The sequence below is a fragment of the Carassius auratus genome, chromosome 13 (assembly GCF_003368295.1).
Source record: "Carassius auratus strain Wakin chromosome 13, ASM336829v1, whole genome shotgun sequence".
In the NCBI taxonomy this organism is placed as follows: Eukaryota; Metazoa; Chordata; class Actinopteri; order Cypriniformes; family Cyprinidae; genus Carassius; species Carassius auratus.
The window spans coordinates 9,607,495-9,678,100 of NC_039255.1; the positions used below are offsets into that span (position 1 = coordinate 9,607,495).

Here is a 70,606-nt window from a genome sequence, read left to right on the forward strand (position 1 = left end):
TAGAGTTTGATCCTGTTCTCTCTCTCCCTCTCTCTGGGGAGTGAAATTTTGGCTTTATGCTTCCAAGCCTGAAAGAGCTGCCAAAATGAATTCTGTTTTTCGACAGGCATTGTTTTTAAACATGCATCTTTTTAATGCAAGATGCTATGAAGAACTGATAGTAATTTAAACAAAATTTAAATACATTGAAATTCTCAAAACTACCTGTTCAATTCTCAGATCATTGTGTCACTTGTGCACATCAAAAAAGCAGTTTCTCATTTCTTTGAACAAGTTGCAAATGCTTTGGTACATCCATGCAAATGATTATGTACAATTCTCTGTTGTTTACTACATTATCAGTTGCTAATGTCATGTTGCTCAAAGTGTATTATATAGTTTTCTGTGCAATAGTCTTTAGTTCATCATATAAGTCATTAAATGCAAAATGTTTAATCTAGTTGTCATAAACTGCCAAGCACATTCTTTTTTTTTACACATTATTATTAGACTTTTTGTCAATTTGGCATGAATTGTGCAAGTGAATATTTACTAATGAAGATAATGTAGATGATAAACCAATGATAAACCATTTCTCTGAAATAGCTCAAAGGTTCATCTCATGAATATTCAGTTGGAAAGCTTACGTATAGTGTATAGACAGAGGACAACACAAGAGTTACACATTCTGACAATTGACTTATTTTCATCTTTGTGCCCATATTTCTTTTTCCTTTTTTATATCACAATGACATTGTGCCAGACCACTAGTAAAAGTGTAACTGGGAATTCAATCCAGTCTCTTTCAGTCAATATCCCACATACAGTTATGTGTAAATGTGTACTTTTGAAATGATTATATGGCATACATAAGCATATGGCATACTGTTCAATACAGTAACTGTCATCCAAAATGTTGCCATATTTTACATCAGAACATCTCTTCAGAGTACACTGTTATATTGACAACATGACTAAACAATTTGACTGTCTTATCCGTACACAATGACACAAGGACTTGTCATTCCGATGGCACTGACATGTTCATTGACACAGATATTTACTTTTGAGAGATGAACTAAGGATTTTGAGTAAGAGACTGGCTTTTGCAGGTTATCCATGATGTTTTGCAAATTGTGAGTTTGATTCGAGAAATGTACCAAAGCGACTGAGAAAAACTGTAAATGTATCATTATTATTACTGTTGTTGTTATAAAATATTGTATGTTTATGCAATGTATTTATTTAACAAAAGAAAAAGGCAAAGTAAAAATGAAAAGGGATATAAAATAAACCATGACAATAGACATATGTACAAATATGAAAATACATGTTTCAAACCTAAAACTTATTAATTATTATTTCAAATATTTGCAGTTCCTCTTGTTAGATATTTATTTTAAGCATGATGTTATCTCTGAGATATGTGTGTCTGTGTGTGTGTGTGTGTGTGTGTGTGTGCCCTGCTGAAGCACTGTAAGTGAGAAATGCCTGATTCAGTTTCAGTGACCTTCAAAAAAGTGGATTTCAAAACTGATGTATCGCCCATATCCCTTTCCCACAAACACATGTTAGTCTTTGTCGGGGGTCTGGCTGGTTGAAGTGTTGTCAGGTCCATGCATCATTGGTAACAAAATACCCTTCTTCTGGCTCTCTTGAGACTCACTTTAAAAGCTCCTTCCGTGCGGCCCCCCTCCCCCCAAAACCCATTTAAGGGTCAGTTTCCATGAGAGTTCTGGGTGAGTGACTACCTGGGCAGGAGAAGCTATCTGACAAACAGATCCTAATGTGTGAAATTGACTGTCACAGTACAGGTTTGCCAACAGAAGTATTTCACAGCATTTTGTCTGTGCCAGAGACAACACTTATGATATCAGAATCTAACCAATACTCAATGTAAATAATAATAATAATAATAAAACATTGCACTCATGGCCTTTCATGAAATAGATTTCTCAATTACTTGGTTTGTATAAACTACCAAAATGAGGAAAGCAGATGTAAGGAATGTTTATATGTGCAAAATATAATTAGACTGTTGATTAAATCCACAGCTGGGATTCATGCCCAGCATTTGTCTTTTTGGGGGAAGAATTCTAAGTTCCTGAGTTTAAGTCAACCATGATATGATATTTATTGCCAATCCTGAATATATTTAAAAAAAATTGTTTATGTATTGTTAAAAGTGACAGTGAATATTGAATATGCTTTTCAAATCTGGATAGATAGATAGATAGATAGATAGATAGATAGATAGATAGATAGATAGATAGATAGTTTTATTTTAGACTTTACTTAATCCTGAAGATACATGGAAGGCTGGAAGGGTGTCCCCCTTGTTCCTACAATCAAGCCCCTCTAAACCAGGAGAATGGTTCTAATTAGGGCCCGGAAACCCTCTGTGCTCTCTGTTCAAATCCATTTACACTGACACGAGACTATCGACGTAAAAGAGACAGGAAAAGGCGAATTCGTGTTGATAACACTGCCGAATATTCCATGAATGTTGCTGGAGCTGGAAATGTAGAACATTTCATTTGCTTGTCAGTGTCTGGAGTTTTCGCTAAAAAAGAAACAAAAGTTCACAATTGTTTTAAATTGGGTTGAAAATGGTTTGTAGTGTGGTGTGGACTAGGCGTTTTGGGTGGAGGGTCTTTAGAGCGGCTCTTGTGGATCGTGTCAATTTTCAGGCCCAGAACTGACATAACAAACGGATTTTTAGTTTTAGTTTTTCAGTACTTCCCCTTTCTCTCTCTGTCTCCATTTCTCTATTTTTTGTTAAGTAGGTCAACGTAATGAACTAATAAATGTTTATCAAACGTAGTTAAAAGACTTAAGTGATTTAATGTGTCCGGTTTTGCCTTTTTATATTTCGTTTAACTGAACAATGGTCAAAAAGTCAAAGTAAAAGAGCTTTTAAACTCGGCCCTGGGCGCAGCCTGGCGTCTTTCTGCCCTCTGCATAAGGGACGATTTTTCTTGTTGATGTTTTAAGACGTTCTCATTTTTCACGCGCTCTAGCACTCTTCCGGCTCGGACGTGTCACGTGGATTGGCATATATATATATATATATATATATATATATATATATATATATATATATATATATATATATATTTTTTTTTTTTTTTGATTTCCTGATTTTCTATATTTTGGTTAACAGGCATTTCCAAGTAAAAGATAAATGCTCAAAGCGCTGACTTGACGTGAAAATGTGGACAATATAATATGGACAATATGTAGCCATTGTTTTCAAAACTACACATTCAATGTAGTGCTATACATTTATACTCAATACAAAAAGAACGAAACAGAGTTTCCACATCCATATAGTTTAGTTAAAGTTGTTTGAAGCCAATTATTTTCTCATGAAAAATCCATGCTCTTTGTAGTCCAATACAGAACAATTTATATAAATTAATCTTTGAGTTAAACATCATAAATTATTAAAGTTTTATGCATACAACAATGTGAATATTCTTAAATACTGCATGGCCTGACATGTTTTACAAAATGTACGCACTTGTCCACCTACTCAAAATTCCAAAAACTCTGAAAAGCTCTTTTGATTTTCTCTCTTCTTCTAATAATTAGCAAAATAATAGTTTATTTCAGCAAACGTCCTCTGTGTCATAAGAATATCCGGTAACACCGTAAATATTTGTTATTTTTGTTTTAAAGTTTTTTAAGTGGCTTAAAATGTGAACGAGACGTCTTAAGATCCTAAATCCACAAGGCTGGATGTTAGAGATCCCAACAGTGAATCCTGGATCTGGTGCGGATGTCCTTGCATGCTATGCACCGAATGTTGCGCACCGAGGCCGGGCATTGGGTATGCTGGAGCCGCGTGATTGTTCATGTTCCCCTGCAGAAGCAGCACGGGGTTGTGCTCGGGGCTCTGCGGCGGAGTGAACTCATCTTCCGAGCTGGACATGAGCGACTTCACTCCGTCGAGCGAAGACCGCTGGCTCTGCTTACCGCCAACGCAGCTGTTCTCGCTGTTTTCTCTGTTGGGTGAACATTACATTTTTAACATATTATATATAACTGACATCTTACAGGCCTAGAATTAGGCTACATGGTACATAGTAGCAAGAAAGTGATAAACTTTAACATTAAAGCCTAGTGTTAAGGTTTCAAAATAGTTTCCTCTTAAAATAATTATTACATCAGCTAAAGAAAAACTGATGCTTTATATTTATGTTTTTAACACAAAAGAGAAAAAAAAACGTATTACTTTTCACACAGCAATTTACGTCGCCTGTATTTCAAGACGGCTGAAAAGGTAAGTGTCATCACAGATTTCCAATATAAAAACTTCAAATCTTTAGAAAATCTTTAGAGCATATAATTTAAAGTAAATCCAACATTTAAAACCTGCGATTAAATGATATAAATACAGGCCTAGATAAATTCTCACTGCAGTAAGAAAAATCTACCTCTTCTGCTTTTATTGTTTCTTACGTTAGAGAAAAAAGAGGACTTTCAAAAAATTCTTAACCGAATTATAAAATTCAAAATAGGCAATATATAAAGTTTTAAATGATAAATGATAAACATACTAATTATAAAATTAGTGTAACTTGATGTTGCTTAGATTCGTATTTCCATTTACATTTGAGTGACAATATATAAAAACGTATCCTATTTTTGTTATCTCTGCTAGTGACTGCAATAATCAAAGCCAGTTTTGCGCGTTTTTTTTTTTTTTAAAAAAAACGTTATTTCCCTATTATATATGTGTGTGTGTATTATTATTATTAATATATCTCACCTCTCTTTTGTCTCAGCTGCCCGGTCCCTCTGCCTCCTGTTTTTAAACCAGTTGCTGACCTGTGTGGTGGTCAGTCCCGTTGCCTCCGCCAGCTCCCGCTTCTCCCGTGGAGATGGATAAGGATTGTGCGTGTACCATTCACGCAGCACGCCCCGCGACTTCTCCTTAAAGCAGTAACTGGTCTCCTCACCGTCCCAGATCGTACGGGGCAGAGGAAATTTTCTACGCACTCGGTATTTGCCCACAGCGCCTAGCGGGCGGCCCCGCAACTTTTCTGCCTCCACGTAATGCGCCTTCAGCCACAGCTGCTGCAGCTTGGGGTGGCTGTGCGTGGAGTACTGGTGGCTCTCCAGGATCTTGTAGAGCTCACGGAAGTTTCCCCGGTGGAAGGCCACCACGGCCTTCGCTTTCAGCACGGATTCGTTCTTGTGGAGGTGATCACAGGCTGGTAGGGACCAAAGGAAACGTCCGAGCCTCTCCAGATTTCCACCCTGCTGCAGCACCTCGCAGACGCACGCGACCTGCTCCTGCGTAAAACCGAAAGAGGGCAAGATTGACATTGCGGCCCGATGCAATCCACCACGTAATATCCTCCTAATCCAAGGCTTTGTAGGTATTCCTCCCTAATGAGTCCTCGGACAAAAATCCCCGTGCCACGTTAATCTGTTGATCCAGCTCCAATTTTAATAAACGCCCGTCAGCCTGTTGTGTGGCACCACTGTCACCTTCTGGGGTTGGATACGTGAGATTCGGATGCGGTTTGTCCGTATGGTTATGTGACAGAGAAATCCAGCACAGCGTCATTCCGTGATTAGCTCGCCCCGTTCTGTTCTGAAACCGGCCAGCAGAGAAGAACTGCATCCACAGATCCATTCCGTTTCCTCCCCAGAGGACGGACGTCAAGGCCTGAAACTGGAGAACTTGAACACACACACACACACACACACTCTCTCTCTCTCTCTCTCTCTCTCTCTCTCTCTAACACTTCATTTGATAGGCTAAACAATTATTTAATTATCACAAGCATCTCCACGTCCTTGAATGCAGCAGCATTTACGTCGCCTTCTGTTTTTCTCAATACTGTTTCTATATTTCACTTATAATTATTTGTATAGTGTTATGAGTTAAAACCATTCTAACTATTTAATTTATCATATCACCACCCCCTCCCCTCCAAAAAAACCCAAAACAAACAAACACCTAATTGGGTGGCATTTTCACAGCTTATTAATTGCATGAACGTGTGAGGACAGATATAAGAGTGTGTCAAATATTTTTTATGTAATTCAGTGGCACATCGCAGAAATTAATTATTAAGTAGGCTTTGGTATTCTAATAAATTATTTTTGACTTCGTTTTGCGAATTAATAGATTATACAATACCTATAATGATTCATAAATATGCAAATATTTCCCTACATGAGCTGATAAGAAATAGCACATCAAAATGAACGAATGAAATGACTGAACTTACTTGACCTTGAGAGAGAATAATCTTATTTTATTGATGAATCTAATTATATCGACAATAATTGAGTGTAATTAAATCTACATCGACTTTATTTCTTTCAGTTATCTTGTATATGATTACGCTCACGTCCCCCAAAATATAAAATGTTTCCAATAAGAACTGTATTGAAATGTCAAGAATTTCTTTAATCTCTAAATAATAAAAAATATCTCAAGAACACCATACATTTTATTGTTTGTTTTTTGTTGTTAAGATTTTTTTTTTTTTTTTTTAGCTGAATAAGATCCATTGAATAATCTTTATTTTAGCAGTGTAGCCTATATTAATAAATTCATCCTGTTGAAAACGCCCCGCGATGGAGCATTTGGTCCGTGCATGTGGTTTTGTAAGCTGGGTCTGAAACACTAAACCGATCCATTAGCGAATAACTTGTGAGCTTGAGGAGCTCTTAGTCTCCCGGTCACAGCTCTTTATCTCTGAAGATATCCGTAACATGACTCCTGGAAATCCAGCTGGCCCGCCTGAGGTTATTTTATTTTTTGGAAAAATATTCAACTATTTTTTTTTTCTCGGTGTGAGGATTTTTTTTACCTTAAATGTTCCCTAATGCTAATTAGTATCAGTGTAATCTTTAAATTGGCCTCTCAACACCTGTAAAAACAACCAATCGTGTTCCTCTCTTTTTCTCTTAATGGTTTATTAATGCCATTGAACAAGCATGGTTTACTCAACAATCAGAAGTTACATTTAAGAATAATCTACTTAATCTATATATTCTACCTGAATCATAATTGCAAATAATGATTAAATATGAGCTTATGCTGCTGAAGTTAACAGAGAAATATTGCATCTTGCTTTAATATATTATTTTTGTCACTTCACACCTTGTTTTTGCAAACAGCTATATTTGTCACAAATTAATGTATAAGGATAATTAGTATGAATTGCTTTTATAAATGCACAGTATAATGTTAAGTGTGACCCAGTTAGGTATTAGTTCTAATTCTTTGTGGTGCACGAATATAGCCTATTCTAAAATTTCTAACCAATTTGTGCCTAAAACTTTCTGTCTCCTCTGCACTGAACAGTGCATGAGCCGATGGCAGCTCAGGTTACGGTAGTACGATCAGCACTATGCACCCCCTCCGTCCCACACCAGATCCTCCCGATCCTCTACCAGCCCCCAGCACGGCGGCGTGCCCGCGCTCAGATCATGATCATTTCAAGATGTTTCACAGACCAACAGAAGCGCGCGCGCTCATAGACACGCCGCAGTCCAGTGGGCTCTGTGATGATACAGGAGGACACACACACACACACACACACACACACACACACACACACACACACACACACACACAAACACACACAACATCCTAATAAGTGCAACATAAACGTCACCGTATTTCATGTTTAGTGCTCTGCACTCCACCACTGTGAAGGTGTAAACTGTTTTCTTTTCACTGTGTGTGTTTATGAGTTTTCTGTGAGGTGTAAATGAAAGACTGAGCGGAGGAGAATCCACCACTAATTAGACGTTGTTGCAGCCGCTCGAGAGATAAAAAGCTATCCATTACTACACTGTAAAATGTAATTAGTTGACCTTACTTAAAAAAAGTATGCAAACTCATTGCCTCAAAAAAATTAAGCAAAGTAAGCTTAAGATAAGTGAGTTAGAAAAGCTTGTTTATTTTAAGTGTGCAGTACTAAATCAAGTAGTACCACTAATACGTTTTTTTATGTTCATGTAACTTAATAGACATGATTTGTGTTAACTTAATTTTTTCATTTTGTGTGGATTGCTTGATATAAATTTAACCCCACTTAGAATTACTAAACCTACAACTTAACATTTTTAGTTCTGCGCACTCTTTTTTTCAAGTTCACTTAAATTAAAGAAACCAATTTCCTTGAATGGGTCCTTGTTGCAGCTGCCCAGGTTTGGGTCCAACCTGTGGCCTTTTTTCTCTCTTTATCTATTTTTGCTGTTACTATCTGATAAAGGCAAACACACCACAAACATATACTTTAAAAGAACACTCAATGGGTTGATTCAGCTCCATTACAACATTTATTCAATGCACATTCAAGTACAAACAGTAGTTAAACAACAAAGTTGTTGTTTGATTTAACTGTAGAAAATAAAGGAAAAATATAAAAAATAAAACCACATTTCTGTGAGCTAATAAGAGTCTCCCAATATTAAACAGGTAAAAACCTGATAACTACAGGACTTCAGTGCATGGAAAAATCAGTGCATTTCTGATCAAAGCTGTAAGTACAACAAAAGCTTTTGTTTCTCAAATTGAACAGTCCAAAGATTAAACCACCACAAAGAAAAAAAATCAGTCCTTGGGGTTTGTATTTGTACTACATTAAAACTATTAAAAGTTTTCCAAAAACACAAATGTAAACAGGACAACCTTGCTAGGTTATTTTCTGACATTATCATCTAATAATAACTAACCACACTTTGCAAACAGCTCAATTTCCACCATTAGCATACCTGCATAACATGGTACAGACTTCAATGGAATTTTTCTTTTCTTTTTTAAAATGAGATCGTAAATTAGCGTGAACAGTTGCATGAAAGCATCAAACTTTCTCTGATAACAGGAGAACATTAATGGCTGCAAAGCTTACAAAGTGCTATCTGACAGCTCTTTACTGTTCTAACCCAGAAGACTGTTCTTCAGAGTTAACAGTTTTGATGGGAGTTTTTTCTTTCCCAGTCCAAGCATCACAGTCTGAATGAAGTTGAGTGTATTTGCCATGCATTTTGGGTAATCCAAATGCAATACATATGTAAGTCCAAACAACAGACAAACTGCCTGAGGCAAGTTTTTAATATGATCCATGACAATACCTCCCTCCAGAATGATGGCAGTGGAGATGGGCTGGAGGTCCACTGAGCTTTGACCCTCATGAGGACTATCTTCACTGACAACTGTCAGCACACCAACAGTGATGCATTCTAGGGCCTCGTCTCTCGTTGTATCCTACAAAGAAACACATTCTTCAGCATTGCAATTTATGCTATTCTAAAACATTTATTTTTAGTGTTGTAATGTTATCAGAGAATATGGCTTCAAATATGTTTTCACACTGGATTGTTACAATAAAGCAAACAAAAACTTTTCAACCTAGACTCCAACTCCTTAGATTTTAAATTTATGAATGTGTATAACGTTTATGTGGAAAATTTTATTTTTATTTACTGGCTGTTTACATATCTCTCAGATTAGTTGTAGAGGTATTGCTATACAAAATACATCAGTCACTGTACAAAATGTATATTGTATATCGAGCGGATAGAATTACATATTCTATGTCAACACAGGTATAGTTTTATATTCATGCAGACAAACTTTTTCTTATGTGCAAGTACTTACAGAGCAGGTCTTGTAGAATTCACTGGATTCATCACAGAGTAAAATGGGAATGCCTTTGAGGACAACAGAGTGAAGTACTGTCACGTCTGGTGTCTAATGATACACAGAGAGAGAATAGACCAGTTAACAGAGTAATTTGCAAGACAAGCAGACAGGAAATAAAATAGGTTGGTCTGAATCGGCTCATTTGATGAACTATCATACAGATCAAAAGCAAAATGAACCTACTTACCTTACAGCTTATGTGCTGAATCAGCTCCCTGAGTTTCTGACCAACAGTTCCCTTCTTTGTTTTGAAGAGTTTGATGAAACGTGGCGTGTACTGGTCCAGAGCCTCAAAAAAGTCTCCCTCAAGATTCTTACTGGCGATTCTATTAAACTCAGCAAACACCTGAAGTAGAGAGAGGGGTGGGTAGGGATGGAGAGGTGGCAGAGGTATTAACATTCCAACAAGTGTTTGGATTTCTAGCCACACACCTTGAATTTATTTTTGATTTGCATTATTTTATTGGTTGAGAATCAAAATAGCTTACCTGTCTCTCTGTGAAGAGTGCTGGCCATCGTTCAACCATTTTCAACCAGGATTGCTACATCCTCACATCCAGCTTTTCGAAGCTTTGTGCGATAATTGGCCATCTTAAATTTAAGGCTGTTTATCCAGCCATACCATTTGTGTGGTCCAGGCTCAGCGAGGCAGGGGTATTTTCTGATCAGTGCTTGTGCAACACTGCTGAAGTCATCATCTTGATGGGCTATAAGTCGACCCCACAGTATCTATAGAGACAGTCCAGAAATACTAATTACATCAAATATTTGAAATTCAAAATATGCACAAAATATTCTGTATGATGAAATATACTATAATGATGAATTAATTTTAGCACACAAGTAATTTTATTTTCTTTTGTTATAATCCAACTGCTCTGATGTAAGCATAACTTTTACTTTATCATGCAATAATAATACAGTTATTATTTTAAAATACCTTTTACTGCTGGGACTACCTATGTGTGGATTGATCACCATCTGCTTGAGCCTGGAAGGGGACAATAAAAAAAAAAAAATACAACATTTTAACACAACCATAGCTCACCACAACTCAAATACAAGTACATGTGAAAACTATAACATAAGCCTATAACCCACAATGACAGTTCCCAGTATTAAAATGTACATATGTACAAGATGACCTTAAAGAATAATGTAAGCCACTGAGTATGCCAGCAAATACATTCATAACAGGCTATGATAAACGGAGTGTAAAAATATTTTCAGACAGGGAGACACTCTACTCCTCTGTACCGAGTCTGATCTAGGTATTACACATGGTAACCATGGAAACGGCACAGCTACGAATATCGACTAGTGTTAAGTGCTGAGTGTTAAATAAAATAACATTAAGTTAACGTAGTTGACTGTCGTGATATCCCCAATCATATGTCAAAACACAGTGGTAATCCTGTCTTTGATAAAGACAAGACTGTTATTAACTTTACAGCCTATCTTAAAATAAAATGATACATCCAGACTTGTTCTGATATTCTGCCTGAGTTTATAAACAACAGTTATAAAGCTCAGTAAACTCACAAACCGCCGGGATCAGTTTGTCATCATGCTAGTCAGATGGGCGCGGGCACGTTCGCATGACGAGCACGCCCGCGACCGTTACACTAAAGCTTTTCCTCAATTTGAAAGTGACTAGTCTTTAAAGTTACCTATTTTCAACACAGAGGAAGTTTTGGATTGAAAAAATAATGAAGTATTGACCAAGTTTCATCAAAATATAGCCACGTTATGTCCATGTTAGTTAGCTAGCTTTAACCGACATTACTACACACATCAGTACTAGCAAGCACACACTGACGCTAATTTAACGTACAGAAACAAAACGGTCTGCAAAAGGTTAAAATATTTACTCACCAAATGAGTGTGCCAAGCACAAGAATCGCTGTTATGATGAAGATAAACAAAAGCGCCGTTGAAGCGATGTTTAGGTCCAGCTCCACTTGGTCAGTTGCAGGCACGATGTGACATGTCTGCAAAATTACGAATCCCGCCACGCCAAGACCCGCCCTACGAAGCAGCTTGATTGGTTGGGGTTAGGCAATTCACCTGGATTGGTTAAGGTTGGTCAGGGGATATGACCTGTACAAATCAGGTACGTAAGTGCCTGGCCAATAGTAGCTATTGAAGGGCGGGGCCATAGTGGTGAACAAATATCGCCTATCTAGCGTAGAGAGGACTGATCTGCGCATGCCCACAGATCATAAACTTACTTTTTCTAAATTAATCTAACTCAAGTAAACTGAGCTGGTAAGATTTTTCAACCTCAAAGTACAAGTAACTTACTAAAAGCAAGTGTAAATAGCAGGTTGATAAAAACTGATTAAAGTCAAATTAATATTTTTAATTAAATAGCATGTTTGCATTTACAGTGTACTATTACCAGTTCAAGTTTCAAAATAATATTGACCACTGGAATTATTATTCTCATTTTAATTCGTTTAAAAAAAATCCAGTTAGAGTAGCAATGTATACTTGTACTTATACAATCTCATACTTATAGCTTATAGCTTGCTTCTGATCTGAAAATAAGAATACAACAATATTGCCAAATCGAATAAAACTGATTTAACTGTTTTAAATCGCTAGAATGGAAAGGCTACATGTTAATTTTTTTAAAGAAAAATCAGTCACAACCTGCAACGATAATCTCATTGCCCTTTTTTCACTTGAATTTAATTACTTATTAACTTAAGCAACATTTCAAATACAGCAGAAAGTAGGCTACATAAACTACGGTGAATAAGATAAATGGATGGAAACAAAAATATTGTTGCTGTAACGATAACATTTTACAGTAAAGTACAATCAGTCTCCATTGTCCTTCTGGTTTAGAATTAAGTTTTTTTTCTCTCAATGTCAGTAATTCTAAAATATGTGTATTACTTGCACAATGATCTAAAATGCAGCTTTTCAGTCTGTCATATATTTGTCCTACAGGAAGAGGGCGCCAGGCAGTGACATCTATCTGCTTTTCCCACAAATGGACAAATGAAGTTGATAAAAAGCTCCTGTGTAAAATATATATTATCTTTTTCCTACTCTTTATTAGTAAACTATCTTTTATTTGTAAGGTACTGTAATTCTGTCTTGTTCTTCTATGCAGTGCAGATGTGGTTTCAGCTCAGAATCTGGAACAATGAGATAAAATGCCATTAAATGAATTGAAGAATAATGTCTGTCCTGCACTCTTACAGAGTGGTGTGTGTGGGCTGGCAGAATATAAAGCAGTTGCTCTGTCCCTCTGTGGTCCAGTTTCACCAGGGGGCATAGATTAACCCCTATGTATGTGTGTGTTTCACTGAAATCCTTGCATCCTCTTAATTTTAACAACCTGCCATTCAATTACAAAAACACATTTATGTAAAGATGTACCTTATACTTTAAAAATAATTATTTTAAAATAATTATAATTACTCCAGACTATAACCCTACCCCATATTACCCTAGAAATGCTTTTGCATCCTTTTGAATGGTTGTCCTGTTCATTCTGTAGCTTTTTATAGAAACACAATTTTATCTGAAAACTACTAGTGGCCTGCACAAAACTTGTGCTGTACGTATCATCCCTGCACCCCCCCCCCCTCTCTCTCAGCAGGCATACCAAAGAAATTGTGTAAGTCTAAAGAGGTCAAAGTTAAGTAAAAATGAATGACAGCCTGAATCCCAGAAGGCAAAGAATGAGAGTTCGATGAAACAATTTGATGTTATTTAGGTTTATGGGAAGAAAGTTTTAATTCAAGTGCAACTTCTTATTTTGTATAACTGCATTTATGCACATCTTCTATAACTGATCTGTCCAGTGCAAGCTTTAGAGTTTAAACTGAGGGAAAATGCTTCAAAATAAATGCTGGTATTCACATTCCCTTGTCTCCAAGTATATCTGGTACTCTTAATTTACATTTACATTTGCATGTTTACACTGACAAACTCACAATATATGGCTGGTTCATAAACATAAACCTCACCAGTAAATGAAACACACACACACACACACACACACACAGGTATGAAACACAGCAGAGGAGCAGCGTGTGCCCTTTGACCTCTCATTAGTGGGGGCGTGGGGGGAGGTTCTGGTTACAAATCCAGCTCTGTTTGCTATTAAGGGTTAAGCACCCCTCCTTTCAAACCCCCAAAGGTGAGAGGTCATAGTTTTTAATAAGGCTCAGTTTGAGAGGTTCATATTTTTTTATTACCGCTTCTTATTGTTGCTCAGTGTGAGGTATGTTTGAGTGGTTTCAATCACCATCACATTTTTATTTGCATGTTGTTAATGACAAAATATGACATAAAACCATTGCACAGGAACAGAATCAGCACACATTATAAACTCTTAACAACACTCTTCTCTCTCACAGTGTTCATTTTTAGAGCTGGTGTTATCTGATACCTGGCCATCTCTCATGGCAACAGCATCACTTAGACTGTTAGAGAACAGGTGACAATGCTCCTATTTCCTTTCTCCATACAGTCTGTTAAAATCTCTCTTGTTCATGAACCATAATATGCAAATACTTCCAGCAGTATTGCTAAGATTATTGTATATTCAGATTTGTTTGGTATCCAAAATAGTGCTTTCAGCTAAATTTCAGAGAAAAACTTTGGGACCTGAAATTGCTTGGCTGGTTAGCTTGAGTTTTTGTGGTCACCCAGAAATGAAAATTTGCTGAGAATGTACTCACCCTCAGATCATGTAGATGAGTTTATTTCTTTATCAGAACAGATTTGGAGAAATTTAGCATTGCATTATTTGCTCACCAATGGATCCTCTGCAGTGAATGGGTGCCATCAGAATGAGAGACCGAAAAGTGGATAAAAACATCACAAGTAATTTAGATGGCTTTTGTGAAGTGAAAAGTTGCATGTGTGTAATAAATCCATCAAGAGATTTTTATCTTTAAGTTGTTATTTCCAGATAAAAATGAATCTATCCATAGCAAAAAAGCCACCCCGTCTGAATCAGGAGAGCAATATGCACAACGCAAGCACTGTTTACAAGCGAAAACAGTTCAGAACAGTTTTATATTGAATATGTTGGTTGATTTTGAAGTGAGAGGACAACATGGACTTTTTAAGTGGAGGAAGTGTTATTATTGATTATGGACAGGTCTATTTTTCTATTTTGACCTGAAACAATTGTTTAACAGTTTATCAATATTTTCTTTCACACATTCAGCTTTTCACTTCCAAAGACATTACTCGATGGACTGGAGTTGTGTGGGTTACTTGTTAATTATTATGAAGTTTTTATCAGCTGTTTGGACTCTCATTCTGACTGCATCCATTCACTGCAGAGAATCCATTGGTGAGCGAGTGATGTAATGCTAAGGAAACTTTAATTTCAGGGTTAACTATTCCTTGAATCCAGAAGCATTGTGTTTTAGATTTACACAATGCCATCTGTAAGAGTCATTTACTAATAAGAGAGAATTTATCTGGCTGTTTCTCTACCTCCTTCTACCCCCCCCCCCCCAAAAAAAAAAAAAAAAAACAGGAGACGGCAGAGCCTCCAGAAATCGCCCTCCTGTTTATTTGAATTTAGGAGTCTGAGACAAGAGCAGCTTGCTAACAAGCTCCAGACCACCAGGCATGTGCAAATGATCACTGCTGATTTTCCAGCACCCGGCCTGGCCTTTCTGTATCAGGTCTCTGTTTCCCTCCCCTCCCTGGCTACTTAAATCTTTTTATACGCATGTTTCCTGTCCGTCTGAATATCTAACATCCACTGTAGACATAACAAGAAAATGCAAACAAATCTGTCGAAAGTTTACAACATCTTTCAGTCATGAATGAAATCACTCGATTGAGGCTGTTTTTTCAGTATAAATATTTAATGAATCACATTTTGTGCTTCTTCTTTTTTCTTTTTTTGTAGAAAAATACATCATAACTTGAAAATCTTTGTTCATGCTACAATATTATTCACAAGGCTGTTTTGCTTTTTGCTCATACATTAGCTCATTTGACACCTATATCCTTTTAATTTTGGATAATCCTCAAAGAGACTTTTCAGTCATCATGTGTCATTTCTTAAAGTCATTTCTCATTCCCAGAATGGGTGCATAGCTTTCATCATAAATACTGCAGATGTCTAACCAGCACCAATAACTATAAAAAGAAAAAGAAAAAAAGGCAGGGAACCTAAAGAAGTGCTGAGCCTCAGAAAGCAAGAAGGCACAAACAAAGAGCAAACTCAAAACCAAAAACTTCTGTAAATGCACACACAGACTCTTCCATATACAAACAACTCATACACATACACCATTGCAACACCCGGATGGTGAGTTTAATCAAATCCTTCAGGAAAACAGTTAATTTCACTATTTTAAATATATATCCCATATTTCTCAAAACGGTTTGCATGTCAAATTAACAAGTAGTGCTTAGCATATTTTGTGCACAGATAATACCCTAAACTTTGACAGTCGTACAACATCTGTTACAGCATCTGTGACAAGCAGTCGATTGCCAACCATTCTGACTCATCCCTTAGTTTGTATAAGCAAACATTGTGTATTTGTATTGATATATGTGTTGTCCGTCTACAATATTATCTGCATATTTCTTGCCTATTATTAATGTAACTGGAAGCTGTAGCCAATGTAATGATTATGACAATGCTACAAAGATTGTCATAGATTTTGTATTTTTGATCTGAATGGGAATAAAGTGTGTCTTTGCATGTGTGTTTCCATGGTGGGTGACCTTTAAGGTTTGAGTCAGATGACACATGACCAGACATCCACCTGTCTGCTAAACTCAACTCTTCTTGGCAGAAACTAGCAGGTGACTCTCATAAAACACACATACGTCCACACTCCCCACTGTGAGAGAAAGAGAGATAGAGAGATAAAGCGAGCGACAGAGAGAAAATGAAATCTGTCAAGTACCTGTAGCTCAAAAATTCATGTAAACACTTAGTAAAATGATTGATGGAAGGGATGTGGAGGCAAACATGAAAAAATATATTTTTCTTTTACATACCAGAGGTTTTCAAACTTTTTGATACCATGGACTCCCAAATGATTATTCCCTTCCAAGGGAGCCCATTCCTAAAATACAAAAGGAAGTTACATATGTTTGTGTTTAAAGACCCAGTTTCTCCTGTGAAAAATAAATTATATTTTAAGTGTTTTTTATAATATTATCTGAAAAATATTTTCATAAAGGTTTCTTTTATGTTACTGAGTCTTTTTTATACAATTATTAATTGTAATTAATCTCTGGATTTTCAGCCAGAATTAAACAATAATGATGTCAATTATTGATTTATTGATTCATTGATTTATATGACTATATTTTTGTTAATTTTTTCCATGGACCCCCCTAGTAATCTCATGTGGACCTCTGAGGATTCCTGTTCCCCAGATTGAATACCCTTGTTATACACAATAACTTATAGAGTACAAAGATATCTGTGTGTGGAAAGAGAGAGAAAGAGGGGGGAAAAAACACTTTCATAAACTTCAAAATATTCAAATATGACTTTGCATAGATTCTCCAAATCAAGACAAATTTGCCAAAATAATTCAGAATAACACATCTGAAAATAATTCAGAATAATACAAAACATTTAGAGTCTGAAAACATAAAAAATAATGTTGTGATTTTCTGTAAAAAAAAGTATTTTACCTCCTCCACTTCTCCACATTCAGAGGTCAGTCATCTCTTCCTCTATATGCACTGTTTTTAGTTTTGTCAGTTGTTTCCCCCCTTCATCCTCGACTGCTCTCATCTCTCCCTTCCCTCCCTCTGAAACCGCACATAGGAAGTCTCCATTTAGGTTTGAGGTCATCTGGGCATCATGACCTCTGAACTCACTGGTAAGGTCCGTTTGGGCAAGTAAGGCTGCACTCACTGTGAGAGTGGTGTAGTCTTGAAGGGTTGTTGTCATGGTGGTGTTAAGTCTGGTGGGGGAGCTGTGGGTGCGGTCAGGACTGTAACCCAGGTGGTAAAGGTATCCTCCAGGAGTCTCCAAAGGTTCCTTCTTCACAGCAGACAGTGTGTGAATGCTACTTAGACAGTAGAGTGCTGTGCTGGACTCAAGAGAGGTCAGCTGCAGCCTGTCCTGCTTCTCCACCTGGTTGTGGCACAGAGAGGCAGGAGCAGGAGAACTGTCATCAGCAACGCCTGACAGAAAGAGGGATGAGAGATGACAGAAGATGAGAGAGAGGATAAAGCTCTCCAACTTTTTCAGTGATTCACAAATATTAACGATATACAGTTCATATTCAATTATTATTTGGTTCAGGGGTCAATAACTACAACAAAAACCACAACAAAAAACATTTTATGACCTACATTTCCCTCTCATAAAAGGTTAAATTTTGTGTCTTATAATACAATATTTATTAAATTAAAGGTGACAATAAAGACTTTTATAATGTTGCAAAAGATTAATATTTCAAATAAATGCTGTTCTTTTGAACTTTCTATTCATCAAAGAATCTTGAAAGAAATAAGATACTTTCAAAAACAATCTAAAATCTTGTCGACAACCCAAACTTTTCCATTCGAGTGTACATATAATCAAATAAAGATTAGGCCACTTAATATGGATTCCTTTTCAAGAATTTCATTATGGATTTTTTTCTTTATTTAATGTTTACTAATTAAACATATTAAATATAGAAAAATAAGAACATTCTCATCATAAAACAGGTGTATTTACTTAATTGTGTATGAGTTGTACTTCTAATGTATTTTTCAATAAATACATAAATAGGAACAAACTGAATGTCATGTCTTTGATGGTCATAAGAAACACAACACACTTCTAGTCTTCTCATTCTGTTCAAAGCAATGAGGCTCACTAACCTTGTGTGACTGATGAGGGTGAAGAAGATGATGAGAGTTGCAAGGTAGGAAGTGCCACCTTGTTACTAAGCAGCGAGGTCCCATTGTCTTCAGGATCCAAGTTGTAACCTTCAAGCTGCAAGCCATTGGATGGGGTGACAGTGAAGGCGGAGCTAATGGATGTGGCCTGGTTCTGGACCAACACATCCTGCCTCACATCCTCTGCTTTCACCTCTGTGTCTGTCCCATTCACACTGCAGTGAAATGAGGGGTACGCCAGTGCAGGATCTTCAGTTACCCCTTTATCCTGTCCTCTATCATCCATTTCCACATCTGCCGTTGACCTGCAAACCAGGGACTGGAGTTCCAAGTTCATGCCACTGAAGAGGACATGTCCTGTGGTGGAAAGAAATGAAGGGGTGCCATTGTGGAAAACAGAAGTGGGAGTGTTGATTGAGACTCTGTTAAAGACGACGGATGGTGGCGAGACAGAGGTCCTGCTGTCTCCAGCCTGCTGGACAATGACCCCGGCCTCCAGATCTCCAGAACAGATAGGAAGAACTGCATTGCCTATGGTCCCATCAGCACAGATTGACATTGGACACGGGGACAGAGACTCCCGACCTTTACTGCTCTCATCCTCCGTACTATGATTTCCATCTGACTCACTGAGAGAGAGTGAAAGACAGAGAGCTGTAAGCTTTTGTGTCTTCCCTACACTTTAGCTCATTATAATAGATTTGTGTTCTGTATATGTAAACTTCTTAAATACTTTTTGTTAAATTCTTGAATTGCTGTTTTATTTTTATTAATTAAATTTTATTTTTAATTTATTTATTTTATAACCACAAATGCTTTGGCATTACAAAATCAGTGTTAGCAACACCAAGGTCATGACTCATGGGTTTGATTCCAAGGGAAAGCAAGAACTGATCAAATGTGTACCTTGTGTACCTTGAATGTCATGTAAGTCTTTCTGGATAAAAGTGTCTGCTAAATGCATAAATGTACAATGTACTGAAACAGAGTGCAACTTCAGACCAGGACTGCTGAACAAGAACCAACCAAATCATAAAAAGCTAGAAGTAAGAAAAAAAAAATGTTGTTCCATTTGGAAAATTGAAGTACAAATGAAGCTAATTGTAATGTTATCAATGTTTGCTGTGACGATGGTATTGGCACACTTTTTTCTTCACTGTGATACATTTTAAAATACAAGAGTGAAATACTTGGACATACTCTCAATTCTCATTCAGTATGTCTTAAGTGTCTGGAAAAGATCCAATCCAGGTGTCCATTATTTTGATTTCTTTCTTATACGAGTCTAGATGGCCATTAACCTCTATAACTTGCTGAAAGAAGGCGTTTTTTTTTTTAAATTGCATATTGAAATTACTATTTTTTGACACTGCTGTTGATGTTTTTGCCAATATTGTATGCTAAACACTCGTACAAAGTAATTACTCCGAAAGAGTGAGGGAATAATGAATTATTACTTTTCATTATTTGCTAAACTGCACATTTTCGCGGGCTGACGCAGCTGCAGGAAGATGTAGACGGGAGCGCGCATAGACAAATGGAGAGGTAAGTATCCACTTCACACCGCAGGACCCCCTAGATCACAGCTTTCATGTGTCAGCGGTAATACTGTCTATACCACAGACCCTTTTTTTACGCACGCGCTCACGCAAACCATTTAGCACAATAAGTCCTATGGCGACACAACCCCGCGAACATAGCATGACTTCACAAATGGCCAGCTCTCTGACCACAGTGCCCTTCACCATACGGGGATGAGTCGCCAGTAACAAAAGGTTAAATTTAGCGGATATTTTAAAGTACAATACACTGCGATTCATGCACTATATTTCAAAGTGCCTTCAGCTGTTCAAACATAAATTCGTCTGATTGAGAGAGAAGGGCGCGTTTAGTGAATGACTGCAGCAGCTGTGAGACTACAGGTCTTCCACAACTGTTCCTTCTCACAGCCAGCCAAAAGATTTTGGCATTGTATTTATTAATTTATTTTTAATTTGTGATAACGTCATTACATGTCTGGGAGATTAAAAAAAGACGCGTCCTTGGTTTTCCATTTAAAAACTCAGTATTGTTAAATTATTGTCTCGTTGTTTATTTTAATATGGTTTATATAAGTTCAAATATATTTAACTTTTAAACACATTTCAAAAAGTATTTTGAAAACTCGTAAACTATTAAACATTATAAAAGGTCAATTGTTTTGTAATAATATAAATCATTATATGTTGATGGATTTCTGGCTGAGACTCTGAATGGGGGTCCTGAGTCTTAAGTAAAAAATGCCTGACATGGCCTATTAATATTATCATATTTGTCACACCCCAACATTTGGCACTACAGAAAAGCACAGGATGTCCTCCATAAAAAAAAAAAACTAATGCATGCATGTTCAGATTAATATTAGCAGAAACGCATTGCCAAAGATGAACTGTTAGGATAAGAACTAAAACTGTTTTATGTTAGCCTATATGGAGTACAGCTTTAAATTATAAAACTGCCCAATTCAAGTGTGAGTGAATATGATTGTAATATTGTAATAATAAATGTAATATATATATATATATATATATATATAGCCTATATAAATGTATTGGAGGGAGGCAATTTCCACCAGGTGCGCTGGAGCTTTGTTTACAAAGAGAAAAACATTACAGTGAATCCTGTATTAATAGTGCATGTCTCTGTATATGTTAAAATCGAGAGCTAAAGAGGAGGATTTCCTCCTCGGTTAAAAAGAAAAGTAAATAGTTCTGAGTGATTTATGTGGTGGGTCGAAGCCTACACGTCAATGGATCCTGAATAGTTAATGTTTACTTAAAATAAACGCACACACATAGGCCTACATTTTACGCACATGTTTGGGTGTCCTTTAGAAGCTGCCTCTTAAAATTTCGACCAAAGCATGTTTTTGTTTTTCTGTAATTTAAAGTCATTCAAAATAAATTAAAGATGAGTCTAAATGTAAAAATACTGGTAACAAGTTGTGACAACACAAGCAGACAGGAAGGAACATTTTTAAAAAGCATTACAATGTAAATATTTCATCGATCTCAATCTTGTCAATAAACCAGTTTAAACTCTTGATAGAGGTCTTAACTGTTTCATTCATTCACTGAATAAAGTTTCTGTTTGTGGGTTTCTAGTTTTGCTCACCTTTTGGACTGCGCCTCTGACGGGTTTCTGTCTCTCTGCCTCTTGTTTTTGAACCAGTTGCTGACCTGTGTGAGGGACAGTCCTGTGACCTTGGCCAGATTCCTTTTCTCGGCCGGGGACGGGTACCGGTTCTGCTTATAGAGGTCCTTCAGCGCGTTCCTTGAGCGTTCTTTGAAGCAGTACACCGTCTCCTCTCCATCCCAGATGGTCCGGGGAAGCGGAAACTTGCGTCGCAGGCGATATTTATCCACTGCGCCCAGTGGTCTACCGCGGGCCTTCTCCGCCTCCGTGTACCGGGCTTTGTACCATAAGTCCTGCAGGGCAGAGTGGCACGAGTGGCTGAAACTGTGGCTCTCCAAGATGCTGTAAAGCTCCGGGTAACGCGCCTGGTGGAAAGCCACCAGCGCCTGAGCGCGAAGAATACTTTCATTCCCGCGCAGTAAGTCGCTCTGCGGGAGAGACCAAAGAAACCGGGCGAGTCGATCCACGTTGCCCCCCTGCTGAAGCGCCTCGCAAACACACGCAACCTGCTCCGCTGAGAAAGCCAAAGAGTTCGATGCTGCTGCGGGTGAAGTGTGCGCAGACAAAGAGTCCATAGTGGGCATCTTGCGCTCTGGTGGAGAGGTCTGCGTCTGGTGCTGCCTGACGAGCATCCCGGTGGCCACTGGAGTGTCCAGAATCAGGAGTTTGACGTGCCCCCGACTGTCCGTGGAGCTCTCGAGAGGCTCCGCGTACTTCACATTTTCCTTTTTGATCTCGCCTGCCACTGTCACTTCAGTAGAGGAAACAGACATTTTTTTTTATTCTTCACCTCAGATTCCTTTAGTCCGTCACCCCGCCTCGTTTCTGCCCGAAGCTGATCCGGTTACCCGTGCGCCATGCGAGTGATATCGGGTGTCTTTGTAAGTGGATAGCTTTCCCCTTTCACTCCAGCAGCGTGACTTCTCAGCCCGATAGTTTGAGGGGGGCACACATGATTGGCTACACGAAATTTCAAAAGGGGCGGGGTGAACGCAGCTTCAAGGCGAACACATTGAAACGAAGCTGTCACTCAGCCGTGACGCGCTGCCGCAGCTCACCTGCGCTATAGGTGAGATCTCATTCGAGGCTTTAGTTTACACTTAATCGTAACAGACACGCACTGTTCATACAACAGACACTTCAAACGACACAGGCATTTACAAAACGACAAGCCCTAGCCCTAAGTTCATTTTATCTCCGTTTGAAAGTTTCTTGGTCTTTTAGGTCTAAAAGTCTACTTGGTCTTATAGTATTGTCTCTTAAAAAAGATTCCAGATTTTCAGATAATTGTATCTCGGCCAAATATTATCCCATCTTAATAAACCATACATCAATGGAAAGCTTATTTATTCAGCTTTCAGATCACACTTAAGACTGGTTTTGTGGTCCAGGGTCACATTTATTTATGAAAATGTCTGTCTGTCTGTCTGTCTGTCTGTCTGTCTGTCTGTCTGTCTGTCTGTCTGTCTGTCTGTCTGTCTGTCTGTCTGTCTGTCTATCTATCTATCTATCTATCTATCTATCTATCTATCTATCTATCTATCTATCTATCTATCTATCTATCTATCTATCGCTGAAACTCAGCTCTGGAAGGAGCTCAAACTCGAGCGACTCGAGCAGTGTTTGCATGGGAACGGTTGTAATAGACGCATTTGTTTCCACCAGGGCGATTTTGAATGTAACACTCCTATTCGCTGTGGAGTCTGTTTATTATTTTACAGGAGGACTAAAACAAATAATAATAACAATAATAATAATGGATGATCAGGGATGCCCGAGGTGCAAGACGACGAAATACAGAAATCCATCTCTGAAGCTGATGGTGAATGTGTGTGGACACACGCTGTGAGTTCCTGCTGTCAGATCTCTTATCATTCAAACCGGTGTAGGACTTATTCGTGATGGCTAAAAGTTTTATTATACGCATTTGGTTCGTTTTACTTGTATAGTAAAAGATCATGTAAAATCACAGCCACAACTGAGAGACAGTTATATTGTTTTGCAAAAATCATTTTTTCATGTAATAATAAATGTTTAAAATGGTTAATAATTATTCTACTTTTTCATAGCTTTTATAATACTATAATAATAATATCATCAATGTATTCTGATTTTCAGATTTTAAAAAAAAATTTGGTCAATAAACAATAAAATCAAATTGAAAAGGCTGTTAGTTTTTATTAAAACTAGTGCCCGTAGTTGAAGAAACCGTGTTTTGATAAGGCTGATGCTGAGTGTGTGCTGATGACCTGCAGCAGTGAAGAGGGAAGGGCACAAGTAGGTGTGTGTGAGAGATAGTAGATGAGAGGGACAAAGTTAACTTATGTGTGCGTGTTTGTGTGTGACGGGGTCAGTTGTGCTGAGTTAGAGGAGTGTAGTAACCTCTCAACATGCTGACAAACACAGATCGGGAGTGGAGGAATGAGCAGGGAATGTCTAGCATTCTTTTATTCACATTAGAGTCAGTGTTTGAACTTGTGTTTTGCTGGCTTTTTTAAAGGTCTGTCATTCTCTCTCTCACATGCGCACCCTCACCTTGTGTCTGTTCAGGTCATGAGTCAGGGAGAAGTATAGAGTCTAGTCTACCCTCTAAAGAAAGTTAAAAAGTGAACAGTTGAGATGCTTCAGAGAAAACCCAGGCTAGATATAAGCTGAGCGATGGTGCCGTGGTCAGTACATTAGTTCCTGACACTTTGAGTTGTGGTGCAGAATGCAGGTTGCACAGGTTTAGGTCTGCTATGTGTCCTGTTATCAGTTCAGTGATCAGAAAGGGTATATATATTATATTATTATTATTATTATTATTAGTTTTTTAACCTGCTGGCCTAATCAGACAAATACTTAAATTTTAAAATTTTCACTGACACATCACAAAAACAAAAACAAAAAATGGTAGGGTAATAGAGTGATATTGTGAAATATTATTGCACTTTAAAATAACAGTTTTCTATTTTAATATATTTTAAATGTATTTTATTTTTGTGATGGCAAAGCTGAATTTTTATGCACCATTACTCCCGTCTTCAGCATCACATGATCCAGAAACCTTTATCATTATTATCAGTACTGTGCTAAATTTTTTCCAGGATTTTTTTATGAATAGCATTTGTTTGAAATATAATTATTTTAAGCATTTTATTGAATAAAAGCAAATATATATTTTATGTTATATAATATATTTAATTTCCTGTCACCAACAAAGATTGTTTACAGAAATGTTGTCTGCTGTATCATATACACTACCTGTAATATTGAACAGTTTCAGTGAGCAATGAAAAACAGACAGATAAAAGGAAAGTTAAACTACTCAGTGGAAAATGAAAGATTGCTTACTGTATTTTTAAGAAAATGTAGTTGAAACTCAGCATTAGTTATATGCATAAATCCTAGGCAAGATGTAACATTGTTTTTTTTTAACACACACTGTACTTTGTCAGCCCTTAATGTGTATGGCTGCCTTGCTTCAAACCCGACCCATCATCACTCCATTATAATCGAGTAAGACCACCACACACACACATATATCAGGCCTCTGTTTTATCCATTAGTCTAAGTTATGGCTCCATTTGGAAAGTTTTTAGGGCCAAATTTTACCCTCTGAAGCAGTGAGATGATTGAAATGTGTGTTTGTGTGGAACTACTTCTTGAGGCTTTTCCAGCAGATTTCACATTTCATTTTCTGTTTATTTTGACCCTCTTTCAGCAGACCTTCTGCCAATGTGAGTAAAATGTTTGTGTGTGTGTGTGTGTTTCAGGTGTGAGAGCTGTGTGGAGATGCTGTTTGTCCGTGGTTCAGGTAACTGTGTGCAGTGCAACACTCCTCTGAGAAAGAGTAATTTCCGCGTGCAGCTCTTCGAAGATCCAGCCATCGATAAAGAGGTGGAGATCCGCAAGAAAGTTCTTAAAATGTATGTGTCCGGGAAAAAAGTGTATATGTGCATCCAGGATTGTCTTTTTAATGATGTATGGCTTTTCTTTCTTTTATTTTCTTCTCATCTTTCAGCTACAATAAGAGGGAATTAGATTTTTACACTCTGAAAGAGTATAATGACTACCTGGAGCAAGTGGAGGACATTGGTGAGATGCATATATCAGATATTTATTCATGTTTTCAAATGTATTTTTTAGTTTTCAAATGTATTTTTGTGTGTGTCTCCAGTGTTTAACCTGACAAATAACTTAGATGTTGAAAGGACCAAGCAGATGATGGAACAGTACCAGCGAGATAACAAAGACATTATACAGAAAAACAAAGCCAAACTGGTGGGTTTATGTGCATAGTTTTGTTTGAGCAGATGGATGATTTCACAAGTGAGAAGTTCATTTAAGCTGAAATAGAGCTTAGAAGCAATCAGCATAGCAATTTGTGTGCACTCCAGACTCAGTTGAGCTCTTTTTTTAAAAATTTTATTCTATTTTAATAAATTGTCTCTCTGTTAGACACGTGAGCAGGAGGAGTTGGAGGAGCTGTTGTTGCAGGAGCAGCAGGGTTCAGAGCAGAGGAGACTGGAGACCCTGCAGGAGGAACAAAGACAACTACAGGCTAAGAGGAAAAACAAACAGGCCCTGCTAGATGAACTGGTACACACACATTTTAAGAGTTATTTTGTTCCATGGGTTGATACCTCATTGCCTTTCTACATTAGAATGTGCATCTGACTTTAGACTTCGTCCTTTGTGTCCAAAGTCATCAACTGGTAGTCCGTAAAGGTAATGTAGGTCTGTAGACTATCATGTAAAATGAGTAGAAAATTCGTAAAAACATTTTTTATCCTTCACACACAATAAATGTAACTCCATCCTTATCTGGTTGGAGTTGTGGCAGTGGTTAGTGCTCTGGCACGTTGAGTTGTGGTGCTTATGCAAGCCTAGCTCTTATTTCCTATTTTATTCACTGACAATTAAAGTGTCAGAAGAATGTTTGAAATAAAAGCATATCCTGAATGTTGTGTTTGTGCTTGCAGGAAATTTCCAAGTTACCTGCAGCTGTGCTGTTGGCCCAACATAAAGATCGAGCCTCTCAACTGGAGACCCAGATAGAAAAACAGAAGCAAAATGTCAAGCCAGCTAACATCTTCTCTACTGGAATAATGATGGTGAGGGAACAACACGCATACACACATGCACAACTGGTAGGGCTTACATCATATTAATTAATAATTAATCAAATTCATTCCAGGATTTGATGAGAAATGCCACTAAAAGAAGGCTTATGATTAGTCATAATTAAATCCATTCTTTTTTTATAATTTTTTTTCCAACATATATTTCAATCACATGACTTTCTAAACCATAGACATCATAAATGTTTTTTTCGTATGTTTATAAACATCTTGTGTTTCCTGTGTTATATTTAGCGCACTATGTGCACGAGCATTCGTGTACACCCAGACACACCAGCATGTTTGTATTAGCCAGTGTTTGAGAATGACGTGGGAGTGTGTGTGTGTTTATATCATTTTGTTGCACACCTGTGTCGTAAAGCAGGTACGACAGGTTTTTTTCTTTAAAAAAAATCCCGTCAGCGGTCACTGCAAAGGACATAGACCTGAACCAACACGTCATGAATGTGTATGCAAACGAGGAAGGGGGAGCAGTACAGCACATCTTAAAAACTGCCGTTTGAGAGTAAAAACAGAAACAGTGTGCACAATTGTCTGTGTTTGTGTGTGTGTATATAATCCAAGTGAACAAGTTTCCACAATCGTGTCTTGTGGTTGGCTTGGAGAGATGAATGGTGTGTATGTTGGCATGGATCTTGGCACAGGGAGGGTAGTACTTCTAAAAAAAAAAAATTGTCAGCTTTAGATGGCTTTACACTACTAGGCAAGAGGCATGTGTGTATGGTTTTATTTAACACACAGATGTTTCTGAGCTGTGCAGTTAAGCAATATGTGTGTTCGTCTGACTTTTTGCAGGCAGAGAATCATACTCTGCATGCATGTGGAGAGAGCCAGTAGATCAAAATAGTGTGTGTTACAGGGCATGGAGAGGGCATGTTACTTGTTACTTGAGCTCAGTTAATGCCAGCTGGAGGGTCCACAAAGCTCACTTTATCCCCACTGAATTTGGATGTATGTTCACTAGTGTTACACGATAAATTCAGGACACTTTCTCAATGTGAATTCAGTGCATAGGGCAAGATATTTAAGATAATGTGTTGATAAGTCTATTTTGATGTATTTGTAGTAATATCTGTGTGTTTTTGTGACATGTTTCTATTGTGCCACATGCAGAACAGTGTGAGTGTGTGATCATTTTGAAATGTGCTGATCTGAGATGAATGTGTGTGTGTGTGTGTGTGTGAAGGTCAGTGGAGGTGCTGATAGACAGTTTATATTTGTTGACCTTGGAGCGTCCTGAAGACTTGCATAGTCAGAGTCCCGACGCGCTCTCCCGCCCAATCCCATGTGAAACAAAAACCAGAAGCCATTCTCTCACATTCCTCTCTCGACTTAATGAAAAATACATTTGTCCAGAACACACAATATTTAAATGGGTTTTGTCAAATGTACTTTTGTAAAAACGTTGTGGACAATCCTTGTTTGAGGATACTTAAGCAATAGTTGTAGTTGCTTTAGAGTTTAAGCAATCAGGGATCCCTAGAAAACTTCCAATGGGTTCATAGAATGACATGAAGTGTATTTATATAAAATATATATATATATATATATATATATATATATATATATATATATATATATATATATATATTATTCATATATGACATAATCTAACTGTAATCTAAATAAAAAAACATCACATCAAGATATAAACGGAAATTCATTTTTAAAATTACTTTAACACTTTTTTTTTAATTAAATTTTTTGATGATTAAATATTTAAAGTAGCTTAACTGAAACCAATATCTTGGACATTGAGAGCCAAAATGTACAAAATTCTAAATACGTAAAAAAAAAAAAAAAAAAAAAAATCGGAATATCAGTGACAATTGCTAGCCCTATTGCTTTCCGTTTGTCAAATGCATTCAATGTAAATTGAAATGATCAGAATTAAGAACTCAAAAAAAAAAAAAAAAAAATTCTAAAAGCCCAAGTGAAACTGATTGACTGACTTTAGAACATATTAATTTTATCAGTCCAATGGGAAACAATGTTTTCAATGTATAAGGCTGCAACAGTTGAATTTGACAGTGAATTCAATGTTCTTGCCATATTTCTTTTTAAAGATGTTTAGAGATTTGACTGAGGAACTTTGTAGTTTGTACTCAAGGTATTCTTGGACGCATCCGTATTGTTAAATATAGAGTTATATCTGATTTTATGTTACTCAATCCAAGTGTTACAGCAGAATAAGCTTTAAAGTTTATGGTCAACTTGGTCTGCTCTGGTGACTGACAGTGTGTACTTCACTGGTACAACGAGAATAGCTAATCTAATAACCATTTACATAAACTCTTAACGGTACAGTAGCAAAAACAGCCTGGTTTTATGCTATTAAATTATGGTAAGTGAAACTAAATTATGACTGTTTTTAGTGCAAGAAACTTTGATTTTCATAAAATGCTCCAGAAGTATATGCAGTTCCTTTTAAGATTTACATAACTGTTTGGAAACACAGCCTTCTTTTAGTCTTCCTCCTAAAGCCAACTTTAAGATGGAATAGTTTATAATAGAATTTCCCAAATCCAGTCCCACATTCTGGTTGATACTTGTAGCTGACTGCTGGCAAGAAGCAATTTGTTGGAATGGTAATGAAATTTTTACACCCACAGAATGAACAAACAAATGGGCCATTGCAACGTAGAGCCTTTCCTCTGCCAGTCAAAATGTTCCGTGCCTCCCGAGACAGTCTGAAATGTAGAACCAGGGGCGATGGTTTATTTTAAAAATGTAAAATTCAAGTCCACCTCATAAAAACATGTTTACTATGTGTTAATGTCAAACATATTGGCTGATTCACTGCCCAGGCAGGGGTTAGGTTAAAGCACTGGACGGCACTGAATGTCGAAACGCAGCAGATATATGATTGATTTGAACACAAGGCCCCGTTAAACTGTGTGTAACTGCTTGGAGTGAAACTCTGAATGCGCAGACAACCGGACGGGTGTTTCAGCTCAGGGATTTCCTTCCCTCTCCACCCCCTCACAGTAATGAAGATGGATCGAGCCGCCAGCTCTGTTTTAAGGGCGCTGGGGAGTGAATATGTATCTATAGTCACTCAGCATGCTCAGAATCAGCAGCATTTCTCTACACGCACACACAACACCTCAAATAAATGTTGAGCGCAGATGTTCATTTTTGAGTTGGCAAAGATGCGGTAGTGGTTTACAGTGGAGTGTGTGTGTGTGTGTGTGTGTGTGTACTGGAGTTCTGAAGAGTTTTCCACTGGTATTAGGCTGTTGACAGGGTAATCTATGGTGGGATGGCTTCTATGTGTTGACATGGAAATCTCTAGACAAATTGTGTTTGGAACTGATCAGACTGGGCGGACAAGATAATTAGTGTTTGTTATTTTGAATTCATTATTAACCACAAACATTTGGTGTGTGTATGAAGAAAGCTTAAGTGTTTATCTTGTAGAATTGGAGTGCTGCATTTGCTTTTGTGAACTTGCAAGTGTGTGTGTGTGTGTGTGTGTATATGTGGTGTCAATGTGAGGAAAAATTGTTTTCAGTGAATAAATAAAATGTTTAACTGGCCAGTAACTTTACTGAAGAAATGCATTGCAACAATATAAGTTTTGAATTGAACAGCAAAAATTAAATGGGTCTCAAACAGCTATTATTTTTTTCTAAATTATTTTAAAATATATACAATTGTCCAAAGGTTTGGGGTCAGTAAGACTTTTGAAGTATTTATTTTAAGAGAATTCTTGCATGCTCATATGCATTTATTTGATTAAAATACAGTATATACAGATTATAAAAAAAAGTAAAATAATGGTTTTATATATAATAATATTTTAAAATGAAATGTATTGCTGTTATAGCAAAGCTACATTTTCAGCCAGTCTTCAGTGTCACATGATCCTTTAGAAATCATTTTAATATGTTGATTTAATGCTCAAGAAACATTTCATATTATTATTAAATGTTGGAAACAGTTGTGTTGTGTAATATTTTTGAGGAAATCATAACACTTTTTTTCAGGATGGTTTGATGCATAGGAAGTTTGATAGAACAGAATTTATTTGAAATATATATATATATATATATATATATATATATATATATATATATATATATATATATATATATATATATATATATATATATATATATATATATATATATATATATATATATATATATAAATAAATATTATGAATGAATACATACATGATGAATGCCAAATTCACCAACAGTGTTGCACAAATGTAATTTTGGACCCTGACTGCACATTTCGGGGGCTCACGTTCAGGAATGTTTAATTGAATAGTCAGTTTACAGATCATAAAACAGATGATAAAACACGCTCTGGTTACTTGTATTGCTGTTGTTTTCTCTCTTTTTCTCTCCCTGTTTTGTGTGGCATTATTTTACTTTGCTGTTCTGTTGCCATTTAAATGCATGCAGAACTTTCAAACCAAAGAAGCTCCACCATGGAAATTCCCTCTCTCCACACACACACACACACACACACACACACTCACTAACTCTCCCTCCATGCTGTGGTTTCTGTCTGTCTCCAGCAAGTTCAGTCACTCTTGTGTGTGTGTGTGTGTGTGTGTGCGTGTTGGCAGTGAGTGACGCTGTCATACGTCTATAGATCCCCTGCTTGGATCTGGATCCATTGAGGGATGTTATTGGCACTCATGCATTTGTGTGTGTGTGTGTGTGACCTCATCTTAGACAGAATGTCTGTTAGTGTTGTTTAAATGATGTTATCTGCATTAACAGTTCCGTTTTAAACCCAACGAGTGGGTTAAATAATATAATCTCAAAAGGTGGTACATATTAATATTTACCAATAAATCAGTCAAATGTAAAATTAGATTATTAAAAAATAATAAATGAAAATAATATTTCCAGTGTCACATTTTAAGGTGTTCTAAGCTATTTGTTTTTCATTTTTATATTATGCTTAAAATTTACCTACTTTCTAAATGGTTGTCCTCAGAAATCATACTTGTTTCTGTGACAGACATAGACTTAGCTGGCCAATCAGAAATGATCTCTGCCTGTCAATCATTGTCCGTGTTTATGTGTGGAGTTTGAAGCAATTAGTCTATCTAATCTAAATCATCTAAGTTTTTGTTTAGTAGTGACCATGACAAAAAAAATATGCATATGTATTGTCTAAACAGATGCATCTTTCTCTCTGTCCCTTTCCTTCAGGGTCAGACTGTGTCTTTGGTGTCTGTGTCTCGTGTGGAGGAGGTGTTGTATGTCTATCAGCCTCTGTGCTTTGACACATACGGGCCACCCGTTCCAGAACTGGATCAGTTAGGCCGATTAGGGTAAGAATGACTTGCATTTTGCTAATGTGAATTATATTATATTATGGTAACACTTTACAATACGTTTTCATTGGTTAACATTAGTTAACTACATCAGTGTTTGGGTCAGAGTCTACCATGTCGAGTCTTTTAACACTTTTAGTTAACATGGTCTAACAATGAATAATTTATTTGGTCTCACTTTAGTTTGAGGACTAATTCTCACTATTAAATAACTATTAACTATGACTTATTAGTAAGGTAGTCGTTAAGTTTAGGTATGGGGTAGGATTAAGGGATCTAAAATATGGTCATGCAGAATAAGGCATTAATATTTGATTTATAAATACAAATAAACAGCCAAAATGCTAGTAATATGCATGCCAATAAGCAACGAGTTGCCTTTATTTTTTTTTATCAACCCACAAATAAAAACTGTATTGCTTGTTGTTTGTTCATGTTAAGGCATTACAGTGTTTCCTTTCCCTATGTTATGTTGTGTTGTCTTATTTTATGTTGTGTTATATGTTATTTTATCACTATTCCAGTTAATAAAAGGGGAACAATGAACAGACTGCATTTAATTAAATACAATAATTATTATTATTCTAATTCATGCATAGGTATATTGTTTCCTTCTTGTACCTTCTCGTTTCCCTTTCTGCCAGTGAGAGTGTGTGTTTGACAGAGATAAATGACCACTTATTCAAACAAATAAACCACATCTCCCATGGTGCCCTGCTCCCAGGGTAAACAGGAAGTCTGCAGACAGTTTTGCTGTGCTTGCAGTTTCATGCTTCACTTAAGTTTGACTTTCTCTGTAAGACGCTCTCTCACTCTTCTCAAACACACAGTCTTTGAAGCTATATTAGTGTAAATTAGGTCCTCTCATTAATGCAGTGATCTTTATTCTGCCAATGCTGTACATTATATCCTACCTCTATAATAATTTGAGATGACTCGCTTCATGTCAAATAAAACCGCTTTTATTAGGCTACTGGTGACTATAGTATTAAAGGGATAGTTCACCCAAAAATTAAACCTTTATTGACAGAATGTTCTTCTTTCAAATAAAAAATTAAGCTTAACCCCAAGGTATACACTCGCAGTTGAAGTCTATGAAGCAAAAAATGCAAGTAGTGGCTTATAGACTTCCATTGTAAGTGTATTTCTGTCACAGATGCTGTTGACAGAGCTTAACTTGTATTAAACCCACACACACACAGATAGATAGATAGATACACACTGGAATCTTCAGAAGAGGATCTTGTGATGTGGTTTGGGTTGAAAAGCAGAGGACAGGAGAAAAAAAGAGTGAGGGTTATGAAAAGAAAAGATAGGGTGGATCACTCTCTCTTTGTTCCTTTTTCTCTGCCATTCTGATTTTTTTTCTTTCCAGCTTCAGTCTTTTGAAGTCGAGAGCGGATGAGTCTCTGAGTGTTTGTGTGTGTGTATATGTGTGTGAAGTTGACAGAGAGAAGGATTGTTTTTTGCCATTTGTCTTAGTGTGTTTTGACAGTGAGTTAGTGGAGATTTATGTTGGACTGGTTTGTGTTTTTGGAGGGTCATGTATGTATTCACTTCCTCTTCACTCCCGAGGCGAACCCCGTCCTCTGTGTCCGTCCCTGTTCTGTACCTGTATAAATACAGATTGGGTGGGGCATTTTATTAAAGACAGCTGTGTGTGTGTCTTGGAAGGAGGTGATTGGGTTGAAGTTTTCTTTCCTCCAAACACAATGTTTTCAAGTGCAGTCAGCTGCATCTGTGTAATGTGTGTGTTGTATGAATAGCTGAGTTTTTTTGAGAAAATAACTATGCGTTAATATGTTCTTCTACTCTTACAATTTTGCATATAAATATATTTCAGATTTTTCCTATACTAGTCTCGCTTGATGGATCAGTAATTTTCCCATCAAACCCTCTCAGGACACAAACACACACAAACTCACACACACACACATACACACACAAACGCAGTCAGTCAATCAGTCAGTGTTGAGTGATGTCTCTGGTGAGTTTGGAGACGTGTCTGCTGAGATTTGGATAAGGTAATTAGCTTAAAAGGCATTTGGTATTGGACAGGTCATGACTTGTATGAGAGTCTGTGTTTACATTAGGTTTTGTTAAAGTTTTGAAATAATCCAGGTTACTTTGAATTCCATTCAAAAGTTGGGTTCATTAAGATTTTTTTTTTATGTTTCTAAAAGAAGTCTATACATATATATATATATATATATATATATATATATATATATATATATATATATATATATATATATATATATATATATATATATTTGAAAATGTAATTTATTTCTGTCTTAGCAAAGCTGTATTGTCAGCAGACATTACTCCAGTCTTCATTGTCACACGATCCTTCAGAAATCATTCAATAATGAGCCGATTTGGTGCTCAAGAAACATTTATTATAATCAATAATAATAAAAAAATGCTGTTTAATAATTTTGTGGAAACCATGATACCTTTTTTTTAGGATTATCTGATAAATAGAAAGTTCAAAAGAACATTTATTTCAAATAGAAATCTTTTGTATAAAAGTCTCTCTTTTCATTTTGATTTAATCAGTTGAATGCGTCCTTGCTGTATAAAAGTTTTTCAGTTAATTTTTTTTAAACCTAACTGATCCATAACTTTTGAACGGCAGTGTAAAATTCCATATAGTTTGACAACCTGCAGTGATATTTTTTATTTTTTTTACTTCTGTTCCTTTTTATTTGTGTTGTGTATAAATATTCACTGTCCTTAAATCTGAAACTACTAGTGAACATGCTTCTATTTTGCATAATTTTTTAATTATTAAATTATATATATATATATATATATATATATATATATATATATATTTTTTTTTTTTATGTTAAAAGTTTTCATGAGTTTCTGATTTTCTCAGTATAATTTTCTTCAGGTCAGAGCAATTTCCAAGGACTCGTCTTTCGCCATGCCAATGTTTAGACTAGTTTTTTTTATAGAAACACATACAGGAAGTCATCTTGTGCTAGATAGGAAGTAATCCATCAGCAGGTCAGAAGAGGGAGCGTGTGTGAACAGGGTCAGTACATCTGGTTGATTGTTGTTTATTTAGGTAATTAAGAACAAGATGTACTGTGAATATTGCCATGTTTAAGGCAATCATTTTAAACCTAGTAAAACAAAAAAATTACTACTTAATAAAAATATGAAGCACACAAATTTTCTTTAGACATTTCATAAGGATAATTCATTGAGTGACTTCCATCCATCCCTCCACCTCTCCCTGTCAGTAAGTTTTTTTTGGAAACTGCATTTTGAGAGTTGAGATTTGAAATTTGCATATGCAAACAAGCCTAAAACAAAGATTCTGGCCTTGGCTCCAAGGGTTTATTTGGCTTGCAAATGGCCCCATTCCTGTGTGTAAGGGTAGCGAGAGAGAGAGAGCTGAACTTTTAAGACATACCCCTAGGGTGCATTATGGGAATTCAACGAACAAACTAAACTTGTTCACCTTCTCTCTCTCTCTCTCTCTCTCTCTCTCTCTCAGTCCACAGATTTGATTGAATTTTGCATTTCACAATGGTGTGGCTTACCCTTCGAGCAAGGAATCTTCACCCATCATCTCCTTGATGTGTGTATGGGTGTGTGTTTTCGTTCTCGTTCAGACTTAGTTGTTGCCTTCTCACTTTACAACTTAAACCATGACACACATCTTCATGCATTACAGACACATGCTGCTTCTGTAAACAGCAATATACCTTCGGACCAGTAGGTTTTAATGACCCAGGTCTTCTGTTGGCTCCTGCATAGATGAGTTTGCTCTCTGAACTCCGATAAGGATATTTGCGTCGTGGATGAGTTGCAGTTTGATAGATGTCTGTCTGACATAGCAGTGCGGGCAACCAGATCCGTTTGAGGAATGTGTGTGTGACACTGACCCTGTTAAAATGACAGATTGTCCAGCAGCTGCATGAGAGTTTCCTCTGCTTTTTCTGAGGGGTACATTTCGGTGCTGAATCCTGTGCTCGGAAAGTCTCTCTCAAACACACACACACACACACACACACACACACACACACACACACACACACACACTTCTATTAGGTATCAAAGGCTAGCAAGAAACCCAGATCCCTCTGACAGAGAACATGCACACCATCATCACCACAGTGTGTCAACGCTGATACAGCTGCATGTTTTAACTAAAACACTACTCATCAATTTGACAACATGAGCGATGTCAGCAACATGTCCATCTTGTGAAGGATACATAAGTCAGACGGCCAGTAATATCCTCCTAAACATTTTAGCCATAGTCCAAACCCTCACATTAGTCACTTTTTAAACTTCCCTCCAGTTTTCTTATAAATCTTTTCTTCCTTTAGGACTTCTCTTCTTGTTCTTCAGGTTGAGAGTTTAATTCAAATAAAAATATGTAAAGTTATTAATTTATTTTTATGTTTTGAGCTTTTTTTATAATTACCAAAAATGCAATATTTTAGTTTGTGAGTCCCATATGTTGTTTCAAATGAAAAACATTTTTTTTCAAGCCTTACAATTTATAGAAAATTGAATAATTTAAAAATGATTTAAAATATACAATTTATAAGATACAATTTATGGAAAATAAAAGGGATCTTATGATTTGCAATTAGTTTGACCACATGAGGTGGACAAAAACCATTTTATCAAGGTCATGCACTTTTATTTACTGCTAACAAACCCATTTTAAGTTTTAAAGACTTTTGCTCCAATTTCTTTTGATCTGAATCTGGATCAAAAAGTGATAACAGCGATTCACTTGTGGATTTATATGTGTGGTTTGTGTATTAATGATGGGGAATTGAAGCAGCATTAGCTCATGGTCTAGTGCTTCAGGTATCTCTGTTTGTTTTGGAAGCGTGTGAAGCTGAGAGGAGCTTAAGTGTTTCTGATGATACCTGACCCCCTCTATCGCTCCCCTCCCCTTCCCTCTCTCTCTTTCCATCATTCTCTTCCTTTCACTGAAGTATCAGTTTACATGTAATTTTCAGTTCTCTCATAATGAAGGGCCGCTGTGGACTCCAGCTGCTGGAGTGTTTTGGGGGTGTTGGGCTAGTGTGAGATCTCAGAGTTCCTCCCACAAGCATTAGGTTTCTGACACTTGTCCTGATGGTTTGTGGGTAACTGGCAACTGTCAGTTTGGAGAAGAATGTATGGGTTAAGAAGTGACATTTTTGACGCATTGTTACATATTGATATTTTAGTTATCTACAGGAATTTTTATATACAGTGGCATGCGAAAGTTTGGGCACCCCTTGCAGAATCTGTGAAAATGTGAATCATTTTCAAAAGATAAGAGGGATCATACTAACTGCATGTTCTTTTTTATTTAGTATTGTCCTGAGTAAGATATTTTACATAAAAGATGTTTGCATATAGTCCACAAGACAAAAAACTGCTGAAATTATTAAAATAACCCAAAAAATTCAAAAGTTGGTTAAAAATGTTAAGAACCCTTGGTTCTTAATACTGTGTGCTGTTACCTGGATGATCCACGACCCACGTCTTTCTGTTTTGTGATGGTTGTGCATGAGTCCCTTGTTTGATCTGAACAGTTAAACTGAGAACTGTTCTTCAGAAAAATTCTTCAGGTCCTGCAGATTCTTCAGTTTTCCAGCATCTTTGCATATTTGAACCCTTTCCAGCAGTGAGTGATGGGGTTATTTTAATAATTTCTGTTTTAATAATAATTTTTGTGTTGTGGACTAAATGTTAAAATCTTTTATATACAATATCTTACTCAGGACAGCACTAAATAAAAAATAACATGCATTTAGTATGATCTCTCTTATTTTGTTAAAATTATTTACATTTTCACAGATTCTGCAAGTGGTTCCCAAAACTTTTGCTTGCCACTGTATTTATATGTGATGTAGTTTTGTTTTTTAGAATATTCACTACCAAGTTTGAGATGTTTAAGATTTTATTTTATTTGTTATAAGTAACTGAATACTTTAATCAGCAAGAATGCATTAAATTGATTGAAAGTGACAGTAATGACATTTATAATGTTACAAATGATTTCTATTTCAAATAAATGTTGGACAAAAAATTTAGCATGCTTGCACAAAAATATGTGGTTCATTAAATATACTGTGTAAAATGTATGATTTGCAGTACCAAACCAAGGAATAAATGACTATTTAAAATTCATTAAAATAGAAAGCAGTTAATTTACATTATTATATTATTTCACTATTTATTTTGCTTTATTTTTGAGCAGAAGACATTTTTCAAAAACATGAGAAGTCTTACCCATCCCAAACTTTTAAACAATAGTAATGCGTTATATAAATTTATATTTTTCAAAAAATATCATTTTGATGGTTATTATAATTTAGAAAATGGTGTTATATATATATATATATATATATATATATATATATATATATATATATATATATATATGCAATTGTAGGAACTGACACTTATGTTTGATAAATGTTCAAATTGAACAAATTTTTTGTTGTGATTGGGAAATCCATGGACTCATGCATGTAAAACAGCAGAGCTGCTCCCTCTAGAGGATTAACCAGATAATACTCAAAGATAAAATTGTGTGTTTGGAAACCTGTTAAGCTATTCACTATTATAACTACTCATCTTCTCCCATGTCCAGGTATTTGAATCATGTGCGCACAGCGTCTCCGCAGGATCAGGCTGGTGGTTATACATCAGGACTGGCATGCCATCGCGCCGTCCAGGATGCTTTCAGTGGCCTCTTCCCCTCATGATATTACGAAACTACAGCCACTTCCACTCCATCTGATCATCAGGCTTCCTAAAGACTCACTGACAAGTCAAGGGAGAGGCTGTGAATGTTTGGACACATGGGAAAGATTCCTGTGAAGGACTCCTTGTGAATATGACCCATTCACAGGGCCAGCTTCAGAATACCCTGGAGTTTATGTTGAAAAGTGACATAAACAAGCTTTAATGGGCGTACAGATTTTTTAAATTTTTTGTTGATCAGTTTTGTTATTTTTGTAATGCTGCTTCAGTTTAATAAACACACACACACAATTATGTGTGTCTGACTTGGTTGTGTGATCGTCTCAAAGAAATGCAACAGCATTCACCCACATTGAATGATAATTTATTTAAAAAAATTAAAAGAACAAAAAACTAAAACATATTAACATTCAACCACAGAGTGAATTCAGTCTGTCAGATCCTCACACTTCTGTTTCTTAGGACATGGCTCCTCTGAAATATCTATGGAGAAAGAGAGACACATTTTAACTGAAATGACCTGCCTTCATTACTACAGTGTGGTGTATAGGTTTTATTTCATGTTTTAATACTGCTGCTAAATGACACTAGTGGGTGTGAGAGTATCTTACCTCTGTTTTGAGTGTGTGTGCTGTACAGGACCCCTCTCGGTAATGTAAAACTCACACACATCATCTCCTTATTGGGTGCCACATTCCTCACCAGGTGCACAGAACACTGTCCTTGCAGGGAAATCTTTAAACTCGCCTCGGCCCGCTCCACTACATCCCTCTGAGTGTCATCTTCTTTGGAGAACCCGTAGCAATGCACCTGTGGCAGGTTGTCGTCCAGACAGGAAAGACTCTGGTCTGGCTCTGGGCCCAGCAGACCTCTGAAAGCATCAAGGAACTCTAGAGCCAGTGCGGGAAGGTTCATCACCACATGAATCTTGTGTGATCCCTTCATTAGAGCAGGCAGGCGCTCCTGTACAGGTCCTCGGATGAAGTCTCGTCCATCCATGTTAAATGATGTTATTTTTCGGTCAACCTTGTTGAGTTTAGCATTGTGCTGGAGCCAACGGAAGGACTCCGGGTTCAAGTCGTTAGCGAGGACCTCGCAGCCTCGACGGGCTGCTGGGATCGCGAATGGACCGACCCCGGCGAAAACATCCACTACGGTATCACCACGCTGAAGAAGGGAAACGATACGCTCGTGTTCAGTGCTTAGTCGAGGGTTCCAGTACACCAGAGAGAAATCAAACTCGTACAATACGCCATTCTCGCGTACCTGAAAGAGGAAAAAAGGAACATTACTGACTGATGTAACTGAATATGCTGATTCGCTATTTAAGATGAACCCACTTTTGCCACCATGTTACTCTCTCCTGCCAAAACCTCCATTTGGAAGTTCCTGTAAGTGGAATCAATGGTGTTGGTCTTGTTGACCACACACGTAATGCCGGGGTTCTTATCTATGATTACTTGACCTGGAACAAAACACCAAAAATCCATTAAAAAAAAGACTCAAACATAAAGGGTAGCTCACCAAAAAGTAAAAACTGTCATCATTTAAGTAATTCCAAACCAGGGTTATTATTGATAACTAAACCTGAAACTATTTAAAATACTTTGTTACTTGAAATAAAGCTGACATAAAATAAAATGTAAATATTAGATGGAGAACTAAATGAAAATTAGAAATGTTGCCTTGCCAACTAACAGAAATAAGTTGAAGAAGAACACGCATACAGGTTTGGAACTGCACTTAGGTGCGTAAATAATGGCAGAATTTGTGGGTGTCTCTTTAAGTTTAAATTTGTGATCTCTTCTCACCAATTAGTTTTCTGTAGGGGAGCTGGTGGTCTCTCAGGTTCATGTGGGCGATGTGGCCCACTCTACTAAATCCTGATGTTACATCCTGTCCTTCAGGAAGTACAGCTCGCAGTATCTCTTCACTCTTAAGGTTCTCATAGGTGAGTTTCAGTTGGTACTTATGGATCTCCTGAGGCACCCCATATGCTTTCAGAGCTTCTGCCTCCTCGCTGCCAAATGAATCTGCATATGTAATGTTGTTTGGGTCCAAAAGCAGCAGCCGATGTTCTCCTTTACTACTGTATGTATTTCCATCTTCACTGTGGTCCTCGACAACCCGTTTGAGTCCTGGCCTCTGTAGTGCCACTTTCTTCAAACCCTTGACCACTTTGTTGAGAACTTGGGTTGGTATCCGTATGGCAGGAACACTGACTGTTTGACTGAAAGCTGCGCGGTCCAGTTCTGTCATGCCCCGGACTGTCTGAGGGGGCTTGTAGAGCCCCAAATCAGTCTGCGGATGGCCAGTCATGGCTTTCTGAGAATGGACAACAAAGGAGAACTGGAGGGAAATTCTTACAAATTGGTTGAAATTCTGAGACTGAGAGATACAACTGTGATGTTTCTGGAACAGGAACACAAGTCTGGCAGATCTGTTGGTCAAAGTGTGAGAGAGATAAAGTCATGCCTTTTACAAAAGGGTGTGATGAGACAAAAAATAATAATTTACCACGTTTTCGTGAATTATACACAAAAAATTATATAAATGCACAATTTCAGCAACAGACTTTTATCTACACTTGATAATGAACTACAAGATAGTTTAGCCACAGAGCTTAAACCGTGTTATTAACCACACTCAAAACTTTTAGTTTTATAATAAAAACAAAATAAACTGTCACAGATCACCCTCTCCAGCCGGCAGCCATACGAACACGCTTTACACTACGTCATTTCTAAGCGACCGAGATTTCTGCTGTGGTGATTTGTCTGTGACGTGTGACATTAATGGACATGTGACCGTCTTTTATAATCACGTGAATAGCGATGTTTCCCTATCATAGGTCACTTCGATGCTGCGGTGACGTCACCACGTATGGGAACACCTCTGGTGTGACGAATGTCTGAAGCCCTATACCATCCCGCCAATCCTATTGGCCAAATGGCGCATAGCACCACCCTGCGCATGCGCGAGCATGATATACCTGGGTGCAGCGCGCCATTTCGCTCAGATTTCATTCCTTCAGGAATAGCGAATCATCTGTGCCCTATCGTCTCGCGTTCTCCAGCGATCTCTTCGAGCAGTGTTAACTCCTCTTCGCGGACGCGATGAGCTTTCGAAAATGTAAGGAGCCATGTACCAGGTACATCACGGCGGGGGACACTCATGACAGGTGCGTAGTATGTCTTGGTTTACATCACGCACAGGCGGCGCTTAGCGGCCTTTCTTCCTGTCCCCATTGTGATGGCCTGCGGCTCAGAGTGCTGCGCTCCAGGGTGGAAGTTTTCTCTAATGTCGCCCTCGAGTCTAACCCCCGTCAGGTCACCTCTGCGACTGCCGAGGCACCGCACGAGGCGAGGGCCTGGGGTGACACGTGCGACATGGATTTTGTGGACAGCGCAGCGCTGGAATATTCTCCACATCGCTCGCTCTCCCCTACCCTGCTGCAGAATAAAACTTATACTGAGCCCGTCGTCTTCTCTAATGAGGATTTACTTCCCACACCGGAGGCATGCACCGCCATCTCCTTCGGTTGTGGACGCTATGACGACGATGTTTTATCCACCGCGGCCTCGGGGTCTGAGGACTTCGCGACCGACACTAGCCCTCTTCCTCCTAGCGGACAGGAGAGGCGTGTTTCCCCCTCCTACAGTGAGCTGTTGGATGTGGTTTCTCGTGCGGTGGGTAAATTGGGGCTAGACTGGGAGGTTGACAAGGCCGAGGCCCAACCTTCTTCCAAGCTGGACGACCGTTTTTTAACCAGTCGGACACCTACACAGCCCCGGAGGCCTTTGCCTTTTTTCCCGGACCTCCACCAGGAGGTTTCGAGGTCCTGGAAACAGCCATTTTCGGCGCGGATTACTAACGCCGCGGCCGCGGATTTCGCCACCGTTTCTGATATGGCGAACCATGGCTATACTATGATGCCCCCGGTGGAAGAGACTCTCGCCGAACACCTTGCGCCTAGTTCGGCCGCGGCTTGGAAGTCTCGCCCCCTTCTTCCTTCGAAGGCGTGTCGAGTCACGTCTAGTTTGGTGGGTAAATCCTACATGGCGGCTGGTCAGGCGGCTGCGTCGCTCCACTCTATGGCGGTCCTTCAGGCCTACCAGGCGGAGTTATTGAAGGAATTGGATGAAGGTGAGGGCATCACACCGGAGGCAGTTAAAGAACTGCGTAGAGCTACGGATTTGGCGCTACGCGCTACCAAACATACCGCTCGTGCAGTGGGCCGTACTATGGCCGGTTTGATTTCGGTTGAGCGCCACCTCTGGCTTAATCTCACCGATATTAAGGAGAAGGATAAATCTTTCCTTATGGATGCCCCTGTCTCCAGGGATGGATTGTTCGGTGAGGCTGTCACGTCAGTAGTGGAGAAGTTCAGGGCAGCGAAACAGCAATCAGCCGCTTTCCGCCAGCTGATTCCCCGCAGACCCAGGGAGGTCGAACGCCGGCAAGCGCCCGCGCGTTCTCGCTCAACCTCCTCTCACCGCCAGCGAGCAGCCTCTCGAGAGGAACCTACACCCATGGCGCCTCCTCGTAAGGACTGGGGCCCTAGGGTTTTTCCTCCGGCGCACCAGCGTCAACGTAAGCGTTTGAACCTGACCTCGACGGCTAAAGCCTCTCGTTCTCGGGTGCCGAATAGCAGCTCCTGATCTTTCTGCTGCTTGCCAGGGACTGTGCCCTCCGCTAGAGAGCGCTGTCGGACCGCTTTCGCGCATCCCACACTCTCATTGCAGTCCCCATGCTCAAACATTGATTGTCTCGCCGCTAACAGCGCCTCGAGCAACATTGGATCGAGCTGTAATGACAGACGCTCCCTCAGACACTCTGCGCAATCCTGCTTTCGGAGTTCGAGGGACGACTCAAGGACCCTACACAAACGGCCCGTTTATGACGGCTCACACAGCCGCCGCTTTTTCGCTAGCGGCAGAGCCCGATGTTCCATCTGTTGGCCTAATTCCTGCCGTGGACACGCTTCAGGATTATACTCAACGGAACGCAACGACTCCGGCGCATACGCTTCCCCGGTGCACGAACACCACGGGTTTTTCGTGTCCGGTCGTTTTAACGCGTATGACGGCGTTGCTGGGAGCGGAAGCTTTGAAACCGTTAATATTGTTTCGGGCCGCGTGGGAACGCTTGCCCGGCATTCCTCAATGGGTGTTACGCACGGTTTGTCACGGATACACCATTCAGTTTCGGAAAGGCCCGCCTCCTTTCCGCGGAATTCTTCCCACTACGGTGAAGTCTACGGAAATGGCGGTGCTGCGACAAGAAATGTCAGCTCTGCTGAGCAAAGGGGCTATAGAAGAAGTACACCCCTCTCAGATGGAGACAGGTTTTTACAGCCGTTATTTCGTGGTACCGAAAAAAGACGGCGGGTTACGACCCATTCTGGATTTACGCCGTCTGAATCTTGCACTCAGACCGAGCAAATTCAAGATGTTGACGGTGAAAAATATTCTGTCTCAGATCCGACCAAGCGATTGGTTTATTACGATCGATCTGAAGGATGCGTATTTCCATATTCAGATCGTCAAGAGACACAGGAAGTTCCTCAGATTCGCTTTAGAGGGCAAAGCGTATCAGTACCGCGTTCTTCCCTTTGGCTTGGCTTTAGCGCCCCGTACGTTCTCAAAGTGCATGGACGCAGCTCTGGCCCCGTTGCGGCTCCAGGGCGTTCGTGTGTTGAACTATTTGGACGATTGGCTGGTGATAGCGCAATCGCGGACTCAAGCACACTCTCACCGAGATCTTGTGCTGAATCATTTAAACAGCCTGGGCTTACGAACAAATTTCAAGAAGAGTGTTTTAACTCCCTCTCAACGGATAACTTTTCTTGGAATAGATCTGGACTCTCGCGCGATGACAGCGAAGCTTTCTCTCCCGCGCGCTCAGTCGATTGCGTCATGCGTGCGGCACTTCAAAGCGGGTCGCACGGTGACGGTGAGATTGTGCCTCAGGCTCTTGGGTCTAATGGCAGCAGCATCCCCCGTGATTCGTCTGGGATTGCTTCAAATGCGCCCTTTTCAGTGGTGGACGAAAAGGCGGAATATTTCACCCCGTTGTCTCCCGCATCGCACGATTTCGGTGACACGGCGGTGTGTGATGTCGCTGAAAATTTGGATGTCAACCGAATTTCTCCTGTCAGGAGTTCGATTGGGAATTTATGCTTTCCGAGAGACTGTCACGACGGACGCGTCTTTGACTGGTTGGGGAGCTGTGTGTCGAGGGCGACCAGCCCACGGAGTGTGGACAGCGGCTCAGCGCGGCTGGCATATAAACAGACTGGAATTACTGGCAGTTTTTCTGGCTCTCCAGTATTTCTCGGATCTGCTGATCGGCCGTCATGTGCTACTCAGATCAGACAACACAGCGGTTGTGTCTTATCTGAACCATCAAGGAGGATTGCGCTCTCGCCCCCTGTGCAGGCTGGCGAGGCGTGTTCTTCTGTGGTCTCGGGACAAGTTTCTCTCGATCCGGGCCATTCATGTCCCCGGACGATTGAATTTCGGAGCGGATCTGCTATCCAGACAGGCTCTGGAACAGGGAGAATGGCGATTACACCCCCAGACGGTGGATCTTTTATGGCGGATATTCGGCAAAGCGAAAGTGGATTTATTCGCATCGAGCATGACTACGCATTGCCCGCTATGGTTCTCCCTACGCTCCCCATCGCCCCTGGGCGTGGATGCGTTAGCTCACAGCTGGCCCAAGACCAGTCTGTATGCTTTTCCTCCGATTCGTTTGATCCCAGCGGTATTATGCAGATTACGCCGGGACAGAGTGGAACAGCTGCTGCTGGTGGCTCCGCGATGGCACACGCAGCCGTGGTTTGCGGATCTGATCAGTCTGCTAGCGGGCTCTCCGTGGGAGATTCCCATCAGACAGGATTTATTATCACAAGCACAGGGGCTGATTTGGCACCCGAGGCCAGATCTGTGGAAACTGTGGGCGTGGCCACTGAGCGGAGTGCGTTAGTATGTCCCGGTCTTTCTGCTGAAACTACTGAGACTATATTGAGTTCTAGAGCAGCTTCTACGAGACGCTTATATGCTTTCAAGTGGAGACTGTTTACAGCCTGGTGTGGTAATCATAATGTGGATCCAGTTTACTGCCCAGTGGCTTCAGTGCTGGAGTTCCTCCAGGAGCGTTTCTCGGATGGCGTTACACCAGCCACTTTAAAGGTTTACGTGGCAGCCATTTCAGCTTACCACGAATGCATAGGCGGTGCCTCTGTGGGGCGTCATCCATTAGTTTCTCGTTTCATACAGGGTGCGCGACGGCTGAGGCCTTTCCGCCCTGTGCGAGTTCCTTCATGGGATTTATCCATTGTGTTGTTAGGTTTATCAGGGCATCCGTTTGAGCCCTTGGAGACCGTATCGGATAAAATCCTGACATTGAAGACACTTCTTCTCATGGCTTTATCCTCCCTCAAGAGAGTTGGGGATTTACAGGCTCTTTCTGTTTCACCCTCATGCATGGAATTTGCACCAGGCTCTGTGAAGGTGCTGCTGCGGCCCAGGCCTAACTATGTTCCTAAGGTCGCATCTAACCCTTTTCGCTTTCAGCAAGTGGTTCTGGAAGCTTTTTCGCCTGCCGAGGCCGGGTCAGGAGATCTAAGTCTTTGCCCTGTGAGAGCTTTAAAGACTTATGTGGATCGCACAGCTCCTTGGCGTGGTTCTGACCAGCTGTTTGTCTGCTTTGGACATAAAAGTAAGGGCCATGCAGTTACAAAACAGCGCATGTCCCATTGGCTGGTGGAGGCGATTTCTTTGGCCTATGAGGCGCGCGGACTCGCTTCACCCTTAGGGGTTAAGGCTCATTCCACTCGAGCTGTAGCTTCTTCTCAAGCTTTTCTCAGTGGCTCTTCTATGGATGATATCTGTGCTGCGGCAGGATGGTCCTCACCGAGCACTTTTATCAAATCCTACAGTCTGGATGTGAGGATGGCCCCTGGCTCCCGGGTTCTCTCCGCTTGAGCAGTTGCTTCCTCGGATCTCAGTTATCAGGTACGTCAGGCGTTTTGGTATATCGTTCCCATACGTGGTGACGTCACCGCAGCATCGAAGTGACCTATGATAGGGAACATCTCGGTTACGTATGTAACCTTGGTTCCCTGAATAGGGAACGAGATGCTGCGGTTCTGGCCGTTCCGTACCTTGATAACTCTTCATCTTCAGTCATGAAATCTGAGCGAAATGGCGCGCTGCACCCAGGTATATCATGCTCGCGCATGCGCAGGGTGGTGCTATGCGCCATTTGGCCAATAGGATTGGCGGGATGGTATAGGGCTTCAGACATTCGTCACACCAGAGGTGTTCCCATACGTGGTGACGTCACCGCAGCATCTCGTTCCCTATTCAGGGAACCAAGGTTACATACGTAACCGAGATGTTATGTTTGCTCGAGTCTTTCTGAAGCCGGTGCTATGAGAGCCGTGTACATGAACTGACGACTCCGCTAGCGAGCAGCGGGCTTCTGGTTAGTGCAGAACGGTAAACTAAACGGCGGAACATGTTGAAAAACGGCGCAAACTACAGCGTGCAGACGGGGAGCGAGTATGAGCCCATCGGAGAGGAGAGCAGACCGCTGTTGGAAGCACAGGTAAACCACAACCTGTTTTCCTGATAACATTCATATAAAAAAGAAAAAGAAAAAAAAGTGTCATTAAACGAAAGTTTGTCATTTTTTTGTCCCACACGCACAAAGTTTTAAACATTACATGCATTTGTATATTATTATAGCATAAAAGTAAGTTATGACCTAAAGTCAACATTATGAAACGAAATAAAAAAAAACAATGATAGCAAAATTAGACTTAAAGAAAAAAAATATTATTAATCGTGACTTGTCAAAATGTATTATATTTGTATTATATTTTATGTATTTATTATTTATTATATTAAATGTTTTGATTTTTGTGGACATAATTATATATTAAAAATTACTTTGTTCTGGTTGTGTTTCCAGGTTATGTATTAACTCTATTATCATTCTTTTTTTTAATTCATTTTTTAAAATGGTGTAAAATTCCATTAAAATACTCTGTCTGTTTCTGTGTTAAGACTAAGTGCACAACATTTACAAAGTATATACACAAAACAATATTTACAAAGTGATTTACAGGGACATAAAAGAAAATAAATGTTAGACTTGTCGAAGTAAATTAATGTACATTAGAGTAAATCCAGATGTACTAACATTTAGTATTTACAAGTTATGTTGAATGTTGCTGTAAAACCATTAAACTGTGCTCTCATGTTTTCTGTGGAAATGGACAGAGTATGTGTAATATGCCATTTGCTGCTTCATGCTTTATAATCATTTTCTCATCATCATGTGCTGATCTTATGCAGTTTTATTTTGTCTTTGCAAAGATTTCACTTCCCTCTTTGCTCCTAGTTACTTGGTGCGTAAGCATTCAGTAATTACGTTTTGCATGGTTTGTGGCTTGCATAACACCTAGGATCTATTTTGTCTCAGTTTGCTCCACTGTCATGCCTAATTCCTGGTCTGTTTATCTTCCTCACAGGGTGTTCAAGCTAGAGGTGCATCCTTCTGGTCTTCTGCCTTTAACCTGATGAATGCTATCATGGGTAGTGGCATCCTGGGTCTCTCCTATGCTATGGCCAATACGGGCATCATTGGATTCAGGTACAACACAGGATTCAGCTGTGTTGACAACATTTGTGGCATAATTGATTACAACAGAAATTTTTTGATGTGCCCCTCAAGTTTTTTTAAGCTAAAATTGCAGTTCCAGCAAGGCACTTACAATGACATAAACAGAGCCATGCAAAAAAAAAAAAATGGAAATGATAGAAATGAAGGACTTCACAATAGAGGAACCTTGCGTGTGTTTCTCTCACAGTATTCTGTTGCTGGTGGTCTCCAGTTTGGCTGCTTATTCTGTCCATCTCTTGCTGCTCCTCTGTGACAAGACAGGTAATATCTCTCACTTTTGACCTCTTCTTTACTGTTTACTCCTGTTTACCTCTGTAAATATAACTCCTTACCAATAATAACTTATTATAGTAAAAGTAAACCATAAAAAAAAAAAAAACAGTAGAGAGAGAAAATAAACAGTGGTGGTGTTGGCAGTTTATAAACATTGACATGGTTGCATATGTTTATGTGTTTTAGGTGTCAACTCTTATGAAGCTCTTGGAGAGAGAGCCTTCAACAGACCTGGCAAGGTTGGTTAAGATTGCACATCTAATACCTAGCTGACATATATTTAATCTGAATGAGGAATTATGTACTTCAGTGTTTCATTTTGTTCTATGAATAAATAACTGTGTCTTTATCTGTGTACTCATCATAATTGATTTCACCACAGAAGTAAAATGTGCCTTGTTACTCCTATAAAATATATTTTCACTTGTTTTGTGCAGATTCTGGTGGCCTGTACTATTCTCATTCAGAACATTGGAGGTGAGGTTTTCTCTTTCACTTGTATGAAACTGTTTATGTGGTTAAAGTCATAAATTTAACCTTTAAACTCTGAACTCAGAATTACTTCATGGGATTCCCTTAATTTTTCCTCTCTATTTCTCTTTTGCTCTCTTTCAGTTTGAACATGTTTTAATGGGAGGATATATTACTTTTATTTTGTATTGCCAAAGTACTTAGCATAGCAGGTTAGTCCGCGAACAAAAGCTATACTTAAAGGGTTAGTTCACCGAAAAAATGAAAATTGTCATTAATAACTCACCTTCAAAGTAGTCCATGTGACATCAGAGGGTCAGTTAGAATTTTTTGAAGCATTGAAAATACATTTTGGTCCAAAAATAGCAAAAACTATGACTTTATTCAGCATTGTCTTCTCTTCTGGGTCTGTTGTGAGCGAGTTCATAACATTGCAGTTTAGTGATATCCGGTTCGCGAATGAATCATTCAGTGTACTGTCTGAGTACATGAATTACTCCGGGATATTGGTTTGTTTTAACTCAGAGGGAGTGTCAGCCACATTAAAAAAGTTAACAGCTTGCATAATTTTCATTTTTGGGTGAACTATCCCTTTAAGAATGGTGTGAAAAATAACAAGTCTCTTTCTGTCTTATTCTGAACGCTGCTCACTACTCACTGTGAACTGTAGTGAGTATCTGTGTGTTATCTGGTGTTTAGTAGCAGTAAAACAGAATTTTGTTTACCATTACTCTAACTTAACATTAAATCCATCTCACTTTCACACCGTCTATAGAATGGCAGCAGCTGTGTGTTTGTGTAAGCGCAAGTGTTTGGCTGCAGTCAGGTTTGCAATCCGAATACAAGCCATCAACCTCCCATTAATCATCTGTGTGTGGCTGTTTGTTAGGTTAAAATGTTGACATCAACACTGTGCTGTTTTTAAATAAGCTATGAGTCTCTGTTTGTGGCATGGTTTAGTTTTTCTGAATAGATTGATGTGCATGCTTGCATCATGGGGTGTTTTAGTCTGTGTGTGTGTATGTATAATGTGTAGTTGTTCTCTTTCTCTAGCCATGTCCACCTACTTGTTCATCTTGAAGTCTGAAATGCCTGCTGCAGTCACTGGCTTCATGAGCACAGAGACTTCTGGGTAAATAAATATTAGAATGATTTCTGAATGACCATGTGACACTGAAGACTGCCTATGCCATCACAGAAATAAGTTACATTTTAAAATATAATCAAATAGAAATAAATATATACAGGTGCATCTCAAAATAATTTAATATTATTTAAAAGTTCTTTACTTTTTGTAATTTAATTCAAAAAAACCAAACTTTCTTATATTCTAGATTCATTGCATAAAAAAACTTAAATATTTCAAGACTTCTTTTTTCTTCGTATTTTCTTTTGGAAAGCCAGACAAAGTAGTTTCTCAACGAAACAGCGTTCCATACACGCCTTGTATTCTATTTCACAATATTTATGTTTTTACATAAATTCACAAGGGATTTAAAAATCTTACCATCCCCTAAATGGAATGGTATTACATATGGTTTGAAAAGCTTTACATCTGAATTCATAAGTCAAAATAGAAACATGATACAGAGAGAGAGATAGAAAGGGACACTTTCACACCAGGTCATTCACTGACTGGCAGAAAACTTCTCTCACTTCCCTATCTTTAAAGAAGTTTCAGAAACAGAGAAAAGAGCAAGTATTACAGAGTAAAGAATTTAATGGTCATTATTTTACTAGCCACTGTAATGAGCAGTGGTTCGACTGTGCCTCGTCCCCACACAGCTGGATTGCATTACAGGTCCATTCACGTAAATATCACGCATATGTTCCACCCAACGAGAGTCATACCTTCCCAAGATCCTCTTTACCAGCACATTTACTGTGACCACACCCAGGCACACACAAACATCACTACTGCATTTCTCTGGGAGGAGAAAGAAATCACAAAGTGGCCACAGTATAAAGGCTTGAAACTTTAGTCATTTACTGTAAAACAAAATTTTCTTTCACTGGAGTAATTTATCTTCATTTCTTCAAGCGGATCATCTAGGCTGTCTAGTACCTCCCTGTTGTTAAGAGAGAACCACAGGAGATCAACTCGAGATCTCTCTCATACATACCAGCCTGTCCAAGATTCAGTCTCCCAGTTCAGACAACACATTCACGTTACTTCTTTTTCCATATTTTTGTGGAAACCATGATACATTTTTTTCAAGATTCTTTAATAAATTGAAAGTTCAAAGAACAGCATTTGTTTTAAATAGATTTTTTTTGCAACATTGTGAATATAAATAATATAATAAAAGTAGTAATTTTTAAAAAAAAAATCGTACTGATCCCAAAGTTTTAAACAGAAAATAGAGAGAAAAGAATAAATAAAATAAAATGCAGTGAAAAAGATATTATAATGTATTTATCATAATAATATAATGTAATTATAATTTAAAATTGTGCATTTTTCCTTTAAATTTGTTCTTTTTATATTCTAAAAACAATAAAAGAAATTAAACCCTTAACAAGACGTTTGTCTACAATGAGGTGCTGGAAGTAAATGTATCTGAATATGATGATCAGATCAGTCTCAGTTTTATCTCTCTTATTAATGTAAAAAAAGTGAGCACTGATTCAGGAGTACTTGGACAATGAGAGAGAATCTGAGGAGGAATTTCTGACTTTAGATGTGGGGATTTCCAGCATTGCAATGTTTGAAGGGTTGATTTGGGAAGCAGATAAGTGCTTTGTGATTTACACATCCATGGGTTTAAAACACTCAAGTATGAGCTCAGTAAGATTTTTTTTTTTTAAAGAAATTATTCATTTTATCTAACAAGGGCGCATTAAATTGAACAAAAGTGACATTAAAGATATTTTTTTTTTACCATATATTTTATTTCAAATAAATGCTGTTGGTTTGAGTTTTTTATTAATCAAAACATCCTGAAAAAGTCTCTCACATTTTTTGCAAAAATAGTTTTGATAAGAAACGTTTCTTAAGCAGCAAATCAGCATATTAGAATGATTTATGAAGGATCATGTGACACTGAAGACTGTGGTAATGGCTGCTGATAATTCAGGAAAGAAATACATAAAAGATATAAATATATGAAATATATTTAAATAAAAACTGTTATTTTAAATTAGAATAATATATAATAATATTACTGTTTTACTTTGTTTTTAAATAATAAATAAATAAATAAATGCAGCATTTGTGAGCATAGTGGACTAAAACATTAAAACAAACATTTTTTAATGACCCTAGAACTTTAAAAGGTGTGTACATCCTTCACTATGTGCCATTTTGCCAAGCATTTTATTTTCTGTCCCTCTTAGAAAGTGGTTTGAGAATGGTGTTGCACTATTGATCTTAGTGACTGTAATTGTAGTGCTGCCACTGGCTCTACTTCCTAAGATTGGTGAGTGTCATCAGAGGTTTTTTTTTATTATAATTATTATTCTGTACATGTGCGAGAGAGTGTGCATCACTTGTTTCTATCTCCTCCTCAGGTTTCTTGGGATACACCAGCAGTCTCGCATTCTTCTTCATGTTGTTCTTCACTGTAGTGGTGAGTTGTTCTCAATCTCTCTCTCTCTCTCTCTCTCTCTCTGTATCTTTCCTATGTTGATGTTTTAATCTCTCTCACAGGTGGTGGTGAAAAAATGGTCCATTCCCTGCCCGCTGCCAGTTAACGCTACTGTGAACCTGGTAAAGACTAAATTATATACAGTAAATCAATACTCTCAGATAGTCAATCAGAAACAGGATGTAGCATTGTTATAATAAGGGAAGTGGAATTTGACTGCTTGAGCCAGAAGTCAAAGCCTTTATTTCCTTAAACGGTGTGCCGATGTTCAGCTACAGATAATGTGATATCAGAGAGAGTTTTTTTTTTCATTCTGTTGCTGTCCTGATTTGATTCTTATTTTCATATTCACATTACGTTAATTTTTTTATCTCTAGAGCTTAAATACCTCTGAATGCACCCCACAGTTGTTTGTGTTCTCTCTTAAGGTGAGTGTGAGTTTTGTTTAGAAAGGAGAGTGTTTTGATTTAAAGATCGCTTTGCAGGACTATTAGAAACCCAAATATTAGTTGTAATATTATAGCATTACACATCAGGAGGGTGAGAAATGACTGTGTGTGTGTGTGTGTGTGCGCATTTCAGAGTGCTTATGCTGTCCCAACAATGGCTTTCTCCTTCTTGTGCCATACAGCAGTTTTACCCATTTACTGTGAGTTACACAGGTTAGTTCACTCATTGCAGTTCTTTCTATGCATCTGCCACATGTATAGTTACTGCCTAATTATATACTGTTATTGCCTAATTGAATGTTTATGTATGTTTTTCAGACCCACAAAGCAGAGAATGCAGAATGTGGCGAATGTCAGCATCTCTCTTAGTTTTGTTGTGTATCTGATCTCTGCCCTGTTTGGATACCTCACCTTCTATAGTAAGAACGTTGCTTAAGCTACACAATCCCACTTGACGTGACCTACCATTTTTTTAGTGTCACAAAGGAGTTGGAAGCAAAATGCTAAGACTAAAACTAAAAACCAAAAGAAAAAAGTCATAACTTGAAATAAAATAAACATGAACTGAAATAAAATGTATAAATAGAACTTTAGCTTATTTTATTTGAGCTAGTTGCTAAAGCATTGTCACTTTCATTTAGTTGTAACATTAATTTGGTCAATTTGAGTGACAAGGAGATAAAAAATATATATCTTTTTTTCTCTCTTTATCTCATCATATTCAGTTTAGACTGCAGGTTTATTAAAAATAATTTTTTTGATTTTGCCGTGGTGCTAAAGATTAGGCACACTGCCACTGAAACATGGTGCAGGAAACTACTATTTTTTTTTTTCTTGCATAATGTGTAATGTTTTAAAGTTTAGGGCAATTAGTGTATACTTATTAGTATGAAAGTCGTGGCCTAGTGGTTAGAGAGTTTGACTCCCAACCCTGGGGGTTGTGGGTTTGAATCTTGGGCTGGCAATACCACGACTTAGGTGCCCTTGAGCAAGGCACCGAACCCCCAACTGCTCCCCGGGCGCCGCAGCATAAATGGCTGCCAACTGCTCCGGGGGTGGGTTCACTGCTCTGTGTGTGTGCACTTTGGATGGGTTAAATGCAGAGCACGAATTCTGAGTATGGGTTACAATACTTGGCTGAATGTCACTTCACTTCACTTCACTAATCCAGTAGAAATACAGCGCATGATTGACTGCTTGAGGTGTTTCGGATTAGAGCATCTGAACTCATGAAAGTCTCAATGTAGAATATGTTCTTTACTGGTTCAGTTCATTCTCAATCTTTTTTGATTAAATGATGTCTGTAAATGAGGAAGATAAATGGATTGATCTGATGAAACCTTCTTTATTCACAGCAAATGTGGAATCAGAGCTGTTGAAAGGATACGACACCTACCTACCACGGGATGTTGTGGTGATATCAGTTCGTCTTGCAATTTTATTGGCCGTTCTGCTCACCGTGCCGCTCATTCACTTCCCAGTAAGTCAAATGCCAGACTGTGAACTATTAAATAAGAAATTCTGAAAACATTCTCTTTTTCTTTCTCTCAGGCACGTAAAGCGGTGTTGATGTTATGCAGAGGAGACAGGGAGTTCTCCTGGCTCTCTCATGTACTATCCTGTTTTTTTATCCTCACTTTTGTGCTGCTGCTCGCTATTTTCGTCCCTGACATTAGGAATGTCTTTGGTGTGGTGGGTGAGTGTGTCCGTATGCACTGTGTGTGCTTTACTGTTAAGTTCAGTGCTCAGCATGTTTATGTGTGTGTCTGCATACCTTTTCTTGTGTGATTCCAGGTTCTACGACCTCCACATGTTTACTGTTTGTGTATCCTGGGATGTTTTATTTGAGAATCAGCGCTGAGCCAGTGAAATCTCTCAGTTCAGCAGGGGTATCTAAAGTCTTACATATATTCATTAACACATATGTGACTTCCTTTGCAGCACAGCTAATTTTGAGAGACTTTCTTTACTTTTTTATACGCTACTGTTCAAAGTGCGGTCAGTAAGAATTTTTTTTTTTTTTTATGTTTTTGAAAGAAGCTGTCACCAATGCTGCATTTATTTGAAAAAATAAAATAATATATATATATATATATATATATATATATGTCAAAACAGTGATATTGTGAAATATTATTACAATTTAAAATGATAGTTTTCTATTAGAAATATATTTTAAAATAGAGTTCAGTGTCATACAATCCATTCGAATATGCTGATTAATAATTGGTGCTCAAGTAACATTTTTGAATTATCAATGTTTAAAAAACACTTTAATATTTTTGTGGTAGCCATGATTAAAAATAACAAAAAATTCAGGATTCTGTAAGTAATACAAAGTTTAAAGAATATATTTTTTTTTTAATGATTTGTAACCTTTATTAATGTTTTTACTATAATTTATGATCAATTTAATGCAATCTTGTGGAATAAAATTATTAATTTAATTTTATTATTATTTTTTTACCTAGCCCAAACCTTTGAACAGTAGTGTATGTCTGATTGGAACAATGAATTACATGTTTGTTTGTTTTTCGCTGCATATGTTTATTATTTGCTTTCTTTAGGTTTCTTTCCAAATGCAATTTTTCTAAGTTTCTCTTTTCATTCTAGGCTGTTTTGCTGATGGTGATTGGTCTGTTTGTTGGCGTTTTGAGCCTGTGTGTCATCATTGTCTCCTGGGTTCAAGGTCCTTGACCTTTGACATCATCATTGTGGGACATATTCCATCAACACATATGAGCTCAACACATCCTACCTCGAGGAGAAACCATATTTTACAGGTTACACACCTTACAGAGGCTGTTTTCTGAACCAAATATAGGCAATCCCAATGAGATGAGCCACTTGTGCTCTTATGACACTTGTAATGTACTCCATAGCATTGTTATGGCACAATCAAATTAAAAAATGTAGTGGAACACTGAAAAGCATATCCGAACAACAGAGAGTTTGACAGAATCTTTGAATTAGATTGTTGCTGTCGTCCATAGAAAGACAGCTGGGACTAATAAATGAAGGAACTGCACTGCTGATTTTACAACTGAATGTTTGCTATTAGATTTATACCAATGTTTAATTAATTGGAATATCTGCTTGTCTGACTAGTATTCAAAAGCATGAATTTGTTTTTTAAAGATTTTTCTTAAACACTAATCCCAAAGATTTTCTGTTGATAAAATTTAGAATTAAAAAATTTCCTTCCATTTTATATATATATATATATATATATAAAAAAGAAAATATACAGAACTGTAATGATTTTTTTGTTTACATGTCCAAAAGACAATGTTGGTGTGTTTTTTTATGTGGATTTCAATAAAGGGAAATAAGAACTAAAACTGGTTTCTTACTGGCTTATGTACTATGGCATCTGGAATGGAGTCTGTGATCCATGTTTAGTCTAAGAGATCCAAGCATTAGGGTGAGATTTGCTGTTTTGTAAATGAGAAAGATTGATAGACAGACACGATTATTTTCCTTTATTGATTTGTACAGAGGGTTCTCTGTATGCCAGATAATGGAAAACAAATGTGCTCTCTCACTATCTCTCTCTCTCTCTCTCTCTCTCTCTCTCTCTCTCTCTCTCTCTCTCTCTCTCTCTCTCTCTCTCTCACTCTCTGTGTGTGTGTGTTTGTGTGTGTGTGTGTGTCTGTGTGTGTAGGCTCTGGCCTATGCTTTCTCCTGCTGTTTCTAATATGTGCATTAGCTTGAGAGACGGCCCAATGTAAGGCAGTCTGTTACAGAGACGCACACAAACACACGTGCACAACCTTGCATGTACTTAGTGAAAAATGGTAGTACTGTTGTTCTTGAAGTGTGTGATAAAAGCAACATTCATTGTGTGACTCGGGATGACAGGAAGATTTCAGACAAATTTTCACTGCAGATAAGAGGTCTGTGATAAGATAAAAAAAAACTGCCTTGTGGTACATGGATAACTTGTGTGAACACTAATCACATGATGAAACCATGATGTATTGGATTGATGTTCACACATTGATGAGTGAAGAGGTATCATATCGATCACAAGTGCAGTATGGAGTACCTCAAGGCTCAGTTAGGGCAATTACTTTTCATGCTTTACATGTTACCCTTGGGAGATATCATCAGAAAACCTGGTGTTAGCTTTCACTGTTGTGCTGATGATACTCAGCTCTATATTTCTTCGCAGCCCAGCGAAACAAACCACTTTGAAAAACTGACGGAATAATTGATATAAAAACCTGGATGAGGGGTAATTTCTTACAGCTAAATTCTGAAAAAAAAAACAGAGGTCACTGATGGAGTTTTGGTTCCTTGCCACTGTCGCCTCTGGCTTTCTTAGTTGGGTACACTTCATTTCCAGCGATATCGTCAACTTGATTGCACAGATACTAGAGTTGTCATAGGCCTACTGTTCACGATGATACCGTATACATTTTTACATGTTAAAAAAAGTGTCATCTCATGACATACGTTCCCTAGCGCCCACAACAACACCACCACCACAAGTGTGTTCAACTTGAAGCAGCGCTGCTCAGACTGATCGGTGTATGACAACAAAGTATCGCGAGAGGGTACCAAAAATAGGCGAGGAGCACATCTTCAGTAAAGCGGCGTGTAGAGAGGGAAAGGGGCCGGTGATTTCGCGGCGTCACAAAACGCTTATCAGTTGCACGTGTTTTAAGTCTTGCCAATTTAAACATTAAAACTGTTTAAAGCATTCAAACAGAAGACGCGGAAAAACTCAACTGAGAGTTTTGAGCAAACCGAGAGCCGCGCAAACACCATAATACAACTATTGCCTGGATTTTAGATTATCTGTTATTACGACCACAGTTTGTTAGGTTTTGTAACAAACAGTCTGACATTATTTTAACTTTAAAGAAAAAGGAGAAGGTCCTCCCAGTCACAATTAATGGACAGCCGATTAAAAATTGTTCAGTCACATAAATTTCTAGGTGTCCATTTGGATGAAAAATTAACTTGGAAAGAGAATACTAATGTTTTAATAAAGAAGGCTCAGTCAAGACTTTTCTTTTTGAGAAAACTCAGATCTTTTAACATTAGTACAAAGCTTTTAGATGTTTTCTATCAGGGGATCTTGGCTAGTGTTCTTTTTTATGCTGTCCTTTGCTGGGGGCAGCTTATCTGTTGATGATAAAAATAGGATAAATAAGCTGATCAAGAGAGCTGGTTCAGTTATTGGTCTTATCCCAGACTCACTTGAGGTCATTGTGGAGAAGAGGATGAGGTCGAAATTAAAAATTGTTATGTTTTTTGAAGGCCATCCACTATATAGTGTTTTTAATGGACTCAGAAGCTCTTTCAGTGAGCGTTTAATTATGCCTCGGTGCTCCAGTGAGCGATTGAGAAGGACTTTTGTTCCTGCAGCGGTCAGATATTTTAATGAACTCTGTTGACTGTCAAACTGTTGAACTGTCTGTTCTTTGCCCTGCATTTTTGAATTGTGCAATTCTATCTTGTTATAATCATGTCTCCTAGGTCTCTTAATCATGTTTTTCATAGGTTTTAAATGTTGAATTATTTATTTATGTGTGTTAGCTATGTGGTGTGCTTGTTGGCTGTATGTTTTAAGTTGGTGGCAAACCAGTTTCCCTTTTGGGATTAATAAAGTTTTCTCTCTCTCTCTCTCAAACCGAGATCTTCTTCGCTTCCTCCCGTGCCTGAACGAACTTATACACCTTGCCAGGTAAAGCTGAGTTTTTTCCACTGACCTATATATGATATATTATAGAACATAACAAATATATATATATATATATATATATATATATATATATATATATATATATAAAATACATCATTGGTTTTATCTCTTCTTGCTCTTGAAACGACAAAAACATAAAAAATGGTCTCCTCGAAAAAATGGTCGGTTATGTCTTAAGTGAAAGAAATGGAATGTGTATTATTTGATGTATTATCTCTTAATGTGACCGGGCAATTTACTATCTGCTGTCAGGGTCCTTAATGTTAATCCAAGAAATGAAATGGGAGAAAACCACTCACTGCCCTTTACTGAATTACTTAACAAAAATGTATCTTTATTTAATTTATACAGTAAAGACTATGCAATGCTATTTACATTTGATTATTCCGTTTTTTTACCTGGACACCTACAAATAAAAGAAAAAAAAAAAACTAAAACAAATACTATTTTAACTTCACTGAATTGGACAATGACATCAATTAGGTCAATGATGAACTGCCTTTTTGCATTGTTGACACACTATCTTCCTATTTAATGCTGTACAGTTGCTTTGACAAAATCTGTATTGTTAAAAGTGCAACATAAAGGTGATTTAAAAAAAATACAAAATACAATTTATTTGTATTATTCTTTTTCTAATTAGATGTTCATTACTGTAATACAGTATTTTAAAATGTATTGCAGGTTTTGTATGATCCATCCATTCACTTTATATTTCTGGCTTTGCAAGTTAAATGCATAAATAAGATAAGTCAGTAGCACTTACCATGTACTTATTATAGTAATTATGTAATATCTAGGTACTAACCCTGAACCTACCCCTAAACCTAACCCTAACCTATGTAGTTACCTTGTATTACCAGAACTTTCTTAGATAAATACACTATAAGTACACCATAAGTACATATAAGTACAAGTACTGTAAAATAAAGTGCAAACCGATAAGTCAATTTAAAAATAATTACATGTCCTTTTTAGTAAACAGGTATAAGGAAAAAACTTTAAAACAACATTTCATGCTAGGTTTAAATGAGTGGAAAATCCAATCCACTTCTCTTGGGTATCAAGAGTAGTCTCTTTTCAGCTTTAAATTAGCCCCGATTGCAGTGATTGCTTTACCTGTTGCTAGACCACAGTCCATAATCACACACACCAACATCAACATCTGCTGACTGTTAACCGCTGCCTACAGAATGTGATTTAGCTGTATGTCTGTCTGATTTCTTTCATGCCAATTGGCCCTTTCATTCTGACATCTGTTTTTTTTCCCTGGACTTCTTTTTTCTGCATCTCTGTTGTTCTCCTTCGTCCTGAATTGATTTTCATGCTCTATCAGTAACCGTGCTCCCTGTGTCACAGAGATTCAGTAAATCATTCTGAGGACTCTGTTAGAAAGAAAGAAACACACATTTAATCACGCACACTACCTCACCTCTGATTGTTTTCTAGGATTTTTCTCCTCTTTGACATTCTCTCTGCCCTCTAAAACCTCCAATTCTGCTCTGACACCTGGTCTGAGCTGAGACCACATCACATCTGGAGTTCATTTTACCCAAACACACACACATGTACCTTACCCTGTGTCACACACTTTCTCTGCTTTAAAACTGTTCTGTCCTCTATGCTCGCTCTCCCTGCCACTCTTTTTAAACTCCTCTCTCCAAACACGCACTCCATCATTTACTCTCTATTTCTTGCTCAGATTTTAGTTTTTTCTTCTTTAACACCCTTCTGCTGCAGCTGTTGTCATTCCCAAACACTGAGTTATAATACCAGCCAGAAAATGTGCACTCACACACACAATGGCCTTTCACCCATAAATACCTCATCCACTTCTCTATGAGTCACACAGTCTGACATAGAATAGCAGCAGTTCAGTAAGTGAGTAAGAGTAACAGTGTGTGTGTGTGTGTGTGTGTGTGTGTAAATCAGAGGTTTGAGAACAATTTCAAACTGTATATGGGAGCTGAATGGGACCTGCTGGGTTTGTACATGTGTATTTGTGTTTAATTGGGTATAGTTAATTTCTTCAGTGAACGAGTAAGGATGCATGGCTATGGAAAAAGGAGACTGGGGATAGTTGCCACACTGGGATGCAGTTACAGATGCAGATCTCAGTAACTGAAGGTTTTTGTCACATATTGATGCTTGATCTTGACACTTTGGCGTCGCTTTTTTCATGCACAGTGCACCCCTTTAGCGTAATTTTTCATGCAGGCTCCTCCATTGCTTTAAATAAGAAACCCATAGTGACCGATTGCGTCATGCTACGGGAGTATCTTTTTGAATGAGATGTGATGTGAGCACGTTAACGGAGCGGGGCCATTTAAAGCAATTAAAACCTTATGGTTTACTGTCTTCGCATTAAGTTATCGTATGGCTTCAGAAGACTTGGAATGCAACACAACATGTTTGTAATGCTTTTATACTGCTTGTTTATGGTTGGGTTTTGCAATAAATACCTGTGACTGTACTTTTATTTGCTTAGCTGTTACATGTTTTATACTGTCCAGAAGTGGGTAGGTTTAGGGTAGGGGTGGGGTTACATACTCCAATGAAAGTATACATTAATATAAAACGCTAATACCTTGAGGCCAAGGGGTCCTGACCAAGCGTCAATATATGACGAGTTGGGAGCTAGACCACTGATCTATATATGTTTTCTATTAAAGATCAGTGGTTGCAACATGTTTTAATACTGTTTCATACTAAACTCTAGAGAAAGAGAGAGAAATGCAAGGACAACTTGTGGTAACAGTACAAAGCCTTCCATAAAGAAACTGAACATGTATGTTTGAAAAGTACAAGTATGCTTGTTGGTTAAATAATTGAAGTTGCAGTAATGTTGAGCATGAGTGTCTCCTGCTGACTAGGTCTGGTGCTACATCAGAATCACTGGAGTGGATCCACTAAAGCTCAGCATCCCATCGAAAGCTTCATCCCCAAAGGTCTAAGATTCACCATGCCACCATAAGACACCAAACAGAGCAGAGACTATTTGGAGTCTCCCCTTTGAATTTACACCAGCTGGAAAAAAGATAGAAAGAGGTCAAAGGCCACATTTGACACAGGTGGGCCTTTCATCCTAAGACTTTATAGATCTGGGATAACTCCATCAGAGCGCACACACAATCAACCCATTTTGTTTATAGATAGACTATATCACTTCTTCTAAGCATTTACGCCTTCAGAACAAAAGTTTTTAAAACCATGGGAAACATACTATAAATGCAATCAAGTTTGTCCAAATTTGACTGTTAAATGTATGTATATGTTTTGTATAAATGTAATACTAATAATAATTAATATGCATTACATATATTGTAGGCTATTTATTTATTTGTTCGTCAAATTAAATATCGGAACGAATAAAAATCAGATGATGTTCAACATTTATTTAATGTACAATTATTATACATGAATGTATATTTATTTAATTTACATTTACATTTAGTCATTTATCCAAAGCGACTTAAAAATGAAGACAACAGAAGCAATCAAAACCAACAGAAGAGCAATAATATGTAGCCTATGTGCTGTGACAGATCTCGGTTAGTCTACTGCAGTAGACGGATTAATAAATAAAAAGAAAAATTAGATAGAATAGAAAAAGAATATACAAATTTTAAAAATAAATATTTGTTCATTTGTTTATATACAATCTCATCAAATTATATTTTTTCACATTATTTAATTATTAACGATTGCTGTTGAAAAAGGATGCCGACAGGTGGCGGTGTTTCCACATGCTCGCGATAAATCAGGTGTGTTTTCATTTTCAACGGCATTCCAAATGCAGGTAGCCTACTTCAGAGATGGCCCACCTGAGGCTTTGTTTAAAGAAACATATCTGGACAATTTCTCTACAGTTTCCTCGACGCCCTATTGCTCAGTAGACCTCTCCGAAGTTTGTCATACAAAGGTTTGCCTGACGTGTTTAAGTCCAAAATCCAGCAAATTATTGACGGATTGTGAAAGTGTCAAGGACAAATGTGCAAAGGCGACCTCGTAACAAGTCAGTCGACTTACGGATAAAACAAGATGTAAAAACAGAGCCTGAGAGTAACGTTTCTTATTGTGACTGACTCCCTTGAGGGAGACGCGTAGTCAGGCGTGAACTCCTTCACTTCCCCATTCTGCCAACTCGCTGCAGTCCTTCCGCAAAGCAGGTGTTTCAAACAGCGCTTTGTTTTCAGATGCAGAGGCTTCTAACTGGTGTGCGTTTGTGCATTTACACTTTTCCATTTAAGTGATATAATGTCCAACATTGACTAAGTCAGCGAGGCTTAGATTTGCTAGGCTCGAGTTTAGAGGACACCATGAGGTTTAACGGGTATCTGAAGTTGCGCATCGGCGAAGCGGTGGACCTGAAGCACACGACCACCTCTATGCGACACGCCGTGATGTTCAGCAAGGTGAACCAGACCCTGGACCCGTACATCATAGTAAAAGTGGACGAGTATAAGATCGGACAGACGCACACCAAGCAGAAAACCAACATGCCCACTTATAACGAGGAGTTCTCCGTTACCGTCAACCACGGCAAGCAGGTAGAGCTGGCCGTTTTTCATGACGCACCGATCGGGTACGATGACTTCGTGGCCAACTGCACCATCCAGTTTGATGATCTGATGAAGAGCACGAACACAGAGGAGTCATTTGAAGGATGGGTGAGGAATGTTTATTATTTAGCTGTGTTAATTTACCATGAACTGATCACACATTTGCAGTTTTCCTTAAGAATTGTAAGTAACTGTCTTCTTAAAGTTACTGGAGATTGGTTTTTATATGTTGACATGACACTTTCATTTGTGCTGTCCTAAACTTTGATACAATGTTCTCATATTTGCTTGCAGAAAATTAAAAAAAGTTTATTAATGTATTTATCAAAATTAATTTAAAATGTAATTTAATTATTTTTGCAAATATCAGGTAAAGAGAATGCTGTTGTCACAATCTGTCACTTGTAATGCTACCTTAAAATATGTTAAATTATATGCATGAATTATTCTGATAATCAAATTAACTTTTTTTTTTTTTTTTAAGTAATGAATCTGCCATCCCTCATCGCCATACTGCATACCTATCAACCTACATTTAATTTAAACATTTTGATACAAAAATGACACTTATGCGTTTGGCAGACCGAAGTGTTTACATTGGCTTTTTTAAAGTATCGAACCTTGATATTGGCATTGCTAGCACCGTGCACTACTGTTTGAGCCACATGAATGCTATGGAATGGTTAACGTTGAGGAATTTTAATTGAAAACATCATTTGAAATCAAAATCAGTTATAATGTAAAACACACTATTTTGGTTTGAAGTTGATCAGCCTATTTTATCACAGTTGTGGCAAAAGTGGCTTGCATGATTTTGTGCAATCTTTGTCTACAGCAGAAAAATAAATTAGAAAGTGTTACAGCCCTCTCCTTCTGCAGCTATGATATTTCTGCTGCTGCTTCTTCTTTTTTCTTATCTTTTATTTGTATTAAATACTTGTGTTAAAAAAAAAGTTGAAAAGTTTGTGCTATGATGTGTATGTTTAAGTTAATTTCTAACTGGTTAAACTTTAGTTTTATTTTATTCTGTTCTATTGTATTGTTCCGTTGTTGTTGTTGTTGTTGTTTTTTTGTGTAGTCTCTTGTTTTGTGCTGTTGTGTTTTTCTTTTGTGTGTGAACAGCAGACTTGTTGAGGTTGTGAGTATTATCATTTTCCACCATCATCTGTGTGGGTTCACACTTACTCCCTCGTGTCCGACAGTGCATTGCTCACTGATGCAGAATCAGGCCTTTGACAGCAGCTCTAGACACAGATGAAGCTATCCTGATACATGATCAGAGGCTAATGAAAGGAAGTCGAGGCCTAATACGCAGTCAGTCAGCTCAATTTGGACATTCAGTGCAGCTAAGACCAGCTGAAACATCTTGCTCTGTGGTGTTAGATCTTCTGTGATCTAAACACCACCAGTTCCATGTCTACTTGTCTGCCTTCAGAGCTAAGCCATATCAGTGTGTTAACTCAACATTGCAGCTTGGTCACTACGACGCAGTAGTTGTAAAACACTTGCTGTCAGCATTTCAGTGATCAGGCTGAATATGCACACGCAAATTGGTTTGCTTTTCATCAGCAGAAGTGGTGAAAGTCGTCTTGTTGCCTTATTATTCAGCCCAAGTACTGTTAGTTCTCCTTTCCCGGAATGCTTATGCACAGGGACATTATTTTTAGAGATACGGATCATCTTGTTTTTACTGTACATGTCCTGAACATTTGTTAATTTAGTAAACCGTAACATGGGAGACACTTTGTTATTGGCCTCAAGTTTATTTTAAGTTCAACTTATACTGTATATATAAGGGAAATGCTTTAAATGAATATTATTATTTTTAAATGCTTGTCTAGAAATTGTTTTAAATCAAATCTCAATTATTTGAGGTCATAAACTCTAATGCATGACATAGAATTGTTTTGTAACAAATAGAAAAAAGTAAAATAAAATTTAAACTATGCCTGTATGCATCAAGAATGCTAATTTAAATATGTTTCAGATATGTTTGTTGCAAAAAAAAATTAAAATAAGTCAGGAAATATTCAGATAAGGATTACTATTTAAAATAAATGGTGTTCTTTTGAACTTTGAAAAAATGCTGAAAAAAGAATCAGGGTTTCTATTAAAATATTCACAATATTATCATTTTCAACACAAGGAAATTATTCTTCAGCGCCAAATCATCTGACACTGAAGACTGGAGTGATGCCTGCTGCGATTTTGAAATTGATTAAAGCAGAAATTTTTTTTTTATTTTAAAGTCTAATTATATTTCACAATATTAGTGGTTTTAGTCTATTTCTGGTCAAATAAATGCATGGTGAACGTAAGAGAAAAAATCTTAATGACCCTGAACATTATATTTTTAAACATTATATATAATACATATATACTTCTAATAACCTTCTATTGGGTTCCAGATGAAGTTCAGTGGACCTTAGAGAAACAATGCCCCATTTTTATTGGTTGTGCAGCTGAAGGTCACATAACCGCTTATTAATGATACTCTGCTTTCAGTCTGTCTGGCCTGTGAGCGTTTTGTGCCAAGTTTCAGTCTCCTGTGAGTGCGTGTATTTGTTTCTGTGTAGAGCCTCAGGCTTTTGGGATAAATGGTATGTGAAACCTGCTGTTCAAAACAGCACACACACAAGTAAGAGTGTGTGTGTGGGTGTGTAAGAGTGTGTACAAGCTTCCCTATATGGGAACTGCCTCTAGGAATCCAGCAGTTTCTGTTATGCTGTCTTATCAGTCAGTGAAACTAGCATCAAAAGTGTATAAAATGGAAGTTGTGTGCATTGGAGTCTGTGTGAATTTTTCCGCTTTCAGTTCTGACCAAATGAAAGGAAGTATGAGTGTGGCGGAAAAAAATATATTCAGTTGAACTCAATTGAAAGTTTCTGAAGCAAATTAGTTTAAAAATAACTTCTATGTAGTCTGTATGTGATAAAGAAACAGGCACAGTGTATTTTTAGCTCACTGAATGCTGATTATGGCAAATCATGGACAACAAAGACGTTGTTAGTGATGTTTTGCTAATTGTCATCAGACTTCTATTTAGACCACCACCATCCATTCACCCACACAGCCTCAGCTGACATCCAAAGATGTCTTTTCTGATTGGCTAATCTGGTTGGCCACTCCCTTGTTCATGCTGTTTGCATGCAATATCTTTTATCCCTATATAGTTAGTTTCTTTAACCCATGAGTCTGTCATAACATACATGAGCACATTGGGTTTATTTTTGGATCACATTCACGTCGACACACGCCCACAAAGTTGGTTTTCTACACCGGTTTACCACAGGCTCATAAACACCTTGCTGTCTCTTTCCAATTCTGAGTTTGTCTTTCCATTTATCTCTTTTATCTTTTTGGTCACCAGTAATCAGAAGTCTAGCTCTGATATTTCATACCTGCCTGACCTCATTTACATTTTCCGTGGTGTAAATGTGGAACAGTGGACGGTATGAATGGGTGGTTGATTGGTTGTATTTGGCACAGATATTATTTTCAACATGTGGTTGTTTGCCTAAATGTATTGACATGAAATAAACAGACTTGTCATACAAAAGGGTTATATACACCCCCCCCCCCTTATTTGTATAGCACTTTATACAAAACTGATTGTGTCAAAGTAGCTTTACAGTGTCAAACAGGAAAGGTTTGTCAATATGCAAGAAGACAATAACAAAGAGTAATTTTTCAGCTAAAGTCAGTTAATTGATGATTCATTAATGACGTCATCCAGTTCAGATCTTTTCCAATAGTGTTTGTGCAATCAGTCAGTCAAGCGTGCCCAACTAAGCAAGCCAAAGGCATCAGTAGCAAGGAACCTGAACTACACCAGTGACAGAAATGTAAAAAAAAAGGCATGGCATGGTTTAACTCCAGGCTGCAACACAGGTGCAGAGGGCTTCTTACAGTCCTGGACATACTGAAAATGCCAGGGAACTTGGTTCCTAGAAGGCCTGTGAATATCAGGGAAAAATGGTGAAATCTTAAAAGGCCACAGTAGAGTCATCAAAAGTAATCGTCAGTTACACTCAATTCGTAAGCGTTTCTGTCAAAAAAACCTATCTAGGGTAGAAAGTGTGGAAAGCATTTTTTTCCTTCTACAGGTCCTTCTCAAAAAATTGCATATTGTGATAAAGTTCATTATTTTCCATAATGTAATGATAAAAATTAAACTTTCATATATTTTAGATTCATTGCACACCAACTGAAATATTTCAGGTCTTTTATTGTTTTAATACTGATGATTTTGGCATACAGCTCATGAAAACCCAAAATGCCTGTCTCAAAAAATTAGCATATTTCATCCGACCAATAAAAGAAGTGTTTTTAATACAAAAAAAAAGTCAACCTTCAAATAATTATGTTCAGTTATGCACTCAATACTTGGTCGGGAATTATTTTGCAGAAATGACTGCTTCAATGCGGCGTGGCATGGAGGCAATCAGCCTGTGGCACTGCTGAGGTGTTATGGAGGCCCAGGATGCTTCGATAACGGCCTTAAGCTCATCCAGAGTGTTGGGTCTTGCGTCTCTCAACTTTATCTTCACAATATCCCACAGATTCTCTATGGGGTTCAGTTCAGGAGAGTTGGTAGGCCAATTGAGCACAGTAATACCATGGTCAGTAAACCATTTACCAGTGGTTTTGGCACTGTGAGCAGGTGCCAGGTCGTGCTGAAAAACGAAATCTTCATCTCCATAAAGCTTTTCAGCAGATGGAAGCATGAAGTGCTCCAAAATCTCCTGATAGTGGACCAGTGGACCAACACCAGCAGCTGACATGGCACCCCAGACCATCACTGACTGTGGATACTTGACACTGGACTTCAGGTATTTTGGCATTTCCTTCTCCCCAGTCTTCCTCCAGACTCTGGCACCTTGATTTCCGAATGACATGCAAAATTTGTCCAAAAGTCCAGTGCTGCTTCTCTGTAGCCCAGGTCAGTTGCTTCTGCCGCTGTTTCTGGTTCAAAAGTGGCTTGACCTGGGGAATGCGGCACCTGTAGCCCATTTCCTGCACACGCCTGTGCACGGTGGCTCTGGATGTTTCTACTCCAGACTCAGTCCACTGCTTCCACAGGTCCCCCAAGGTCTGGAATCGGTCCTTCTCCACAATCTTCCTCAGGGTCCGGACACCTCTTCTCGTTGTGCAGCATTTTTTGCCACACTTTTTCCTTCCCACAGACTTCCCACTGAGGTGCCTTGATACAGCACTCTGGGAACAGCCTATTTGTTCAGAAATTTCTTTTTGTGTCTTACCCTCTTGCTTGAGGGTGTCAATGATGGCCTTCTGGTCAGCAGTCTTACCCATGATTGCGGTTTTGAGTAATGAACCAGGCTGGGAGTTTTTAAAAGCTTCAGGAATCTTTTGCAGGTGTTTAGAGTTAATTAGTTGATTCAGATGATTAGGTTAATAGCTTGTTTAGAGAACCTTTTCATGATATGCAAATTTTTTGAGATAGGAATTTTGGGTTTCATGAGCTGAATGCCAAAACAATAAAAGACCTGAAATATATTAGTTGGTGTGCAATGAATCTAAAATATATGAAAGTTTATCACTACATTATGGAAAATAATGAACTTTATCACAATATGCTAATTTTTTTTAGAAGGACCTGTATAGGAATTTAAAATATAATATTGTATTTATGTAACATTTGTATATTCAAGTTATTCCCATACTTCTGTTTGTGTTGTTTGATAATTTTATAAAAAAAGAATGAAATTGTGTCCAAACTGTGGTTAAATTAAAACATTTAAATGTTAATTTTTATTTATATATTTATTTATTTATTTTTGTGTTACAGATTGATCTTGAACCTGAGGGTAAGGTCTACATCCTGGTTACTCTCACAGGCTCATTTGTAGATGGTGCGTGCCTCCTCTTCCTTGTTCTTTTCTTTTTTTTTTTCTTTTTTTCTTTTTTTGTTGTTTTGAATTTTTTAAATTGTTTCTATTTTTTTTTTTATGTTTTCATGCAGAAATGTACATTTATTCATACATTTTAAAACATCAGTTTGACAGCCAGTATGACTGGGCTATTTTTGGACTGGAACTCAGAGGCGTATCGAGATCACATGGTTTGTTTCATAGCTAATGATTGAATAAAAGTAGAAAATCTAAAATTGTTTTTGATGAATTGCACTGTATAGGCCATAATGGTGGAAACACACATGCACACTAAATGTTAAATGTTAACATGGTTCCAGACTTGTCAACATTCTAAGAAACACTAAGACACAAAAAGCCAACTTCAGTCAGTTTTTTATAGACACTGCATCTGTCAGAGCATCTTGTGTGTGAAGTGTATGCTATGTGCGAATCGCTCACCCACTGTGCAGGGTTGTGTGAAGCTGGCTTCCTTTAAAGACCTGTGGTTAGGCCTGCAGAGAATAGACTAGACTTAATAATACCAGTGAACCATTGGCTGATAATCTGTCTCTCTTCCCCCTCATATAATCAACAGAATGTTACATGACATTATAGGAAATACCTATGTATTGTAAGAAAATCATGCATCATGAAATAATAAAAGCTTTTCTGTTTATCTGTGTTTAGATGATGCTGGAGGAAACACGCATTCCTATAAGGAATTCACTCGAAAGCGGCAACAGGCAGTTCGAAGAAAAATCCATCAAGTAAACGGGCACAAGTTCATGTCGACCTTCCTTAAGCAACCAACTTTCTGCTTCCACTGCAAAGAATTTATATGGTATTGCACCTTTGACACAAATGTACATCTTTTTTTTACATTTTTTTAAGTAGCACTTTTTTGTGAGTTTTTTAAAATGTGTACACTTTTACACACTTTTAGTAGTACCCTAATTAAAAATTCATAGGTCTTTTAAAGAATGGATTTAAACACCATTAAAAAAATAAAATAAACAGCTGAGAATACTAAACTCTTATTGGTAAGGCTGAAAATATGAACAAATTAGCCAAAAAATATATAAAAAAAACAAGCACACAAAGGATAAAAATGTGTACATTGTTATG

General features: G+C 38.0%; 6 protein-coding genes and 1 pseudogene across 9 annotated transcripts; 3 read left to right on the plus strand and 4 right to left on the minus strand.

The window, feature by feature from the left end:
- Positions 1-3,244: 3,244 nt before the first annotated feature.
- Positions 3,245-5,711, minus strand: LOC113112572 (homeobox protein six1a-like). The gene is made up of 2 exons (XM_026278266.1): positions 4,754-5,711; positions 3,245-3,986 (listed from the first exon to the last, which is right to left on the minus strand). Exons 1-2 carry the CDS (start codon positions 5,311-5,313, stop codon positions 3,695-3,697), a joined length of 852 nt encoding a protein of 283 aa, XP_026134051.1. The 5' UTR covers positions 5,314-5,711; the 3' UTR covers positions 3,245-3,694.
- Positions 5,712-8,332: 2,621 nt separating this feature from the next.
- On the minus strand, positions 8,333-12,051 carry LOC113112573 (uncharacterized). The gene is made up of 6 exons (XM_026278268.1): positions 11,537-12,051; positions 10,602-10,652; positions 10,150-10,390; positions 9,849-10,007; positions 9,617-9,709; positions 8,333-9,223 (listed from the first exon to the last, which is right to left on the minus strand). Exons 3-6 carry the CDS (start codon positions 10,186-10,188, stop codon positions 8,897-8,899), a joined length of 618 nt encoding a protein of 205 aa, XP_026134053.1. The 5' UTR covers positions 10,189-10,390; positions 10,602-10,652; positions 11,537-12,051; the 3' UTR covers positions 8,333-8,896.
- Positions 12,052-15,494: 3,443 nt separating this feature from the next.
- On the minus strand, positions 15,495-22,661 carry LOC113112574 (homeobox protein SIX4-like). 2 transcript variants are annotated; one of them, XR_003293451.1, is made up of 4 exons: positions 21,671-22,661; positions 18,500-19,146; positions 16,667-17,812; positions 15,495-16,506 (listed from the first exon to the last, which is right to left on the minus strand). XR_003293451.1 is itself a non-coding variant. In XM_026278269.1 (3 exons), the coding sequence occupies exons 1-3, from the start codon at positions 22,462-22,464 to the stop codon at positions 17,334-17,336; spliced, it is 1,920 nt and encodes a 639-aa protein (XP_026134054.1). In that variant the 5' UTR covers positions 22,465-22,661; the 3' UTR covers positions 15,495-17,333. The 2 variants fall into 2 exon arrangements, 1 of the variants encoding a protein (XP_026134054.1); XM_026278269.1 differs by having other exon boundaries at positions 15,495-17,812.
- Positions 22,662-23,364: 703 nt separating this feature from the next.
- Positions 23,365-39,131, plus strand: LOC113112576 (CDK-activating kinase assembly factor MAT1-like). The gene is made up of 8 exons (XM_026278272.1): positions 23,365-23,536; positions 25,447-25,599; positions 25,695-25,768; positions 25,851-25,954; positions 26,132-26,272; positions 26,656-26,787; positions 31,992-32,113; positions 38,745-39,131. The coding sequence occupies exons 1-8, from the start codon at positions 23,448-23,450 to the stop codon at positions 38,857-38,859; spliced, it is 930 nt and encodes a 309-aa protein (XP_026134057.1). The 5' UTR covers positions 23,365-23,447; the 3' UTR covers positions 38,860-39,131.
- A 74-nt stretch (positions 39,132-39,205) lies between these two features.
- Positions 39,206-41,632, minus strand: LOC113112575 (tRNA (guanine(37)-N1)-methyltransferase-like). Of its 2 annotated transcripts, none has more exons than XM_026278270.1 (5): positions 41,554-41,632; positions 40,669-41,297; positions 40,198-40,322; positions 39,469-40,123; positions 39,206-39,340 (listed from the first exon to the last, which is right to left on the minus strand). In XM_026278270.1, exons 1-5 carry the CDS (start codon positions 41,571-41,573, stop codon positions 39,285-39,287), a joined length of 1,485 nt encoding a protein of 494 aa, XP_026134055.1. In that variant the 5' UTR covers positions 41,574-41,632; the 3' UTR covers positions 39,206-39,284. The 2 variants fall into 2 exon arrangements, with proteins under 2 accessions (XP_026134055.1, XP_026134056.1); XM_026278271.1 differs by having other exon boundaries at positions 41,375-41,595.
- Positions 41,633-47,245: 5,613 nt separating this feature from the next.
- On the plus strand, positions 47,246-56,556 carry LOC113112577 (probable sodium-coupled neutral amino acid transporter 6). 2 transcript variants are annotated; one of them, XM_026278273.1, is made up of 16 exons: positions 47,247-47,473; positions 48,402-48,523; positions 48,741-48,814; positions 49,013-49,065; positions 49,264-49,303; positions 50,351-50,429; positions 52,634-52,716; positions 52,808-52,866; positions 52,947-53,006; positions 53,262-53,312; positions 53,467-53,546; positions 53,652-53,752; positions 54,689-54,813; positions 54,885-55,029; positions 55,128-55,222; positions 55,947-56,556. In XM_026278273.1, exons 1-16 carry the CDS (start codon positions 47,384-47,386, stop codon positions 56,028-56,030), a joined length of 1,341 nt encoding a protein of 446 aa, XP_026134058.1. In that variant the 5' UTR covers positions 47,247-47,383; the 3' UTR covers positions 56,031-56,556. The 2 variants fall into 2 exon arrangements, with proteins under 2 accessions (XP_026134059.1, XP_026134058.1); XM_026278274.1 differs by lacking the exon at positions 53,262-53,312 and having other exon boundaries at positions 47,246-47,473.
- A 6,382-nt stretch (positions 56,557-62,938) lies between these two features.
- The window catches only part of LOC113112578 (protein kinase C eta type-like), a 16,456-nt pseudogene continuing 8,788 nt past the window's right edge, over positions 62,939-70,606 (plus strand).

Coding starts and splice junctions, on each gene's coding strand:
- LOC113112575 (XM_026278270.1), bottom strand. CDS start 41,573: ATGGCTGCCGGCTGGAGAGG. Junction 40,124..40,197: donor AGAGTAACATGGTGGCAAAA/GTGGGTTCATCT, acceptor TTCCTCTTTCAG/GTACGCGAGAATGGCGTATT. Junction 39,341..39,468: donor CACACACACTCAAAACAGAG/GTAAGATACTCT, acceptor CTTTCTCCATAG/ATATTTCAGAGGAGCCATGT.
- LOC113112576 (XM_026278272.1), top strand. CDS start 23,448: ATGGATGATCAGGGATGCCCGAGGTGCAAGACGACGAAATACAGAAAT. Junction 23,537..25,446: donor AATGTGTGTGGACACACGCT/GTGAGTTCCTGC, acceptor TGTGTGTTTCAG/GTGTGAGAGCTGTGTGGAGA. Junction 25,955..26,131: donor AGAAAAACAAAGCCAAACTG/GTGGGTTTATGT, acceptor TCTCTCTGTTAG/ACACGTGAGCAGGAGGAGTT.
- LOC113112572 (XM_026278266.1), bottom strand. CDS start 5,313: ATGTCAATCTTGCCCTCTTTCGGTTTTACGCAGGAGCAGGTCGCGTGC. Junction 3,987..4,753: donor GCAGCTGAGACAAAAGAGAG/GTGAGATATATT, acceptor TTCACCCAACAG/AGAAAACAGCGAGAACAGCT.
- LOC113112577 (XM_026278273.1), top strand. CDS start 47,384: ATGTTGAAAAACGGCGCAAACTACAGCGTGCAGACGGGGAGCGAGTAT. Junction 47,474..48,401: donor GACCGCTGTTGGAAGCACAG/GTAAACCACAAC, acceptor TCTTCCTCACAG/GGTGTTCAAGCTAGAGGTGC. Junction 53,547..53,651: donor ATTTACTGTGAGTTACACAG/GTTAGTTCACTC, acceptor TATGTTTTTCAG/ACCCACAAAGCAGAGAATGC.
- LOC113112573 (XM_026278268.1), bottom strand. CDS start 10,188: ATGGTTGAACGATGGCCAGCACTCTTCACAGAGAGACAG. Junction 9,710..9,848: donor TTCAGCACATAAGCTGTAAG/GTAAGTAGGTTC, acceptor GTGTATCATTAG/ACACCAGACGTGACAGTACT. Junction 9,224..9,616: donor AATTCTACAAGACCTGCTCT/GTAAGTACTTGC, acceptor GTTTCTTTGTAG/GATACAACGAGAGACGAGGC.
- LOC113112574 (XM_026278269.1), bottom strand. CDS start 22,464: ATGTCTGTTTCCTCTACTGAAGTGACAGTGGCAGGCGAGATCAAAAAG. Junction 19,147..21,670: donor TCAGAGGCGCAGTCCAAAAG/GTGAGCAAAACT, acceptor ACTCTCTCTCAG/TGAGTCAGATGGAAATCATA. Junction 17,813..18,499: donor ACCCTCATCAGTCACACAAG/GTTAGTGAGCCT, acceptor TCTTTCTGTCAG/GCGTTGCTGATGACAGTTCT.